Source organism: Leuresthes tenuis, unplaced genomic scaffold (assembly GCF_036924035.1).
Source record: "Leuresthes tenuis unplaced genomic scaffold, fLeuTen1.0.hap1 SCAF_10, whole genome shotgun sequence".
NCBI lineage: Eukaryota > Metazoa > Chordata > Actinopteri > Atheriniformes > Atherinopsidae > Leuresthes > Leuresthes tenuis.
In genome coordinates, this window is record NW_027325364.1 from 35,145,619 (window position 1) to 35,217,330 (window position 71,712).

Genomic DNA, 71,712 nt, shown 5'->3' on the forward strand with positions numbered 1-71,712 from the left:
TGAACAGTGTGAATAATACATTTTCAGTTTTATTGGTCACTCACTATAATCCATCGTCATCTCTTGTTTGAACATGTCAACTGATTCATGTTTACATTGCTTACATTTAATGCCTGTGTGATAAGTATGGTATTAATGTATTCTTTGAATGTGCTTTGGGATGCCAGTGTAGGTACCAGATGTGCTCGGGTTACCAGATCTGCCCTGCGCCTGTTGGTGACGTCACAATCTATGATTGGCTGGACGTTAGCACGATGACGTAAGGGAATGTGATTGGTCCGGACAACTTACTGAAGTAGTTAAAAAAAATCTATTGAAGTCGTTTTCGCGGCTCTTCGTAGGAAACATGGACGGCTTATACAAAGAAATCCAGACCCGCCATTTCATTGGATGTAAACCAGTGACGAAACTCCGCCCTCGCCAGTGAAAGCGAAGCGTGCTGTCGTTTGAGAAAAAGTTTAGTTTTCTATTTCAGTCTAGTAGTTTTGAGTCTTTTTCTCCCCATTCTTTAGTTTTTGTTTAATTTAGTTTTATTTTATTTTGTTTGTTTCAGTTATAATTTATTTTACACTTTCAGACTCTAGACTCCTTTTTCCCTTTTTGTCACTTATTTACCCTCTACTTTGACTATTTCACTTATCTCATTATCTCACTCCTAAGCAAAATCCACGGGGCAAACTTAACCAATAATTCCTTTTTTTTTTTACCAAGTTTACTTGAAAACACAATTTTTGTTGGGGTTATTTTGACTCGACCCTGCTCAAAAGCCACTCGGCCAACTGCCTGCATCATTCTGCAAAAGGGGAGACAAGATACCGCATCAGGTGCCTTCAAGCCGAACCAGAACCATTCCACCGGAGAAAGACAATCTACATGCGTCCGCTTGGGGACTCGCTCATCCAAACTCCTGGGAAGCCGGTGGCCAAATTCTTTGGATTTTCAAGTTTCATTCAACATATTCAAAGTTTCATTCAATATATTCAAGATTTCATTCAATATATTCAAGTTCCATTCAATACATTCAGGATTAATTTAATATATTCAGAGTTTCATTGACTATATTCAAAGTTTCATTCAATATATTCAAGATTTCTTTCAATATATTCAAGTTTCATTAAATATATTCAGGATTCATTTCATATATTCAGAGTTTCATTGACTATATTCAAAGTTTCATTCAATATATCCAAAGTTTCATTCAATATATTCAAGGTTAATTCAATATATTCAAAGTTTCACTCAATATATTCAAAGTTTCACTCAATATATTCAAAGTTTCATTCAATATATTCAAGTTTAATTAAATATATTCAGGATTCATTCTATATATTCAAAGTTTCGTTCAATATATTCAAAGTTTCACTTAATATATTCAAAGTTTCATTCCATATATTCAAAGATTAATTTCCTGAATGGCATGCCATAATATAAATATATTGTTTTATTTTTTCATTTCTTTTTTATTTACACACACTCACAGTTTGTAATTTGCCCTCGTGAAAGGCAAAATGACACACCGAGGATAATTTTATACATAAAATATAATTATATGAAATATTTACATTATTTACATTTAACTTTTACCTAATTAAGCATATTTTTTCCTGACATCCTAATAACAGTGATGCATTTTCATATAGCAAGGACAGATTGGGGTGATAAATGAGATAGCAGCAGGATGATAAAAACATCTGAAATGAAAACAAAGCCTAATTCCTACCTGTTGATGACAATGATTATGTTAATGCCTACTCAACCCATTAAATTGAAGTCATCTTTAAATTCTATCCACAAAAGTGTCTTAACAATATTATTGCATTACTGACAATAGTTTGTCAGTAATGAAATAACTTTGATAGCTGCAGTGAACGACAGTTAACCTTAACAAACTACATGATGGTGTCAGTCATTTAAGCTGTGTAGGAAAAGCTAAAAAATCCTGACTAACAGCGGCCCCTAATGGTGACGTAGCCAGCAAAATAAGACGTGAAGGAATTTCCGCTGACGTCATTACGCTTGGCCATAACAGGACTGCATCAATCTGACAGCAACAACAACAAACGCCAGACAACAACTTTAACGCGGCTTCAAGGCATGTCATAGTGTTACTAAACACTGAAATTAGCAAGATGCGAGTATCAGTATAGTCCTGGCCTTCGCTTGTTTTGCGTCCAAGTTGAAAACTGGGTAATAGCTGCGGCTATCACGAGGAACAATCACGGAGACTGGGCCGCAAAGGCATCAGGGCATTTCGGGGCTGCATCTGGGTCAGTGGGCCGTGTCTATACCGCCGGTTTATCTTTCCCCGCTGTGTCCTGTTGCACCTGTCATTAGTTAATTTACACGTTGACGCCTGTATAAACTGTGGTAACATGCAGGCTAATGGGGCAGGACAGGACCGAGAGTCAGAACTATCCTACCGAAATGGTGCTGTCAATGGTGAATCGTCTTCCACCAGGGCAGCTCTCTCAAACGGATTTCTGTCAGTTACCAACAATGGAAACGCTGTCTGTAACAGCAGTGCAGCGTCAACCCCACCAGCGTCCAACAACAACAGCGCGACGGATGCCAAAGCGTGCGTTAAAAAGAAGCGTCTGTCTCAGCCTGAGGAGGATGTCATCAGGCTGATAGGACAGCATTTACACGATCAAGGTCTCAAGTAAGTAAACCTTGGCGAGATTGAGATATTCGATCCATCAAACAGCAAATGGTCTTGTCTATTTTGTTGAGAAAATCAATTTTTTGATGAGCAGTTATGTAATTCTGTTCACCAGCAAAGCTCCTATATTATTAATAATAACTGAATTTATATTTTGAGCTTCAAGACCTTGCAGATGAATTTGGCCTATTAACTACTTAACAAGCAAGATTGGCTAGGTCTTTCCATGTCATTTTGTTTTTGTACTGTATGTGTACCTTCTGTGTTCTATATAGCTATGGAAAGTAAATTAGCTGAATATATGCATAAAAAAATAAATATACATATATATATATATAGACATAAATTTATATGTATATGTGTACATATACATATAGATGCAATTTTTCATTCTGAAGCAATTTATTTTCCCTCTCTATGTAGTTTTTATTTCTTTTCTTTTTTCTTTTTAGTCAGACAGTGGAACTTCTGATGCAGGAATCTGGGTGCAGACTTGAGCACCCCTCTGCCACCAAGTTCCGCAGTCATGTTGTTGAAGGAGATTGGGACAAGGTAGGACCGAGTATACTAAAATTATAAACTGTAATCTGTGTACTGTTTCTGATCAAGTGCAGAATATCATATGAATTATCTGTCAGATCTTTTTTTCTGTGTGTGTTTTGGAAGTCCATGCTTGTCTGTTTGTGAGTTTGTTGAGTGTTTGTGCTTTTCTCTCTTTTTTTTAAAGGCTGAGAGTGATCTGAATGAATTGAAGGCATTGATGCATTCTCCCAGTGCTACAGTGGTAAGTTATGTCAATGTCAGTGCATTGAGCAAACAGTGTTAGTAATGTCCAAGACAACAGCCATGAGAACTCTGTATAAGACAAAAAAGAAAAACATTGTTTAAAAAAACCAGCTCCAACAGAGTACTGTGTCCATTACACACAATAAAACAGGAACACTATTACGAAAACCACTGGAACAACTTTCAGACTGGATTTCAGTCTGTGAATGATGTCACTATTATGACCTTTTTTTTACTTGCTTATGTATAATTTTCCCAAAGTAATTTACAAGTTAAGAATGAGACTGGTGCCAACCCTCATCAGACTTTACAATAATGTGTTCTTCTGGATATGTTTTAAGTTTATTCACCTGGACTCCACAGCGCTGTTTGTGCTGAAGAGACGGGAAACAAAAAGTATGATCTAATCTAACGCTTTACTGAGTATATTTACAGATTGACTTGCTGATAGGGCTGCTCTGCCAATTGAAATTTCATTCAACACATTATTTTCCAGTAGAAATTATCAGCATGTGAACACAAAAGATTAAGAACCAGGTTTTTACACAGGGTCCCCTAAAGAAAGCTTTCTTTACCCAGGAAAGCTTTCTATCTCTGATAGTCCAGTTTTATGCCCCTTTTAGACATGTATTGCTTTCTGTTAATCAGATACTGCCTGTAACAAATCACGTTGACAATCTTATTAAGGTGGACTTCGTAACATGCCAGTTAGGTTAACATAAACAAGTCAGGTCTGGATAAACATGCGTGCACAATAACAGAGGGTTATTTACCATATGATCAGCTGTCCAGGACAATCCAGCGGTATTAATTAGATAACTAAAAACTGTTAACTGCAGTATCTGAGCCACATTAATCAGTGATGATTAATGATGTTTGACCTGCAACTTTAGTGTTCTGTGTGACTATATTGCAATTTTTACTACTGCTTCAATCAACTGTCATTTTAACACAATGCAGCATGCTTGCTAGGTTCAACGTAGTGAGGAAATGTTTTAGGAGATGGTGTTTTGTCATCTTAAAGCAGTTTTGAATCTCAGCTGGAGCCTTGAGCTTCCAGGTTCTCTCCGAGTACCATGGTTTCCTCCCACCTAAAATATAACTGTTAGGTTCCTTGTCAACTCTAAATTTGCCTGAGGAGTGAGTGTGCATTCATGGTTTGTCTCATTTCTCTCTGTTTTGAGCCTGTTAGAGAGGTGACCTCGGCACAACACCTATTGCCCGATGGCAGCTGGGATAAGCTCCAGCTTCCCAGCGAACCTTATCAGGGTTAAGTGGATATGGAAAATGGTTGTTATGAGAATACAGTTTTTGTATTTGTCTATATGAACTTAAAGTTTTGAGCTGTGCTGCAGCCTCTCATTTCACCCACAGAATTGACAGTGAAGACAGAGTTTCAAGATGGAGTGAAAAATCACATTTTTCTGGAGTTGATAGGAACTAACCTTACACTATATTGCCAAAAGTGCTCACTCACCCATCCAAATGATTAAGTTCAGGTGTTCCAGTCACTTCCATGGCCACAGGATTATAAATTCAAGCACCTAGGCATGCAGACTGCTTCTACAAACATCTGTGAAAGAATGGCTCGCTCTCCGGAGCTCAGTGAATTCCAGTGTGATAGGATGCCACCTATACAAGTCCAGTCGGGAAATTTCCTCGCTACTAAATATTCCAGTCAGCTGTCTGTGGTATTATAACAACGTGGAAGCAACTGGGAACGATAGCAACTCAGCCATGAAGTGGTAGGCTGCGTAAAATGACAAAGCGAGGTTAGCGGATGCTGAGGCGCATGGTGAGCAGAGGTCGCCAACTTTCTGCAGAGTCAATCGCTGCAGACCCCCAAACTCCAGACCAGGAGGTCCAACAGTCTCCTCCATCCATAAGCTCAGACAGTTTCGGGCTGGTACGTCTGCCTTTGGCTGAACAACAAGGAAATCTTTGCTTTCTTTAGATAAGGGATAATAAAACGGCCAAATGGACATATCACTAAAGGACATGAAATTCACAACGGATACAACTTTTGCAATGACATTTTTAAAATCACCTGAGGAAGCATTTATTAAAACAAAAAGATGAAGAGAGTCAAGCAATCATCAAAGTGAAAGTGGAGTAGCATCAGCAATATCAAGAAATTTGGACATTTTCACTGACCTAAAACACAACAAGGATACCAAGAAATGTGTTGACTATGTTAGACAACGCACAGACTAACTACAAACACCGTGATTTGAGAGTTTAACTTCAAATTAAAGACATCATTACTGTGTTCATTTCTATGCTATCTGCAATCACAAACTGCAGGAAGAGTTAGAATTATGCAGTGAGCAAATGTGGTTGATGCAGTTAGTGTCACACTCCCCCCTGCTCTCTTCCTCTGTGCAAACCATTACCACTAGATGTTCACCTCCTGTTGCCTCCCTGCCCGCTTGTAGCACATTCTGAGATTAAAGCTCAGCTGTGTCTGCAGCCCACCATGCAGCTTCTCCAGATCCATAACAACTTCAGTGGACTCATGAGTCCAGTAAGACCTGAAGGGAAGGTGGTTGTCAAAAGTCAATTAAACTACAGGTTCCTTGTTTTGGATGAGTGAGATATTTTTATTTCATTTTATTTTATTTGTTTGTTTATTCAGTTGCACAGTAAACAACAAATGTGTTTGGTACAATCAAAGCGTTCTAAAGTGACTGAAAAGGCACAGGCTAAAGCGTAATGCTTATATTTAAAAAAAATCAAGCTGTTTTTCATCAATATGTTTGTTAATATCAATATGTTTTTTACAAGTACAAGAAAATAAATAAATAATCATAGTGAATGGAAAAAAAACAGTTTCATCCAATAAAAGAATAGTAAAGCGAAATCATAAGTAAACACAAAATCCTTCACAAATTATGAATACTTGTATCCCTCAAAAATTGCTTTAGAAGCCGTCCTTTTGAAAACCAAAAATGTATTACAATTTCTTATATTTATACTAGCATCATTCCATAATGAAACCCCAACAACAGATGTGCATCTCCTTTTAATTTATTTTTTAGCCTTTTTCCTACAGTAAATTTGCATATGTCTCTTAATTTAAATTTTGTTTCTTGAGATGAGAAAAACCTTTGTATGTTGACTGGGAGTAACTTTGATTTAGCTTTAAACATTATTTGCATTTGAGTTTCAGTTGAGTTTCATAGTATGTGATTTCACAAACAGTGAGAGAGTATGTGCATAGTAATCAACCTTATTAATAGAATGCATAGACCCTGTCACATGCTTGGAAAAGTGTCAGTGTTGAACCCTCTCATAGATGAGGAACTTCTTACCATCTTACACAGTACTTTTTTGGCACTACTTGCAACTGGTGGGACAGGCTCAGGCTGGCAATGACAATACCTAGAAGGAGTTTTAGCATAAATTCAGAGCACTCTATTTCAGAGGAAAAAGTCGTCCCACTAGGACAAAAAACAAAAACATCCACATTTGGCTTGTCAATTGAGGAGCAGTGGAGTTTTAACAGTAAATGCTCTGATGAGACTTTGTCAGCTGCCACCAATAAATTTCAGCCTGGAGTGACAATTACTACCAACCTATGGGTGGCCCCCAATCTGTCATCAAAAAGACCTGGTCAAGGTTCCCATTCACGACACTATTGCCCAAACTGCTCTTTCAGTAAAGAGAATAATCCAAAGCCCACCATCCTTCTGCTGCTTCATAACACCCTCGTTCATCCACCAGTACTAATTCTACCATGCTTGCTGAGTCAAACCAGTGGCAGGAGAACAAAGATATTCCCCCTTCTCTGCTTCCAAATCCCTTTCTAATCAACTTTTTGTTCATGTAACAATTTGCTATGTGAGCTGCAGACATATGTTGGATTCCAGCTCATCCTATACAGTGTTAAATTAGGAGTTGTGGCAAGCCACAAAAAAAGGAGGCGGTGGATATTAAAGCCATGGGAGAGGAAACCCCTTTATTTGGTTGATGGAGGATAGAGATGGTCAATGGGATAGAAGTTCTTTGTATGCGTCCTATAAGATCACCTCTGTACACTCAGTGTCATCCCAAGGCCTTGAAGTTTCACAGTCCTTCGGCTGGACTTCCTGAGCCTGAATGAGCTTCAAATTACTGTGGACAGAATTCGTACTGGTTTAAAAGATACAAAAAGAAAATATATTGCTTTGAAAAAGATCCTACTAGCCCTACTGGATTTAATGGAGGAGCATTGCTTCCATTTTATTCTGTCACTGACCCCAAGAGTTCTGCTCTTCCAACTCCGTCTTGCCCTGATACAGAACTGTTATACAAGGCAGTATCAAAAGCTCAGCTGGATGAAAATGGGAAGGCTTATTTAAGAGATATGCTATTGATAAATGCTAATATCTACTCTTGAGCACTGGAAAGAACAAATTTTTTAACTCACAAATGATTTGGTACTCCGGACATTCCAAGCAAACAAAATTCCTTCCTAGTCTCATCAGAGGAACTCAAAGTGATGAAGGAACATGTTGAGGAGATGCTTGCAACCAACATAATTGAATCCTCCTCTTAAGGTTGGGCATCTCCTGTCGTCCTGATTCAAAAAAGGATGGGAAGCAAAATATTTGTATTAACTTCATGAAATTGAATGGTGTGACATACTTGTGCTTCTGTTTTACCACAAGAAAGGACATTCTGGACTTGTTGGCTCTTTTGTCTCCTCCATTGTAGTGGTTTCTCACTACATCCCCTGTTGCTTGGTCACCTCAGTCAAACTGGCAAGCATATTGAAAATTCTGGCCTTGAAAGTTCTCAAAAATAGTGTTCTATTGTATGTGTTCAAGGCTATAGTCAAAAGACAAGGGGAGCCTAAAATAATCTTCTGTAGACAGCAAAGTTCAAGCAGGCTGCATTTTATTTAGCCAACAGCAACATACAGGCCAAACAAGTGCAGGGAGACCGCTCCGGAGTTGTATAACCTTTGTCTCGGCAGTCACCCTTTTATTTGCTAAATAACCCCTCCTAATCACCACCTGTTTAAGTTCTAATGTCTGAATCTCCTGTATGTTACAACATCCTACTTGCATCTTCTTTTTTCTTTAAAAAGAACAAGCTAGGGTTTTTACCCCCAGGTGTGCCCATTACCCTGTCTTCATAGTTCATACTTATCGCCCTCTTCTGTCAGATTTCCTCAATCTATTGGCCATTTGTTAAACAAGCATGACACTCCCTGTCACACTTTCTTTTTAATTGTTAGTTAAATTGATGGTTACTTGTTTCACTTACTTCTGAAGCTACATACGGCAGACACATATGGCCCACAGTTTGTATGAACAGAGGCAAACACACATGCGATTACATCACACTTTACACACAGTTGGTATGTCTGATCAGAGCAGACACTTGAGATTGCATCTGAGCATACACACAGCTGTCTCTTGGGCTGTTTTTCTCTACAGTCCCCCCCTTTGGTCCTTAATTAATGAGGACCACCAATAAACATTCATAGCCCTAAAGACCATATGCAACACTGGTAATAGCCTGTTGGTATAGGAGCAGTCCCTTCATGGCAACCCATAGACCAATTTTGACTGATGTTTTCCCAAATTAGAACCCATGTACAATGTGGAGTATTGGGATCCGATGCTATCACCCATGGTCCATGCCAGTACCGTGAGCTGTACAGATGTGTTTTTGGGTAATGACATGCCTCCATTAGACCTACTAGAGAGTTAGTAGTTTGGGGGCCTTTTGGATACTGCCAAATATCTAACGAATAAACTCTACTGCTGGTTCCATGAATTCCTCATATGACCGTCCACTACACTTTTTCCATATGGCACATGCCGATCTCTCAAAGTTTCCCATGTGGTCCATAGTTGCGTGTATTCTTGTAGTCCTATTGACTGTGTGAGTAGTGATACATAGTTAATGTTTGGAATTTTCATATCCTTAGGGCTCACAACCTTTATATGGCTGATTCAGATTTGATGTTTCTTCCTACTGTTTTAAACTTGATTATCGGTTGATACATTCTCAATGTCTTTAAATATTAGAAGTTAATACATTCTTAATGTCTGTCTACTGGTTGTTGGTCTTGCAATGATGCTAGTATAGGCCTCATACCGGTGTGCGCTGAGGCAGTCAACATTCTATATAAATGCTTAGTGATATCTTGCAACTGATGTTTTTTTCTATTTGTTATAGAGAAAACTGTCTTTGTACTATTAATCAGCCTTCTGCGTGCTCAGATGTGTATGTCTCTTTCTGTCTGTAGACTTCAATGTAATGCACTACATAATCTGAAAAAAATGGCCATTCCATCTTCGTCAGGCCTACCACATTATTTAGTCTTTTCTGCCTTTCTTCTGGCAGAGCTTTATTCCCCATCGATTTGAAAAGAATGTTGCCACTTTCATTAGAATTCCATGCGCTGCCTGTCTCATTTTCCATTTGCATTGAAATTCATGACAAAATTGTCATGGGTTTTCTCCTTCTTTTAGGGTATTCCTTTACCAACATTGATGAATACATTTTTGAAGGGTCATCTGCTCGTAGCTGGTCCCATATTTGATAACAATACGAACCAAACTGCCAACTGTCATAGTTATTGATCTTCATCATGGCCCCCAGGTATGATCTTTTGGAAATTTCTGTGGTGGTGTGCTTTCTAGCAACTTGCATCAGTATGGCTTTAACATACCCCATGGCCAGCATTACTCCATCTGTACTCTTCAAAAACATGGATCCACTTATCTGCTCTGTCTGCAAAGGGTGGCAGTCTGCTTGCTAGTCCTTTAATATCCATAAAACTCCATGGCACATATTGCTCTTTCTGATTACGAGCTTTGGTGAGAAGAGGCAGCATCATAGAGCATCTGTCCCTTTCCTCAAATTCTTCAGCTCCTCTTCCATCTCTGCCACGGAGTTAAACAGGTGAGATGACAGAGAGTGGTCTTTGTCCATTCATTGTAAAATTGTAATTTCTGCCTCCGTTTTAGGCAACTCTTCTTCCAGTTTTTGGAGCCTCCTTTGTAGAATATCCTACTCACTTCTGGATTTTTTTTGTGTTGCTGGACCTAACTACCCAAGATGGCCTTCAGCTCTGATTGCTGTTTTGTGCATTCATTCAGCCAGTGTGACTATTGATGTGAAGAGTTGGTCAGGTGTCCGGTGGCCTGACCTCCTTGGGTTTCCCTCACGTCTGTTTGGTATGTTATAGGCTCCTCCTTGGATGCCGTCTCTGTTGACAAAGTTTCTTTTCATGTTCTGTCTCAGTGTCGTCTTTCTCGCTGTCAGTGTCACCAAATATTGTTTCTGGTAAAGGGGTAGATGACAGGGGATGCCGTTGGTTAGTTCTTGGCCTGCTCATGGTGTCTGTTAGTTTAAGAGTAAATTTCCCCAGCTCTCTGTCCTTCTGTTTCTTTCACCTTTGCACCTCCTTTCAGGGGATACTGACCTGCTTGGTGTTTTCTGTGGGGGCAGCAAAAGGAGATGGTCTGTATGGGATGAGTTCTGGTGCTGAAGAATCTGGAGGTTTCTTTTGTGGTGGATGTTTCTGCACTGGCGTCTGTCTTTTCACTCCTTCCATTTTGAAATTCTACATTTCTTAATTCTGGTTTTCCGTGTTGAATGTCTCAGCTTTACATTCTCTGCAGGTGTGAAAGCAGTCTCTTTGCTTTGAGATTGCCCATTTTGTCCCTTTGTCAAATTTTATCGAAAGTATCGAAAAATATTTATTTATTTTCATTATTCTTCTTCTTCACTTTTTCTTCTCGTCTTCTTCTTAATAATATTATTGTTGTGGTTAATCTGATTCAGCAGGTTTTAACAATATTGTTATATGATTATTGTTTTATTATTTTTTAGTAGTAGTAATTTAGTAGACTCCTAAAAAAAAAAGGACTAAAATACGCGTGCCATTCCAACTATTCGATTAGTTGTGCACATCCCTATTTTTGACGTTACTTCTTGATTATACTTGTTAGCAAACTTATTAGAATTACTTTGCAACCTTCGTGTTCATTTGTGCACGTCTATCACTGTTGGATTTTTTTCAGAAAATGTTCAAACAGATAGGTCCCGCACCGGCAAAGCCAGTATATATTTTTGTGATATTCATAAAAAGTATTTACCATAGATAGATAGAACTTTTTTTCCCTCTGGGAAATTAAGACTCCAGCAGCAGTGCAGCACCATAAAAAACACAATATCAACACTATGGAAAACACTATATAAACAATATATAAAGGAGACAGTGGAAGCGAATAGTAAATATACAGTAGATTGGCAATGTATTCACTATTGCACAAATTGTCTTATTTTACAAATTGTCAGGTTGGTCAGCTAACGGACTGACTGCTCGACTGACCGCTAGAAATCAAACATTAAACATTAATTTAGTAAATTCAAATGAAGTTAAAACGCACAAAGGAAATCTCGGAAATTAATAAAACAAACTAATTAACTGAATCCCACTGATCAACATCAAAGCGGTAAATAATGAGGTGGTAATTAAAGGTGCTAGTAGAAAACTATTTATAAAGGTAATCCAAATATATATTAAGGGAACTGCAAAAAATAAACAAAAGGTGAGGCAGTAAACAAAGGAAAACTACTGTGACAGACCAGAAACTAAAGAATTCAACGGAGAGTGTAGGATACGTCACATTTTAAAGCAACATCTCAGAAATACAATAAAGCAGAATACTTTTTTGCACAGAAAGGCCAAAAGCAAATAACAAGCAAATCCAAATCTCAAAAATCCACTGACATCCACTGACTTTGTGTCCTCCAAGCCATTGGCTTGCTGTTTTTTTTTTTTTCTTTTAGTCTTCCCATGTAGCTTCACAGCGAGTGTGCTATTTTTAGATGATCAGTCCCAGAGGGATGAGCATTGAGCATGAGCCCAGAGCACTCTCACCCCCTAAAAATAATTTAATTACTTGTTGGAAATTAACACTCGTCTGTTTTTCTCTTTTCTGTGAGCCGGTGTCTTGTTGGCTCCAAGCCAGCAGTTCTTCACTACAAAAACTCTTTGTTCCTTAAAGTTTTTATTCACCGGTTCCCATGTGTCTGCATTAAACTATTGGTTTAAAAAAAAGTTTTCTTAAATTGTCATTATTATATTCCTTTACATTTGCCTAGATCAGAAATGCTTTTCTCACTGTAATGTGAGATTTATCTTATTTTGTCATAAGTTTTGTTTATCTACTAATTCACTTCCTTGCCTTTTTTCTTTTTTTGTTCAGGAGTTCATATGTTTATGTATATGTATGTATATATGTATATATGTATGTATATGTGTATATGTACATATATCTATATATATCTATATATATATAGATATATGTATACGCAAACGCAAAAAAAATGTCTTATTATACTTATTATACTTTACTTAGTATTTTTGTCCATTCCTTGCTCAGGCATGGACATCTTGGGGCTTGACCTTGATAATTCCCCCTGGCTTGATAATTTCCCCCTTTGGTCTCACCAAACGTAGTGGTTTCTCACTACATCCCCTGTTTCTTGGTCACCTCAGTCAAACTGGCAAGCATATTGAAAATTCTGGCCTTGAAAGTTCTCAAAAATAGTGTTCTATTGTATGTGTTCAAGGCTATAGTCAAAAGACAAGGGGAGCCTAAAATAATCTTCTGTAGACAGCAAAGTTCAAGCAGGCTGCATTTTATTTAGCCAACAGCAACATACAGGCCAAACAAGTGTAGGGAGACCGCTCCGGAGTTGTATAACCTTTGTCTCGGCAGTCACCCTTTTATTTGCTAAATAACCCCTCCTAATCACCACCTGTTTAAGTTCTAATGTCTGAATCTCCTGTATGTTACAACATCCTACTTGCATCTTCTTTTTTCTTTAAAAAGAACAAGCTAGGGTTTTTACCCCCAGGTGTGCCCATTACCCTGTCTTCATAGTTCATACTTATCGCCCTCTTCTGTCAGATTTCCTCATCTATTGGCCATTTGTTAAACAAGCATGACACTCCCTGTCACACTTTCTTTTTAATTGTTAGTTAAATTGATGGTTACTTGTTTCACTTACTTCTGAAGCTACATAAGGCAGACACATATGGCCATATGTACAGGATAGTGAGAATGGCAGTGTTGTTTCAACTCATTTGTTCAAGCTGAAAGTTGCATATACTTCGAGAGACATTAAGGCAGCTCAAGAGTCTTTCTGGAGGAAACAAACTGTCAGATGCAGATATTTTGCTTTGGAGGCTTATTTGCTACTTTTGAAACGATAAAAGATTAAAATGAAGATGTAATCTTGCTTACAGTACAGTACAGTACCAAATGTGTTAAACTAAAATGAGGTCATCTTGCAGTCACTTGGCTATTCACAGTAGCAGAAACTTTGATCAGCTGTGCCTAAAATTTTGTATCAGAAACGGGCACATTTTCATCACAAAAGCAGTCATCAATCATCTCAAAGACTACTACTATAGCAGACATTAACGTGTAAAGCAGGATATAAGTTTTGTCAAATGCCGTGTTAAGTCATTATCAGTACCCACATTTTTCTTTCAAATTGATCTCTTCCATGTCAGGTGTGTGATCCCGTCATTTGATGTCTTGTGCAGATGTTATACAGCTTAAAGACATGATGATTAATGTCTTTCTTTTGGCCTTGTCATCCTTCTCATGTACAGCGGATGAAGTTCCTTTTGCTGCAGCAGAAGTATCTGGAATATTTGGAGGATGGAAAGGTGCTGGAGGCTCTACAGGTCCTCAGAGCTGAGCTGACACCTCTCAAGTATAACACAGAGCGTATCCACATTCTTAGCGGGTCAGTTCACCAAGACGGAAGCTGAGTCTCTCCGGAACATTGACAGAAACATAGATTGATTCCACCCAAATGAAAATAAAAAACCTGATTTATTCCAAAGGAAAACTATATCATTTCCCTTTAGAAGAAATTGATCAAATTATAAAATCAGATAATGCAATGAAAACAAAAATGTAAAAAGGTTATAAAACATTAGAAAAAAAACCCCATTACAATAAAAGAAGATACTTTAGCAATAAAGAAAGGGGGACAGTGTAACAGCTACCAAGCAACTAGTTTACAAATGATGAGTCTGAGTGAGGTATCTCACCATACAAAGCTTCTTTCAGCTTGGCGCTCCACTACCACCAAATTAGTCCTGATATACAGTTGAAACCAGAAGTTTACATACACTGTGTAAACAGACACTTTTTTTCCCACGTCTGACAATGAATCAGATTAAACTTTTCCTGTTTTAGGTCAATTAGGATTTCTATTTTCTAAATGCCAGAATAATGAGAGAGATCATTTTTTAGACATTTTTTTATTACTTTCTTGAAAGTCAGAAGTTTACATGCATTTCATTAGTATTTGGTAGCATTGCCTTTAAACTGTATGACTTGGTCAAACGTTTTGGATAGCCTTCCACAAGCTTCTCACAATAGGTGGCAGGAATTTTGGCCCATTCCTCCTGACAGAACTGGTGCCAAGTTTGTAGGCCGTCTTGCTCGCACATGCCTTTTCAGCTCTGCTCATACATTTTCAATGGGATTGAGATCAGGGCTTTGTGATGGCCACTTCAAAACACTGACTTTGTTGTCCTTGAGCCACTTTGTAACCAGTTTGGCAGTCTGCTTCGGGTCATTGTCCATTTGGAAGACCCATTTGCATCCAAGCTTCAACTTCCTGGCTGATGTCTTGAGATGTTGCTTCAGTATTCCCACATAATGTTCTTTCCTCATGATGCCATCTATTTTGTGAAGGGCACCAGTCCCTCCTGCAGCAAAACAACCCCACAACATGATGCTGCCACCCCCGTATTTCACAGTTGGGATGGTGTTCGGACGCTTGCAAGCTTCCCCCTTTTTCCTCCACACGTAACGATGGTCATTATGGCCAAACAGTTAAATTTTAGTTTCGTCCGACCACAAGACATGTCTCCAAAAATGTATGTCTTTGTCCCTGTGTGCATTTGCAAACTGTAATCTGGCTTTTTTTGTGTCTCTTTTGGAGTAATGGCTTCTTCCTGGCAGAAAGTCCTTTCAGGACACGTTTCACTGTGGATAATGACTCACTCTTACCAGCTTCAGCCAGCCTCTTCACAAGGTCTTTTGCTTTTGTTCTTGGATTGATATGCACATTTCGGACCAAAGCACGTTCATTTCTGGGACACAGAATCCGTCTCCTTCCTGAACGGTATGATGGCTGGACATTCCCATGGTGTTTATACTTGCATATATTATTGTTTGAACAGATGAACGTGGCACCTTCAGGAATCTGGAAATTTCACCCAAGGATGAACCAGACTCGTCCACAATTCTCTTCCTGATATCTTGGCTGATTTCTTTTGAATTTCCCATGATGTTACACAAAGAAGCAGTGTGTTTCAGGTGTGCCTTAAAATACATCCACAGGTGTGTCCTTTATTAAATCAAATCTTGTCAATAAACCTATCAGGAGCTTCAAAAGACATTACATCATCATCTGGGCTTTCCCAAATTGTTTCAAGGCAAAAAAGCATGTGTCTTTTTATACAGTGTATGCCAACTTCTGGTTTCAAGTGTAGATTAATCTCTAACTGGCATGAGTGTTCTGCTCTTTCATGTTAATTGTAGAATAATGGATCGAAAGCTTCGTCTTTCAGCTCAATTTTCGCTTCACGGTAACAGACCTGCACAGCGCCCTGATTACTGCCGACTAAGCCCCATCCATTTTCCCATCTCTGCTGGAGTAATCATTATGCTTTTATGAGCTTTTGACAGAATATATGAAAGGACAAGCCCGATTTCATAACGTGATGAAGTGATACATTGATGTGAGTCTATTGTGTGAGCAGCAGTGAGTTTGTTCAATAATAGAAAAATTGCTGTAATGGATTCGGAAAGTACTTCATGTGCATTCTCTTTAGCCTTAGAGAAGCTATCCTTTGACAAGTTTTTGTACAACAAATTTTAATTGTCTAAATTAATAAATGTCTAAAGTTTTGCACCTTGTAATGTTGTCATGGGTACTGAAGGTACCTGATGTGCAGTAATGCAGAGGACCTGCGAGCCAAAGCTGAATGGGAAGGCAAAGGCACAGCATCCAGACTAAAGCTGCTGGACAAGCTACAGAGTGAGTGCGGTCTTATTCACACCCCACACCTAATTAGTTGTAGATAGCAATGGACACATGGGCACAAAGTGTATGTCTGCACATTTGCTTGGAGTAACCGTGGTGAGTCATTTGTCTGGATGGTCATGTTGCCTCTCATTCCACTCTCAAAGTTTTCTATGTAGATTACATGTAAATTATAATAAATTGAATAAACTTAATTCAGTTTTATTCATATAGCTCACAACAAATGCGAGTCGTCTCAAGGGACTTCAAAGACATCTAAATTCAATCCAATTCTAATCCAATTCATTGTAACACAATCATAATTAGATCAAATCAAATTTATTAGATTCCAAATTTGCCAATTCAAAAAAGTTCATAAAAATGGCTTTGTATGAATTGGACTAATTTGGGGCCTCACAGTGTGGAGTTTGCATGTTCTTCTTGTGTGGGCGTGGGTTCTCTCCGAGTACTCCGGCTTCCTCCCACTGTCCAAAAATATGTATGTTGGGTAAATTGGTGTCTCTTAATTGTTGGCTGGAGTGAGTGTGGTTGTTTGTCTCTCTGTGACTCTATCATGGACTGGCGGTAATGCATGGATGGATTTGATTTGATTGGATTATTGTCTTTGACTCGGCTTGAAGTGTCATTTGTTGTGATTTGGCACTATATGAATAAAACTGAAATTAATTGAAAAATAATTTTTGTTTTCTATAATTATTTTATTATGTTTTGATTTGTGAAACTTTCATATGAAAAGAGGGTTGTTCCTTTTTTACATGACTGCAGTATACAGTAAGAAAGGTTATATTATAATAGAAATAATTATACAAATTTGTATTTCTTTTATTTTAAGTCATACAGAAAAATTATTGTTAGAAGAGTTTCTTTCTAACAGCAAGTGTCTCAGAATACATAGATAAATGTAAACTTACTTTTTATCAGCAATATTAAATCAACCTTGAAGCACTTTTTGGTTATTTCTCACTTGTTGGTCTCTGTTGTCGCTCTCACTTAATGCTCCGAGCTACTTTTGTGTTTGTGCATGAAGCATACCTGCCTCCATCAGTGATGCTGCCGCCTCACCGCTTGCAAACTCTGCTGAAGCAGGCAGTGGAGCTGCAGAGAGAGCGTTGCCTCTATCACAACACCAAACTAGACAATGGACTGGAGTCTGTGTCTCTGCTTGTGGACCATGCCTGCAGCCGGTGAGGACCCTCACATACTGTGCTCCACCCAGGCTAATAGAACAATGTTTTAAAGTATCATCCTTTATTTTTGGCTGCCATCTACCACACTGGGTACTTTGTGCCACCCTTTGATAACAAATGGGCCTGATGCACATTTAAAAAAAAAAAAAAAAGTTTTTCACTAATGTGGAAACAAGGCTTTTATTCAAATTAGGATTGGCATGCCATCTTTCGCAAGATTATCATGAATACCAATAATCTGATATATACTGGCTATTAATGCAACAAAATGTACAATAATTAAAACTATCATTGGCAGTTAAAAAAAAAGGTTGGCGGACCAATGATACTGATCAGAAATACTTAATGTGTTTGTGTATTCATGTATGTGTTTCTGAAATGTAGGAAGCAGTTCCCATGCTACACACAGCAGATTCTGACTGAGCACTGCAATGAAGTCTGGTTCTGCAAGTTCTCCAATGATGGCACAAAACTAGCAACTGGATCCAAAGACACCACAGTCATTGTGTGGCAAGTTGATATGGTAATCAGTCATTTAGTTATCAAGAGTTCCTGATTGGCATGGTAGTAGTCTGGGATTTTCTGTGTATTCTTTCTTTCCTATATTAGTTTTTCTTTTCATGAGGTCAAAAAATGAGAAGCCCACAGTACTTTAGGGGTCCAATGTGTTTTATGTGGCTCAAATAACGGACACCATATGTTTAAAAGGATTTTTGAGTGTCAAGACTTTGTCGTAAGGTTTGTTTGTGTGTGAAAGCTGAAATGACTAGATTATTGATCGGTTTGTGTGCTGGTTAACAGGAAACCCAACAGCTGAAGTTGATGAAGACTCTGGAGGGTCATGCCTATGGTGTGTCCTACCTTGCCTGGAGCAATGATGATGCCTATCTGATAGCCTGCGGTCCTGATGACTGCTCTGAGCTGTGGCTGTGGAATGTACAGGTATATAATATGTCTACAGGTACACAGAGAACATGCATGCCAGCAGCTCAGAGGCTTAATTCCAGTTGAAAATCGTTATTCATTACGTAGTGGAATGCATTGAGAACAAAATAACATAAAAATGATCAATGTAGATAAAAATTATTATCCCACTGAGGTCTGGATTTGGAATCATACTTGAAATAAAAGTGGAAAAATCACATCACATCATTAAGACAAGTCAAAATGAGGCTCAGTAGTGTGTCTGGCCTCCACGTGCCTGTATGACCTCCCTACAACACCTGGTATGCTCCTGATGAGGGGGCGGATGTTCCCCTGAAGGATCTTCTCCCAGACCTGGATTAAAGCATCAGTCAACTCCTGGTGCAACGTGGCGTTGGTGGATAGAACGAGATAGGATGTCCCAGATGTGCTCGATTGGGTTCAGGTCTGGGGAACAGGCAGACCAGTCCACAGCATCAGTGCCTTCATCATGCAGGAACTGCTGACACATTCAGCCACATGAGGCCTTGCATTGTCATGCATCAGAAGGAACCCAGGGCCCACTGCACCAGCATATGGTCTCACAACGGGTCTGAGGATCTCATCCCGGTACCTAATGGCAGTCAGGGTACCTCTGGCTAGCACATTGAGGGCTGTGCGGCCCTGCAAAGAAATGCCTCCCCACACCATTACTGACCCACCGCCAAACCGCTCATGCTGAAGGATGTTGCAGACAGCAGAACGTTCTCCACGGCGTTTCCAGACTCTGTCACATCTGTCTCATGTGCTCAGTGCGAATCTGCAAGTCTTGGTGTTCTCTGGAAAATGCCAATCGCCCTGCGCGGTGTTGGGCTGTAAGCACAAGCCCCACTTGTGGACATCAGGCCCTCAAACCACCCCCATGGAGTCTGTTTCTGACAGTTTGATCAGAAACATGCATTTTAGTGGCCTGCTGGAGCTCCTCCTGTTCCTCCTTGCACAAAGGAGTAGGTAGCAGTCCTGCTGCTGGGTTGCTGCCCTCCTACGGCCCCTCCACGAACAATCACTGTTGCTTCCTAACTGGACAGGTTGATTTCACAGAAGTGTGACTGACTTGGAGTTACATTGAGTTGTTTAGGTGTTCCCTTTATTTTTTGGAGCAGTGTATATATACACACACACACGTGTGTGTGTGGTCTGAAAATAAACTCAGTACATTGTAGAATTTATAGTGTGTGATATTTTCTCTCACACTCTCCCCTGGTATCTGCTGTGTAGACCGGGGAGTTGCGAACAAAGATGAGTCAGTCTCATGAGGATAGCCTGACTAGTGTGGCCTGGAATCCAGATGGCAAACGTTTCGTCACCGGTGGCCAGAGAGGACAGTTTTACCAATGTGTGAGTATCTTTTGCGGCACATACTCTTAGTGAACATCTGAAGACTCTGAACATATAATGTATTTTCAGTGTACTACGCAGTACAGTACATCCAGTCCATCCCCCAGTTTTAGTCCATTTTAAAAATATTCTGTACAGTAATAGATTTTAACAGGGTAGTACTTTTTTAATCCCCAAATGAAAATTGTTTTGGATGCAAGGATATTAGAAAAAAATCTGAAATCACTAACACACACTGCAGATATGAAATATTTTGGTCACCTTCAGCTTAAGAAGTGCAGCTTACATTGTTATAGCTATTAAGTGCTGCTGAGGATTCAGCAGAGATATCACGTCAGCATGTGCAAACCAGCAGGTAGAGGCGAAGGACTAGGACCTGCACTCACACCAGTGTGTCCGTTGAAATTTTGCCTATCCCACCTGTTTCCGGTAAGCCTTGGAGAAAAATTAAGCGGATGTTGGTAGTGATCCTTAAGTCTCGATTACACTCTTTTTTTTTTTCCCTTGTTTTTTCTGGTAAAACTCCTGAAACTTCACTTCCCTGCAGCCGTCAAACCCCCAGCATGTTGTGGGTTGTTTGCAAAATAAATCCAGATTGTGTTGTAATTCCAATAAATACTTGTGAATATAGTAACAGCGCTGTATGAGATTTTTAATGTGGCCCCTCAGTCTGCTAAGCATTTATTTAATTGTCTGAGGTGGTGCATTGCCAAGTGGTTCACTTTCACTTTCAATGAATCCAGTTTTTCTTCTGCAATTTAAGTAGACAGCCCAAGTTTTGCAAATTCTAGCAATGAGGGATAGTGACTGATAGAATGAGGGAGCTGATACAAGCGGCTGAATTGGGTTAGGAGGGTGACAGAGCTCAGCCTTAGGGATAAGGTGAGCAGCTTGACCATCCATAGGGAGCTTGGAGTGAAACCGCTGCTCCTTCACATTAAAGGAGTCAGCTGAGGTGGTACAGGCATCTGGTTAGGATGCCTCTTGGTCACCTCTGTTTGGAGGTTTTTTGGGCATGTCCAACTGGAAGGAAAGCCCAAGACAGACCCAGAACTCGTTGGAGGGATTATAATTCCCTGCTTGCCTTAGAACACCTTGAGGTCCCCCAGGAGGAGCTGGAGGGTGTCACTGGGGAGAGAGATGGCTGGGTTTCCCTCCTGGACCTGCTGCCTCTGTGAAAAGAACCTTGGATAAGCAGAAGATAATTGACAGATGGACTGCAATGAGGGAATATTCATTCCTAGATTATGGCAGACTGTTAGCTAGCTATCGTCTAGTCTGAGGTTTGTGTATTATGGTGTTTGTTAGAGGTAGAAGTTTAGGCTTGCCTAAAATACTCCATAGGCCATGGAATTATAATTTTTAGACCCTGCCCTAAAAATCCTGAATAGAAAATAGATTAAACAGTCCAAATCCACAATTAAGTTAAACATAGTCCTTTACGTTTTAACTTGTTTTAAGCGCCTGTTGTCTGACACATCTTTCCGTGCCTTTGCTTTACTCAGACATTATAGAGTGGAATTTGAATTGTAAGAAATTTGCCATTGGCTTTTTTTATACATTACATTTTTTATAAAGGGCTTAGTTGCTGATAATTGGAGTAACAGGTAATTAAAGTCATCAGTATGGTGAGTCTGTGCTGCCTTTAAAATTTTACAGATTCTGAAAGCAAATGCATGTTCTCCTTTAGTATTGAATATAGTCTCATCAGATTCATTGAACAACTCGTGTTACTTGGAGTGTGGTAGGGCAATGAAAATATGAATTGTAAGTGCAATATAATGGGAAATTCCTTGCAGTAATCTGATGCTGATACCCTTTATTGCATTTCATTTTATTTCAAATGCCAGGATTTAGATGGAAACCTGCTGGACTCATGGGAAGGAGTTCGGGTGCAGTGCCTGTGGTGTCTGAGTGACAGCCGGACCGTTCTTGCATCCGACACCCACCAGCGCATCCGAGAATACAATTTTGAGGACTTGACAGACAGAAATATGTGCGTACCCACCCTGACTGGGTAGAGTAATTGAAGTAATACCATTTTTTACTTTCTGTGTTTCTAGGGGGAGAAAATTATTTTTAATTTTGTCCCACTTTTAAAATGATCTGTTCCCATAAAACAGTCACAAAACCTTCCTTTGGCAGAGTTAGGAATGATTTCACATGTCCAAATTTGTTTCATTCCATCTTTTTGTACATACACATTTATTTTTTGTCAAAGTTCCATACATTTTATCTTTATCAATGAATCAATAAATTAATTTGTTAATTATCAGATTTGTTAAATATCAGATAAAGTGAAAATGTGCAGTTGCCATTGCTGCCTCTTTGTCGGAATGTGGTATTACCATTTTTGTGGTGAGCCAGTCCTGAGAATGACTTGCTGCTGTGAGTGAACAAAACATGCACTTAAAAAGTCCCTGCGTGTGTTTATGTTTGTTTCACGTTTATGCATTTAGCAGACACTTTTATCCAAAGCGTCTTACAAATGAAGTTACAACAGTGCAGCTAACATCAAAGCTAACAATAAGCTACATAGAAGGAAAACCATTTGTCAGGCTCTGTCAGAGGTGACAGTATAGAAACAGAGTGCAGGCATAGAGGGAAGTAAATATAAAGTGCAGTGGGGGGGTAGGGAAGTACAGGTAAGTGCTAGGATAGGAGATGCTCTCTGAAGAGCTCGGTTTTCGCGGGTTTCTTGAAAATGTTCTTGTAGCGTCATTCCACCATCGTGGAACGACACAAAGTGTCTGGATTGTCTTGAGCGTGGTGTAGGCACTGCTAGACAACAATCCTTTGATGACCGGAGTGACCGAGTCATAACAAAAGCATTCAAGTAGATGGGAGCCATTAAGCACTTTGTAGGCTAACATGAGTGACTTGAATTTGATGTGGGCGGTTAAGGGCAGCCAGTGGAGCTCATGTTCTGAGCAATTTGCAAAGGTTTCACAGCACAGGCTGGGAGACCAGTTAGGAGGGCATTGCAGGAGTCAAAGCGAGAGATGACAATAGACTGCGCCAGAAACTGGGTGGCATGTTGGGTTAGACACAGCCTGATCTTTCTTATGTTTAACAATGCAAAGCGGCACGATCAAGTGATGGAGACAATGTGATCTTTAATTGTCAGCTGGTCATAAATCATGACACCTAAGTTTCTAGCTACCTTTGACGATGCAGATGTTATGGTGTATGGTTGGTTTGGTGGGTGGGAAGACAAACAGTTCCGTTTTTGAGAGGTTTAGTTGGAGGTGATGGGCTTTCATCCATGTTGATATGTCAGAGAGACGGTCTGAGATTCATGCTGAAACCGTGTTGTTGTCAGGTGGGAATGACAGATAGAGCTGGGTGGTATGAGAAGCCATGTGATCGGATGATCTGGCCCAGTGAGGTGGTGTATATGGCAAAGAGAAGAGGTCCCTGTACTGAACCTTGGGGGACCCCTGTGGCGAGGTGGTGCGCTGCAGAAGTGTGACCTAGCCAGGATACTTTGAATGACCGACCAGTGAGGTATGATTCTAACCAGGAGTGTGCTCTCCCTGTGATGCCCATGCTAGAGAGTATGGACAAAAGGATACTGTGGTTGAAAGTGTCAAATACAGCCGATAAGTCGAGCAGGATAAGTACAGAGGACTTAGCTGTCGCTCTGGCTTCTTTTAAGGCTTCTGTCACAGCCAACAGAGCCGTTTCAGTGGAGTGTCACTTTTAAACCCAGATTGGTTTGGGTCAAGGAGGTTGTTATGTGAGAGGTAATCAGTGACCTGCTTAAAGACTGCCCTTTGAATGATTTTAGACAGAAACGGGAGGAGCGAGACCGGCCGTTAATTCTCCACTTGAGTCGGAGGGAGGGAAGGTTTCTTCAGCAGCGGTGTAACCCAAGCTTGCTTGAACGTGGTAGGAAATGTACCCGATGTCAGTGAAGCATTCATCACTTGTGACTGATGCAGTTACCATAGGTGCTATGGATTGGAGTACAGATGTCCCGGTTCACCTTGAAACAGAGATAATATACTTGCTTGTACAAAATTTACAAAAAGAAAAGGTCCAGAAATTACATTCAATAGGGAAACTAAAGTGAATGAGACAAACAGTATTGATTGTTTGAATAAAAGAAGCTTACCTCCCCCGCTTAATCCAATTCAGGGTTGTGGAGGGGAAAGAGCCCATGCCAACTGTCATTGGGCGAGAGGCAGGGTACACCCTGGACAGGTCGCCAGTCCACCAAGGGACATGGACATGGACACATTATTTTTTATATATCTGGTTACTTGAATGGTTCATATTACCTACTCACTCGATGGATGCATATGCTAGTCACAAAATCAATATAAAATGTGAAACAGTGTTTGTGTTTGTTTTATGGATCATCTTGTGTGCTGTCATTTCAGAGTACAAGAGGACCATCCAATCATGTCTTTCACTGTTTCAAAAGATGGAAGGTTGGCTCTGCTCAATGTTGCTACTCAGGTGAGCAACATTTCAAACTACAAGATTCTTTCCTTTTGAACCTCAGGTAGTTACCATATTACCAGTTCAGCCTTGTGTTGGTGTAAGTCTCAGTAATTGTTTTGTCTGTAGGGAGTCAACCTATGGGACCTGCAGGACCGCGTTCTTGTAAGAAAGTACCAAGGGGTAACACAGGGCTTCTACACCATCCATTCCTGCTTTGGAGGGTACAATGAAGACTTCATCGCTAGTGGCAGCGAAGGCAAGACAACAAATTGTTTTGCCCAGTTCATTTTCTCTCTGGCCTAATCCAAGTGGCAGGTTTAAAAAACGGTTTTAATCAAATGAGTTGTACAAACAAGAAGAAAAACATTACATCAATCTGTGGATACATCATTTTAATTTTTATATTATAGTATAGGTGGAGCTCACTTTGAAAGCTAACTTAACCTCTCTCCCAGCAGACCATAAAGTTTACATCTGGCACCGGCGCAGTGAGCTCCCCATTGCAGAGCTGACTGGTCACACCCGCACTGTCAACTGTGTGAGCTGGAACCCCGTCCTGCCTGGACTACTGGCCAGCGCTTCAGATGATGGAACCATCCGAATTTGGGGACCTGCCCCATTCTTGGATGTCCACCATGCAGAAGGCCTCAGTGGTATGAATATAAAACGTAGTGCAATCATGTGAAAAATAAACTACTTTATTTAGGGCTGGCAGCTCCTTTTCATGTGCAACGGATGGCTGCACACACTTGCTTGGAGAATTGAGAGACAGTTGTGCTCAGCATCATGTGTGGCAGGATGTTGATCTGTGTGTTTCCTGTTCCACCAGAATGCTGCAGCATTGATAGCTGATGACCTGCTCGTGCTGCTGTCGGCCTGATGAGGATTAAGACTCTGTAGACACTTGAATGGATGAAGTGGGGAAAGCTTTGGTGATTGAACAGCTGCTTCCGAGAAGTTTGGCCAGCTGTTCTATATGCCAGGATGTCACAGGACATGGATGCCAGACACGTTACTAAGTGCAGATTTGCCCTTTTGAAGCTGGGCTTCAGGACCTCCAGTATCTGACCCATCTCCTGCTCCTGTCTGCACCTTTATTCTCAGCAAATGGCAGGAACATTCATAATTCTAAATTAAGTTATTTATTCTTGAGCTAGGCTGTGATCGGCTGGGGAAGAGATTTTGATCTGAGCATGATGAAGCTTTGACTTTTTTTTTTTTTTTAGTCACCTGTTGAACCTGAATCCTGAATGTTGAATCCATTGAAGTTTCCTTCGGCAACATTCCTGAAGAAAACTTCAGGAAGACAATACTCGAAGGATTTAACGCCCACTTGAGTAGAATCTTTTAACTGCAAATGTTATTTTGTCTTATATTTAATGCAAAATACATGTGATGGGGACAGATTGAACTTTAGACACTTTAGAAAGAATAGTATTTGATGAGCATGTTACACAGGCTTGCACAAGAGCAACAATTTGTGCTGCTTTATCTACAGAAACATATTGAATAGAGCATTCAGAAGCTGTGCAAGTTCAAATAATTATCTGTCAGCTTCTACCTTTGATGTGTGGATTATGGAGTGTACTTTTCATACTCCGTCAGGGTTCCGTTTTTTGTTGCTGCCTGCCATTGTTGTTTCGTTTAGTTGTTAACAGCTGTGTGAACTGTTTTTAAAGTTAAAGCTGGTGTTTTTCTGCACATCATCTCGAATTTCTTCCATAAATTTCAGATGCTGAACATAGCTTTAAACGGTTCAGTTGTTTTTAACAACAAGAAGTGGAGGAATCAGTAGTGCATTTATTGTGAACCATTTTCAGAGTCGGATTAATCCGCATTTGTTGTTTTAGTTAGCTCAGCATACGTCATCTTAATGCCCCAAATACCAAGTCAGTTTTTTTAGTAGCCTTTTTCTTCCCCAGTATTCCTGCCAGGCAGTGGAGCTCTATGAAAGTTTCACATGTAATGACACAAATAAGAGATAATTACCAGCTCTAACTTGAATATTCACTGAGTGAGCTGAGGGGACGCAATAATGAACTAGTGTCTACTATCAGCGTGGAAAGCATTTGTAACACTTGTAAGTTATGTTGTTATGAATTTCTACCATTTCACAGTCAGAAAACAATCTTGCCTGATCAATTATTCTGTGTAATATGTGATTTCTATCTGTTTATTATGGCGTGTTTGATGATGCTGTGTAAGTTCTTTTGTTCTCCCTTTTCATTTTACTCCATTCTTTCTCTATGAAGTTTTAGGCTCGTGTTTGGCTTCACAGCAAATGTAACTGACTCCAGCATTGTTGTAATATCAACAAGCAAGTTCCTCTTTACTGCTGCTAACAGAAAATTTGTTTATAGATGCACAAACTATAGTTTAATAATTTAATCCAAACTTCTTTTAGATTAGATGTATGCTGTCTACGTGTCTATTTGATTAAATCGTTCTTGTCCTGGACAAAAACCACAAGACTGTGAAGGATGTGGTAGCCCCGTTTATCTCCCGACTCTACTGGTGTGAACTCTTTCATCACAGAATACAAGTGGTATACAATAATATGTCTCTCACACTCTTAACCCAGTCACAAATGTGGTGAGTTTATGCTTCTGTGACCCCCTTTCTTTTGGAACCCGAGTATTTCATGTTTCTCTCGCTCTCTTCTTGCTATTAGAGGCCACAGTAGGAACTGTGTTTGCTTGCAGACAGTTTGTGCCACAAATTTTACATTTAAACATGTTATTACACATTGATTGTTTTGTTCAAAATAGTTGTGTAGGAGAGTTATGTCTGCGTATTAAAATTTTTTAAACTGAATTTATTTTGGCATGTCTTTCACAACAAATTCGAAGTACAGCATGTTCATGCACAGGGCTGAATGGTGTCTTCACGAGCCGTCAGTAACCTGAGCACAACCTGGCTTAATCGTACTTCAACAGTCAGAGCTCCTTGGAGGTGCATTTGGGCTCATTCTTGAGATGTAGTACGAATCCTAACGCACGACACAAACCAGTGCATACATCATGTTTCTTAAGAAAGTAATGATGCTTGCGTTGTCAGGAAGGTTTGCTTGGACATAGTTTTTAGATGGTTCCATTTCACATTGAAGTTGCAGTTTGGCTGATCTAATTTTCCTGAGTGTTCTACAGCTCCAGAAATTGCTTTCTTAGAAACCTGAGTCGGCCTGCCTGTGATTTGATGCTGAGGAAGACCTCATGATTCCAATCATCATGCTGCTTTGGCTCTTTGGCCTAACTGATTCTAAATTTTCTAACTATTGTTGTTCCTTCCTAATGATATTTGGTAAAGCTTCAGTTAACCATGAGAGGTTATCATAAGGCACTTGTGAGAGGTGTTGTTTCACTCTCTAAGTTACCACTTGTTTAGAAATGACACACTGAGGCAAATAAAATGAATTCTTTTTATTATTATTTATAAAACACCAGCCCGTCACACCAATAAAAGAAACCCAACTCTACATACGACAGTTTCAATGTCATTCAGACACCAATTTGTTCATTAGCCATTTTCACAGTTAAACACACCAAAAAGTCCAGCATGAGCTACAAAAAGTACACCTCTTACAATATAGACTAGGTTTGCACGACACACTGCCTCAGCATCATTGTGCACATGCGCAATAATCACATTGCAAGGTGTACATAGTTAAGTAGGGCAAATTAAATCAAGCCTGTTCAAGTAATTCAGCAAAATTCTTGGAGTCATTTTTTTTCCAATACCATGTAGCCCTAAATTGGCCATTAAAGACTGTCAGCTGCTTATATATGGACAGCAATCAGCTGCAGTGTAAACAGGAGTGCACATTTTTGTAAAAAGCCTGTTTTACAAGTGATACATGCTGATCCTGGGAACTGTAAGGCAGAGCAGAAAGTAATTTGGCTGAAACATCAGTGCAGGACTGAGGTTAAATGTCACTCATACAAATAGAATATACAAGTCATAACTGTCATAAGGCATCATGGCCTTCAAATAGCATCGAGATGTGAAATGATACTCTACCAGCACAACACCACACACTGTGTGAAGATGGTTCTGAAGGTCTCAGAATAGAATTATTCACCATGTGATGTGTGTTCTGTTGTCAGAAGCTTAACACTGGAAGAGTGGCATGTGCTAAATGTGATGATTTTCCGTTTGGTTCCCATGGCAACAGCATAGAGGCTCCACAGAGGTTGAGAGAGATGCGCATGTTAGCCACAGCTGCGCTGCTGTTGAGTTTCAGCGTGCTACCGTTTTTTCATGTGTGAATTAAGTGTCAGGAAAGCAAATTAAGCAGTAAAAACATGTTGCTCATCAATTTCACACCTGGCATTGTAGTTTCATTGGGGAGGCGGCGTGTCACAGACATTAGAAATACAGCTCATCTACAATGATCAGAAAGTATTCTAGAAGCATTTTGGCAACTGAATGACTATCCTCAAGTTACAGCTGGAAGACTTATGTCTTCACTTTTCTTGAGCCGAATCAACCACACAGACTTTATTCATGGTCATGACCGGAGGCAGCACTTTGTTAAAAGAACGTTGCAGGCAGCTGCTGGGCTGCAGCAGAGTCACAGCAGGAAGGTTGCTGGTGTTAGTGAAAGCATGCGGGTCAAAGCACATGCAACATGCCACGTTCCTGCTGTAAGGCCAGCGTCAGATTTCAACACACTTCAATACCGGCAGAAACATCTTACTTGAACATATGTTTTGGTAAAACTTTGGATATGAAGCAAGTTTCAGAGCCTTAAGATGTCAAACTCCAGTCCTGGAGGGCCGCTGTCCTCCAGGCTTTAGATGTTTCCCTGCAGGACAGCGGCCCTCCAGGACCGGAGTTTGACATCCCTGCTTAAGACCCTTTGCTGTTTCTGAGCTGTTGTCAGAGTTCAGCTGGCTCTGTTGGGTTGGCTGCTCTTAGGATCAACAACACACCGCAACCAAGTCCAGTGTCACATCTGAGATAAGAGAGACCTGTGAAACTGCAAATCAGCAGTAGTTGCTAAGGTTACAGCTTGAATTGAGCACATTTGTTCCTCATGGAATAAAAAAAATAAAGAAATTCACTGTTGTGAATAAATCATTTTGTTCATTCTAAAAATTGTTAGATTGTGGCTGATTAAGATTCCCAAATTAAATCCGTCTCACATGCCTGTTATACCACAGTCACTGGTTCATCTGAGACTGCCCTCAGCAGATGAAAATCAATCATCCAACAGCTGCATCTGCCATAAAAACACAACGGTACTGTGACGACTGCAGATCATCCCCAGCCGGGTCAGCCTTGTGTGAACAGCATGAATGATATGAAAAAGTGTCCACATAATTAAATCCAGGTGTTCCAGGAGCTCAGCGGATTCCAGCGTGGTGCAGCATGCCACCTGTGCAACAAGTCCAGTCTGGAAGTTTCCTCACTACTAAATATTCCAGTCAGCTGTCAGTGGTGTTATGACAACGTGGAGCAGCTGGGAACGACAGCAGCTCAGCCAGGAAGTGGTCGGCTGTGTAAAATGTCAGCGGATGCTGAGGCGCAGAGTCAGTCGCCACAGACCTCCAAACTTCATGTGGCCTTCAGATTAGCTCAAGACTAGTGTGTGAGAGCTTCATGGAACGGGTTTCCATGGTAACTGCATCCAAGCCATCCATCACCACGTGCAATGCAAAGCATGGAATGCAGTGGTGTGAAGCTGCCACTGGACTCTACAGCAGAGGAGACGCCTTCTCTGGAATCACGAGTCTGGGTTTGGCGGTTGCCAGGGGAACGGTACTTGTCTGACTGCATTGAGCCGAGTGTAAAGTTTGGTGGAGGGGGGATTATGGTGTGGGGCTGTTCTTCAGGAGCTGGGCTTGGCCCCTTAGTTCCAGTGAAAGGAATTCTGAATGCTTCAGCGGAGAGGTTTTGGACCATTTCATGCTCCCAGCTTTGTGGAAACATCCATCGGTGTGTGAATGTGGAAGGAAGCACGCAGCTGTACAGACTAAGACGTGCTGTGTGAGGTGTGGCGTGTAGTGTTAAAAGCGCTTTGAGCGGTCAGCTGGACTAGAAAAGCGCTATACAAGTACAGCCCATTTACTTTAGCTCATATGCGTGTAAAGACAGATGAGCGAATACTTTTGGAAATATAGTGTATGTTAGAATAAAAAATGTCATCATCCATGAGTAAAGTTCAGCTTTGGTGATTAATAGTTTTCCTGTTTATATTCTTAGATAGAAAAAACTCTTACCAGAGCTTGGTAACTTACAATTTCTTTACTTTTTTGGTTTCAACTGGTTCTAGGAAGTTATGACAAAGAAAAATGATAAATTCACAAACAAAATGTTGAACATGTTTTTAACAAACATAAATCGCTATATAATTATTATTCACTGTCAAACAGAGGGCTGAAGGGGATACACAATACAGGACAGCGGTATCTGTGGGATATTGGGATGTTACAGAGTCAGTGTTGAATGATTAAATATTAACCACTGTATTGTCAAAGTGAAAATTCTGGGTTCCGACAACACAAACATCAGTGTTACAGCAGACAATTCTACTCTTCTAAAAGATTTTATAGATACAGTACAGGGGTAGGAGGAACAACCAGATCAGCAAACCTTGGAGTTAGCAGCTGGAGTCCGAGTGTTTGCCAAGGGTTTCAGTCATTGATCAGAGCCAGGATCATGCTGGAAAAATGTTGATGGCAAAAATACAGGTTAACACAACCTGCCACCATTATGAAGGCAGAGTACTGCACAAAGGTCTTGAACTACCCCTCATCTTTTAATATTTCGCTTACAAGGAGCCAGAAGTAAAAAATGGTCTTTCTAAATGTTTGCTTTTTCACCCTGTTAGGACCATTTAGAGCAGGGATGTGCGTCAGGTGCGTTGAAGCAGGGAACCATCTAAAACCTGCAGGACAGCGGCCCTCCAGGACATCTCTGATTTAGAGGAATGTATATCAGCCAATTTAAAACATCTTTTCTTTTTTTTAAAAACAAGCAGCTGGTCACAGTGTTGTCCCCAACTCTTTAGTTACATCAACAAAGAATGCCAAAGAAACACTGCCAAAGATGGAAGTGTACAAGGAGAGTCCGGCTTAAAAAAAAGATCCACACAAATAAAAAGTATCTGAAAGGAATGTCTTTAAGAAACAGGGAAAAAAGACCTGATGCAGCATTTTACAGCACGCCAAATGCCAAGAACTGGTCTGAAATTTAAGGGAACGGTTCTTACGGGGTGATGGACTTTCCCTTGAGCCCAGACCTCTACCTAACAGAATCATGATCAAATGGAACAGACGGCAGCCATCAGCCAACGAAGAGCTTTGGCATGTCCTTCAAGAAGCTTGGAGAACTATTCTTAAAGAATAAATACTAGCTGTAAGAATCAATATTGACCTTCAATTTTGTTAAAGAATTCTGAAAAATGTTATTTTTGTTCTGTATTTAGGGGTCTAAGCCCACAACACCAGCAGTGTTGGAGCCCCTTTTGTTTTTGTTATTTTTTTAGGGGTCGAAGCTGAGCTGGGGGACCTTTGCAGGGGGCTTGGACCCTGCTCGGAACTGCTGGTAGTTCCAGTTATGAGTTTCAGTATTTGTGTTTAAAATTTCCTGCCAACATACAAAGAAATAAAGGGTAGTTCAAGACCTTTGGGAAATACTGTATATCCTATGTGATATACAGTGTGTGTAAGCAATAGATGTTACCTGTACAGATAAATAAAGAAGCAGAGCAGGTGGTAGCCCAGTTTAATCATGGCCTCCTTCATGTGGGACTTCAGCAGACCTCTGTTGTGGATCTCAGTCGGGTCAAACACACCCATGTTTCCCATTGGAACCTTTATGTACCTGCAGGAACAAGAGGAACGTCATCTAGGACACCTGTGTTTGTGCCTCCAGAAGCCAAGACATGTGACAGGAATGCAATTCTCCTGATTTAAGTAAGTTTAGATTACAGAACCAACAGATAGCAAGATAATGTAGGTTTCTAAGTAATGAAACAGGGGTACAGGAAAGATTTCAGGGACTTCTTGTTTTTCTTCCTTAACTGTAATGAATAAAGTTAAGGAATATTTGTGGAAAGTGACAACACACGTGACAATAAGGAGGCAAGATGGAGGAAAGGATTTCAGAAAACCCAAACAACAGAAAAGACGGTTGGTGTTGAATGAACAAATGATTCTGTACATTTTGGATTTCTTTGTTGTGTTATGGGATGTTAGGGGAGAGAGATCCATGTTGGGGGTTTTCATGGTAGATTGGATTGAGAATTTGTTTTGCTGATACTGGAACAGGTTTTTCTTCCCAATGCATACTTCAAAGAAAAGGAAAATGTCTGAGATGTGTGATACCTTTATTTGACAATGAAGAAAAATCAAACGTTTGGTTATTTATATGGAAATGTGGATTGTTCAATATGGGGGAGGATTTATTTGGGGGTATTTTTGTGTTAGTGATCTTCTGTGTTACATCACTAAGGAACGATGGTGGATAACAATGACTAATTTAAATGCTGAGTTTTCCTTTTCTTTTAACACCTTCCAACTTTTCTGCATTTAGCTGCAATAGATTCATTTTAATATGAATGTGATTTACTTTCACCTTCACAATGTACAAAGACTGACAAAACAATAGGAGAGCTGTGTTAGTCTGTCTCACTTTTACGTCTCTGTGTGACGTGGCAAACACCAGCACCAATGGTCAAATATACTCCTGGGGCCAGAGAAGAACTCCACCATCTTACGAGATGCACTGAGGGCCCCTGTCGCTTAGCCAGGGAACAGATACCCAACCTCCCTAAGGCACGGGGCCCTACAGTGATCGCATAGGAACGTCGCTCTTCCAAGACGGGTGGGGACAGGGAAAAGAAAGGCTGGTTCGACAAGTGAGTCTGAGAAGTCCCACAACTCAAAGTGAGATCTCTGCCAGCCTTGGAGGCGATGTGCCTGAGGCTGGTGTCAATTCAAAATAACAATTCAGTTATTAACAGTTATTAACCTCTACCCATACTTAACCACAGACAGTAACAAGAATTAGGACTCCGGTTTTTTTTATATTTCTCTATTCTCTTGCCATTACACCAAGTCATGAATCATCTCCTATGACGAAATATTTACCATACCTACCATTAAGTTGTCATTACATGTTATTCAGAGTGCATTTTAAGATTCATGTTTCTGGTTAATGTTCAATAAATAATCAATATCTAGTCAACCAGTCGTGGTTGAATGTTTCTTGATGTAATGTCGGTCCGTTCAAACGAGAGCTCATAAAGTAGCATTGTGAGACTGATTTAAGACACTTGGAAGATTTTTTTCCCTTTTAAAGAAAAGGGTGCCCAAACACTGAGGTGATGTCATTTAATTTAATAGTGAGAATGCTACACTGTTACAGAACAAACTTTGAAAAAAATAAATAAATAAATAAATAACAAAGCTGTTCCTGCTGATAAGAATGCTGATAAGCTGAATGGGGATAGCTTACCATGCTAAAAAAGATGAAAATAGTGGAAAATTTAGCAGAAGTCAAGTGAGTAATGGTTACAATGGCAGCAGTGTAATTGGAAGAGAGATGTCCTCAAGTTATAGTAATGTGTGTAAGCAGCTGTGGCTTAAGACTCGCGGGACTGGATAGTGTAGTGGTATGATTGCCACCTTCACCTGAGTTCAAATCCCCTGTATGACTCCAGTAGGGGTCCTTAGGCAAGACCCCCTTACCCTACATGCCTACCTGTAAGTCGCTTTGGATAAAAGCTTCTGCTAAATGCATAAACATAAACTTAAGAGCTCACTCCAAGTAGAAAGAGCAGAAAATGGCTGACGGGATACTATGGCCTCCTGTGAGAAAACTACACACGTGAACAAAATTGTTGGTACCCCTCAGTTAAAGAAGGAAAAACCCACAATTCTCACTGAAATCACTTGAAACCTACAAAAGTAACAATAAATAAAAAAAGACCCAGGTCATGGGTCTTCCAACAGGACAACGATCCAAAACACAGCCAAAAACACCCAAGAATGGCTGAGAGAAAAGCGTTGGACTATTCTAAAGTGGCCTTCCATGAGCCCAGATCTGAATCCCATTGAACGTCTGTGGAAGGAGCTGAAACATGGAAGACACCCATCAAACCTGAGACAACTGGAGCAGTTTGCTCATGAGGAGTGGGCCAAAATACCTGCTGACAGCTGCAGAACGCTCATTGACAAATACAGAAACCGTTTAATTGCAGTGATTATCTCAAAAGGTTGTGTAACAAAATATTAAGTTATGGGTACCATCATTTTTGTCCAGCCCTATTTCATTAGTTTGTTTTTTTTAATAATTATGTTAATCAACAATTCAAAAGTAATGGCTGATTTTGATTATTTAATTTTCAATGAATTTTTATTTATTGTTACTTTTGTAAGTTTCAAGTCCTTTCAGTGAGAATTGTGGGTTTTTCCTTCTTTAACTGAGGGGTACCAACAATTTTGTCCACATGTGTATATAAGCGAGGAAAATAATGTGAAGACCGTCAGCACCAGAAGACTTAGATGTACGTAGTAATGTAGTTCTTATTTCAATTGAGTGAAAGATTTAGAAACGGCAGCGACTTGAACACACTTGAAGCTGTCTGCTGCTACAAAACCTTCCATTGGAGTTAGTGAGAGAATGTGAAAGGTTTCTCTAGTTTCAAGGCTCATAGCTGAAATTCTGTAAATGTGAGCTCTTTAGTAGTTACATTGGCTGAAAGAGGACAACGTTTCCAACATTTTAAGGTATAATTTGTTTCTGTAAGTTAAACTGTATGAAAGTTAGAGGAAATTGTTTGAAAAAAAAAAAAGTGCTCACTCTGCTGGCTGCTCATTCATAAAAACCAAGAAGGAGCAAAAATGTTCATGTTTTTGAAACTGTCAAAATTGGCATAACAGTTGAAAAAGCTGAACAAATTGGTAATAGCTGAATGTCTTCTGACCCGTTTAAAGTTTGAATGGTGTCTCTAGCTGAAAGTTAGAAACACCAAAAGTCAAAGCTGGAATCTCGTGAAAGAGCTGAACGTTTTGAGACTAAAATAGTTTAAATCGGTGAAAGTATACAGAAGTAGTTAAGCTTCACAAAACGTATGGAATAACAATAATAATAAAGAAAAACAGTAGTGCTTTACAGCATTCTCACAATTAATCCAGACTGGAATGCACTCTGTGAGCCACATGGAGATGATATAAGTGCCATGACTGATTACTTTAACTTCTGTGTGGTATTATTCCCACAAAGACTGTAAGAAGACCAAAAACAAAACAACCCTGGATTACCAGTTCCCTAAAAACATTTAAAAAACCTTCAGGGACGGAGACAAGGAGTTATTGAGGACTGCTCAACAGCTGAAAAAGAAGACAACATAGTACAAGGGGGTGTAGAGAAAAAAGCTGGAACGAAAGCTCCAGCAAAACAACATGAGAGATGTGTGGTCAGGGATGACAAAGATCACAGGCTTTAAGGTAAAAGAGGATCACACTGATCCTGGAAACAGCTAACGGGCTGAACACGTATTTCAGGAAAAGTTTTAATTCAATTCCCCCACTGGGGGGATGAGTAAAGTATTTTTCTATTCTATTCTAATGGGTTCATCTTAGATCAACACTCAGCATTCCCCAGTGACACGGACCTCACACCCTATCTGAACCCACATCCTCCCTGTCACCTTCTGCCTTGCTCATGGATCTTAAAACAGCCTCCCCAACATTTCACATTTTGGAATTAATCAAATATTATTCAATTAACTCAATGCTTGAATGTAAGTTCACAATTAATTCTCCTTTTTTTGTTTTTAAGTGTGGTTGTGTAACATTCTTAGAAACAGTCCAACAATAGTTCGGTGGCACAACATACCCTGGGGGTTTATTTTGACCGTCTACATACTTTCTATGAAACACTAAAGAATCTCTAGATGCACGTTCATGTGTCTTGTGAGAGAGTTAACATCAGGGGGAGCTCCTGTGTTCTCAACTTAAACTGCACGGGTCCTCATCTACCTGTGCCTGTCCGGTAAGTTCCCCTCATGCAGGCACTGGGTGATGATGTTTGTACTAAAGTCAACACGCAGCACTCGGGTACAGATAGGGCGTGAGGTCTGTGCAGCTGCAGGCAGGTGAGCAGCACGCTGTGTGTTGACCTGAGCTGAACCTACTATTGAAATGCATGTTCAGTTCATTGTCCAGGCTTCCTACAGTCTTTTACCTTAAAGCCTGTGATCTTTTTCATCCATACAGCTGTCATACTGTTTTGCTGAAGCTTTCTTTTTCAGCTTTTGTTTTCTTTTTTTTGAACAGTCCTCCATAACTCACCACCTCCCTCCCTGAAGGCTTCCTTTTTGATCTTCAGTAGCTTTTTCAGATCACTGGTGATCCAGGGTTTGTTATTGGGAAAGCACCTTACTGTCTTTGTGGGAATAATACTGTCCACACAGAAGTTGATGTAACCTGTCACACACTCAGTCGTGGCATTGCCATGTGGTTACCAGTCTATTTCACTCTGTGGCTTCAAAGCATCCCACAGTTCATCTTAAGCCTCCTGAGAAGGTTTTCTTCAACCCTTACATTGTCCTTGATTGCCCTTGGCGAGTGGGAGTGTGCATGACAAAAAAGAAAGCACTGCAAAGGCCTAAAAGAGATTTATACCAACTCCCTTAGGAAGAAGTGGTTGTAAGAACATACTGTACCTATAAATGTTCCAGGCTGCTACAGGCATGTTGAGGAGGAAGATGAACCAGTGCGTGGAAACCAGCATTAGCATAGTGGAGAGACACTGACCAACCATCTCTGGAATTACCCACTGAGATAAAAAAATAAATCAAACGGACATGAGACACGAAAAGCAGAAATATTACAGTATGTTATAACTTTTTGACAAAAAAACAAACAGCAATCAAATATAATTACAACTCATAATTGGAAAATATAAGAGTGAGCTACATGAAAAACAAAAGGAGTGTGAAGCATCTGTACGGAAATCAATCATTCTTAGAAGGAACTTACTTTGTTCAGCTTGGAGCAGCAGGATCTAGCATTAATGTAGTCACATTCGAGATCAGACAAGGTGATAATCTAAGCCTTAAGTCAAGGTATCACAAAACAGAATAATCAGTCCCTGCTTTCAACTAAAAGACTTAAATTCAGTCTGTCACTTCTTGAAGAATTCAGACCCTTTGAGGGACAACATATTCCACTCAGATGTATCTACTTCAGTTTACTTAATAATCAGTGTAGAAAACATGGTTTTTCAGTCAGTGAACATTTAAATTTAAAATAAAAAGCATGCCAAATATCAAGGGAATTTAATGTTTTCTGAATCCACTACACTTCACTGTAGTATTGTACCCTTTATAATACATAACCATAGTTACACATTACTGTTCTATAAATGGGCATTTCTACCGTTTGGGGGGGTGGGTCGATACGCAGCTGATATACTTCTGAGCCAGGAGAGTAATGAGGCTAAATTCACACTTAAAAAATGTTTTAAAAACTGCACATCTCCACTAACCCACTGTTCCTTTTAGATGGTTCTCACACAGAAAACACACTCAACAGGCTGCATGGCCGACTCTGCCGAGTGACTGCAGTGCAACTGCTTAGAGCAGGTGCCTTACACATATAGCCCGTTTCGTCTCCGGTTTATCAGCGGTAGTTCAACCCTCCACTGTCACACATCACCAATAAGCAACAGTCGCATCAGTCAAATGTTGAAAGTGACACGTAAAAGGGAGCGCTGGTCTTATGGAATTACTGCCAACCATGATATCAGCTAAAAGCGTTGATTGTTGCTGGTAGCTTTGAGAGCTGTTGGAAAACCAAAAGAGGTCATGTAGCTGTCCTCATTACGGTCTCAAGGTTCGTCTTTAACTAAATTGTCTTTCATTGTGTGTTAATGAGAAATGTCCCATACTAGAAATATGTAATCACATCTGTATTGTTGCTGGGAGCAGGGCATGAGGAAATAGATATTACTTTCTTAGGTCACTGTAATAGAAAGTCGATTATTTTGGCTTTTATTAAAGTCTTTTAAGAAGTGGAAGAGACCAACAAAATTGTTATCAGCAGGGAATGATGGCCACAAGTTAGTTGATCAGTTAAAGAATGATTCATGTCAGAGATACATCTCAACCACTGGCATCGCAGAACATACCACTCTAACCAACTCAAATGATTCCTCAATGCTTGAGCAGCGCCAAAGTGTACACTAATGCAGTGCTGAACAGGCTGTTTGGTCTGTCTGTTTTAAGTTGAGAAGTTGTAACTGGGATATGAAAAGGGCTTAAAGCATACGGGGGTATTGCTTAGGTCAATACTTTAAATGAAACGGGTGTTGATGCAGTGTCATGCCAAGGTATATATCTCTGATAAAAAGTGTATCCCCTAAATGCCGGAGCACACAGTCGCTTAACATCAAATGCTTCATTCTGCACATCATTTAGAACAAAAGCTGCACAAAGCTCTTAAACTTAAAACTCGAAAAGTGAATTCACCCTTATCCCGTCTCATATTAGCCTCACGTGGGAATCGCCTCATCTCCCTCTCAGACTTACTGACTTTTGAAGATGACAGGTCAATGATTGACTTTCTGTAAGTTATTTGATAAATATTACTTGTATTAAATGCAAAGACACTGAATAGATTAGTTAAATGGTGATATTGTCAATGATGCTGCGAGTATTAAAAATCTGAATTTTATTAGGAGGACCATCCAGAACGAGACTGCAGGTTGACATAGTGTTAGGGTCTGCTTATCAAAGACAATTTCTGTTCAATTTAACTCTGACAAATGACACAGAAAACAGGTGAATGAGAGCAACTTTGTTAGACTACAGGCTGTATTATCATCCACTCTAGTTTTTTGTTCTTTTTACACAAAGATGCAAAGAGAGCGCCCATTCCCGTTCAGGTCTACTTCGTTTCAAAAATAAATTCATGTGTGTAGAACACCAAAGCCGGACACAGCAGTCTTCTACTGGCATGTAGAAATTACAAGACAAGAACAGCGAACAATGACGTATTTTTGGTTGCCAATATACTCACAAGCGACCCTTTAGGTCGCTTTTCATGACTAATCACAGTTTGGAAACTACAGTGATGATACATGTAGGGAAAAAGAGAAGAAACTGTTTTAAAGTGTTTTAAAAATTAACTCTTTCACTGACAGGATGTCCCTTCCTAGTTCATTCAAGCTGTTATTCTTGTCCCTGTGTCAAAACCTAGCCATGCCTTTTTCTGTTATTGGAAACACGTTACTAGATTGTAGGCGGCTAACATGTTAGCTAGCATTGATTTGTGAAAACTAAGAGAACAATTGAACATTTAACCAAACCAACTGCTTTAGCAAGTACGTTCAACATCTACCAGAAATACATACAAGGAAAGGATACGAAGTAAACCGAGAGGAAAATCAGTACACAGCAGTCCACAAGCGAAAGAATGAACACAGCCGCTTCCATTTTTCCTTTTCCGTCACTGATTAATTCCCACTTCCGGCTTATCGTAGCGCATGTGCCACCTGAGAGAAAAAGTGGCAGTTTGCAGTATTGCCACCTAGAGTACTGGGGAAAACGGCTGCCCACGTGCAGTCTGCCGATAAACATGTAGAACTCTACCACAAATTACATTAACGGAGAGAGAGAAGAAGAAAATAACTACTGTTCCGTGGCAGAAGAGTCACATTAGATTCCCATCAATAATAAAGGTTTAGAAAGTTACGTAATATCAAAAGGGGGTCTTACATACGTATATTATACACTGTATGTATGTGGGAAGAGAAAAAAACAGTCTGCATGCTGATGGCTTCTCTTAAACTTTTCTAAAGACATATTTTGAAAAGACTTAAAAAAAAATTTTTTAAATTCTTTAGGAAAAAATATTTCCATAGACATTCTGAACATTGAAATACCGATAAATGATAAGAAATAAAATATTAAGCAAAAAGTAATACTTTGGGACTAACCACAATGTTTTATGAAAAAGACATTACACATATTAACACTATGATACTGTTATGATGACAGACTGTATGACTGGTATGCCAGGTGCAAATTCAGTCTTTTTACACTTTTAGTAACATAAGAGCAAACTAACGGCAACACCCTGCCAACTAAAATTTAAAGAGGACCAGTTGGAGAAAATGTCCTGTAGTGCCGAAAAGAGACTGCTTGCCGAAAAACGACTGCACCCAAATCAGTTCAGAGTAAGTGAGTGTGCACTGTGCAATAGAAATGTCCTGGAGCCCAAGTGAAGAGGCTACGGAAAAAGAACAGCGCAGATTTTTTTTAAAATAACCTGATGTGTCCATAATGTAGGCTAGTTGTTATCAATTGATGAGGGTAGATGCTTTACCTTGCCACTTTTGTTGTTGTTATCGTTGTTGCAAAGTGATTTTACACCGCTTTGATTTATAAATAAAAATTATATTTCAATACCTCAGTTTCAATGATTTTAAGAAGATTAGAAATAATTGCAGAATGGAATGTAGAAAGTTTTAACATCATATTAGAGAGCAATCATAGCACATGAAAAATCAGTAAGTAACTTTTTGGATAACTTTTAGTAGTATAATTATGAATACAATAATTCCCGTTCCCATCGGGGCAGTCGTTTTTTGGTAAGCAGTCTTTTTTCGGCACTACACTGCCATCCGGTAGAAAAATAACCATTAATTCAATTCAATTCAATTCAATTTTATTTATATAGCGCCAGATTACAACAATTGTCATCTCAAGGCACTTAAGTAATATAGTCCAATTCAAGCCAATTGGAATTCAATTCATTGTAATCATAATCCAATTAATTCATATAGAGCTAATTCAAAAAATTAATATCCTAGCTAACCGAAATGTGTCTTCAGTCCAATCTCCCGTCCTGAGCCTGAGGGACTGTGGAAAGGAACGACTCCCTTTTAACAGGAAGAAACCTCTGGCAGAACCAGACTCAGGAAGGGTGGCCATCCGCCTCGACCAGCTGGGGTTTGAGAAGACAGAAAAGAGGGAAAAGAGGGGGGAAAAACACCATAACGCCATTCAAAGGATATCTGTTGGAACAGGGAAACATAGGTTAATAACCACAATAATGTCACATGTACATAAAATCAATTTTGAAATTAAACAGGGGGAAAAAGAGAGCAAAGTGAGGAAAGGTGTGACAGATGAGGTCCCCCAGCAGTCTAAGCCTATAGCAGCTTAACTATGGGATGTTTCAGGATTACCTGAGCCATCCCTAACTGTAAGCTTTATCGAAAAGAAAAGTTTTAAGCCTAATCTTAAAAGTGGAAAGGGTGTCTGCTTCCCGGACATTTACTGGCAGCTTATTCCACAAGAGAGGGGCCTGATAACTGAAGGCTCTACCTCCCATTCTACTTTTAGAAACTCTGGGAACAACAAGTAAACCTGCAGTTTGGGAGCGAAGTGCTCTGTTAGGAAAATATCTTACAATTAAATCTTTAAGATCTGATGGAGCTCGGTCATTAAGAACTTTATATGTGAGAAGAAGAATCTTAAATTCTATTCTGAATTTAACAGGGAGCCAATGAAGAGAAGCTAAAACTGGAGAAACATGATCTCTCCTGTTAGTTCTCATCAGAACTCTGGCTGCAGCATTTTGGATCAGCTGGAGGCTTTTCAGAGAATATGTGGGACAGCCCAATAATAAGGAATTACAGTAGTCCAATCTTGAAGTAACAAATGCATGAACTAGTTTCTCTGCATCACCCTGAGACAGGATGTTCCTGATTTTAGCAATATTACGAAGGTGAAAGAAGGCAGTCCTAGAAACCAGTTTTATATGTGCGTCAAATGATAAATTCTGGTCAAAAATAACTCCAAGGTTCCTCACTGTAGAACTAGAAGCCAAGGAAATACCATCTAGAGTAACTATATAACTAGACAATTTCTCCCTGAAGCGCTCAGATCCAAAGAGAACAACTTCAGTTTTGTCTGAATTTAAAAGCAGACAGTTCTGAGTCATCCAGGTCTTTATGTCTTTAAGACAGGCTTGTAGCCTGACCAACCTGTAGGTTTCATCTGGTTTCATAGATAAGTACAGCTGAGTATCATCAGCATAACAATGGAAATTTATGCCATGCTGTCTGATAATGTTACCTAATGGAAGCATGTATAAAGTAAAAAGAATCGGTCCAAGCACAGAACCCTGAGGAACTCCATGACTTACTCCAACGTGTGAGGAAGATTCTTCATTTACATGAACAAACTGGAATCTATCAGATAAATATGACTTAAACCAGCCTAATGCAGTTCATTTAATCCCAATAACATGTTCAAGTCTCTGTAACAGAATGCTGTGATCGATCGTATCAATGTAGGTAGCCATCCTGTGTCATATCTGCACATGGCAGTGAAGAAAAGGATGATGAAATCAACTCTTTAAATCTGGTTACAGCATTCTCTGACAGACACCTTCTATATGTAGAATTCTTCTCAGAAACCGTGTAGTCAAGTAATGTAAATTCAAAAGTTATTAAAAAATGGTCAGACAAGACAGGGTTATGAGGGAACACTGTTAACTGTTCACTCTCAATGCCATAAGTCAGCACAAGGTCAAGGGTGTGATTAAGGCAGTGAGTAGGTCTGTGAACACTTTGAGAAAATCCAATAGAGTCTAATATAGAATTAAAGTTAATATTTAGGCTGTCATTTTCAACATCTACATGAATATTAAAGTCACCCACTACAATGACTTTATCTGTACTCACCACTAACTGGGATAAAAACTCTGAGAATTCAGACAGAAACTCAGAATAAGGGCCAGGTGGACGATACACAACAACAAACACAAGAGGTTTTTGTGATTTCCACTTTGGGTGGGAAAAACTGAGAATCAGAGATTCAAAAGAGCTAAAACTAATCTTGGGTCTAGGACTGATTAGTAACCCTGATCTGAAGATAGCTGCCACTCCTCCTCCTCTGCCTGTGGTTCTAGGAACATGAACATTTAAATAGTCAGAGGGAGTTGATTCATTAATGCTAACATGATCCTCCTGCTGCAGCCAGGTTTCTGTAAGACAAAATATATCAATATGATGATCACAAATCAAATCATTCACTAACAGAGACTTCAAAGGGAGAGATCTAATATTCAGCAAACCACATTTAATAGTTTGATGTTTTTGTTCAGTTAAAGTTTTTGTTTTAAATTTTTTTTGCACAAGAGGATTTGCTCCTTTTGTGTTTTTTGATTGGGGGGGGGGGCAGCATCAGGTGGGAAGCCGCAGAGAAGTGTGTAAGACTACAACTCTGCATCCTGGTCTCAACCCTGGGATGTCATGTTTTTGGATGACTAATAAATTCGTCCATATTTCTAGAAATGAGAGCTGCTCCTTCCAAAGTGGGATGGATGCCGTCTCTCCTCATCAGACCAGGTTTTCTCCAGAAAGATTGCCAATTATCTATGTAGCCCACGTTGTTTGCTGGACACCATCTAGACAACCAGCGATTGAATGAGGACATGCGGCTAAACATGTCATCACTGGTCAGATTTGGCAGGGGTCCAGAGAAAACTACGGAGTCCGACATTGTTTTGGCAAAATTACACACCGATGCAACATTAATTTTAGTGACCTCCGATTGGCGTAACCGGGTGTCATTACCGCCGACGTGAATAACTATTTTACCGTATTTACGTTTATCCTTAGCCAGCAGTTTTAAATAGGATTCTATGTCGCCCGCTCTGGCCCCTGGAATGCATTTGACTATGGTCGCTGGTGTCTCTAATGCCACGTTTCTGACTATAGAGCTGCCAATTACCAGGGTTTTGTCCTCAGCGGTTGTGTCGCTGAGTGGAGAAAATCTATTAGAAACGTGGACAGGTTGATGGTGAACCACGGGCTTGACTTTAGGACTATGACTCCTCTTCCTGACAGTCACCCAGCCACTCTTAAGTCCCGGCTGCTCGGGATCTGCTCGGGGACGACTAACAGAGCTAGCTACGCTAGGTGGCTCCGCACTGACTAAAGGGGCCTGGCTCGCTATCGGGTGGTTTTCAACAGTGCAGAGCCGAGCTTCCAATTCAGATAACCTTGCCTCCAAAACTACAAAAAGACTACATTTGTTACATGTACCATTACCACTAAAGGAGGCAGAGGAGTAACTAAACAAAAATAGACGGAAAATATTATTTTCCAGCACTGCCTTAACTCGCTTGGGCATGGAGTTCACTAGGGCTTCACATCACATGTTGCCACTGGAAGCCTCTTCCTCTCCTCCATGATGACATTGTGGAGCTGGTGGAGGTTAGAGACCTTGCACTCCTTCACCTCCTGTTTGAGGATGCCCCACAGATGCTCAATCAATCAATGATCTGGAGACATACTTGGACAGTTGTTATGGAAGTTTTCAATCGCTTCCTTCCTAATACTTCTGATGAGCAATGAAATAGAGACACTTACTTTTTCTGCCGGCCGGCTAAGTTTTTATTCTTCGTTGCAAGAAAAAAAGATCAGTCCACATCATTCAGCGGCAATGGTATGAAAAGATACAAACAAAAGAAATACAGAGCATTTATACCTTTAGATGTGTAACAACATCTCCAGAGGGGGGCAGGATGCAGTCTTGATGATAAATAAGAAACAGGAGGTTAAAACAATGATCTTGTCTGAGTGTTAATTAAGAGGTAAATAGTTTAAAACAATTAGCGTGTCTGGGTGATACAAATGGTTAATGTGGATTGGAGAGTCTGTCAGTCCTGAGACATAAAATTCACCATCACACAGTCCAGCACCATTACCCTCAGTTTCTTAAATAAGGCAGTGGTCGCCTTGGAGGTGGGTTTGTGTGTTGTTATGTTGGAACACTGCCCTGTGGCCCAGTTTCCAAAGGGAGGGGACCATGCTCTGCTTCGGTATGTCACAGTACATGTTGGCATTCATGGTTCTCTCAGTTAACTATTGCTCCCCAGTGCCTGCAGCACTCATGCAGCCCCAAACCATGACACTCTGACCACCATACCTGACTGTAGGCAAGACACAGTTCCAGTAATCCATGTCCTTAGTTTGCTTGTCTACAGCAAACTGGCTGGCTGACCCCCCCACCCCTTCAACCTCTGCAGCAATGCTGGCAGCACTCATACGTCTATTTTTAAAAGACAACCTCTGGATATGACGATGAGCAGGTGCACTCACCTTCTTTGGTGGACCATGGCGAGGCCTGTTCTGGGTGGAACCTGTCCTATCAAACTGCTGTGAAGTCTTGGCCACCGTGCTACAGTTTCAGGGTGCTGGCAATCCTTTTATAGCCTAGGCCATCTTTATGTAGAGCAACAATTCTTTTTTTCAGATCCTCAGAGAGTTCTTTGCCAAGAAGTGCCATGTTGAACTTCCAGTGACCAGTATGAGAGTGTGAGAGCGATAACACCAAATTTAACACACCTGCTCCCTGTTCACACCTGAGACCTTGTAACACTGACAAGTCACATGACACCGCGGAGGGAAAATGGCCAATTGGGCACAGTTTGGATATAGCTGTGTAGTGTAGTGTATACAGGGGTGTACTCACTTTTGTTGCCAGTGCCAGCGGTTTAGACATTAATGGCTGTGATAAGTTATTTTGTCATATTTGTCATTTAAGTCATTTTTGATCTTTTAGAGAATCTATGAAATCGCATAGACTTTAACATGGTATTAGACTCAAGAGTAGACAGACTCAGTACTTCAGGAAGTCAGCGGAACTGGGAGTCCACGAATATTGTTAAACAGTATATGAAAGATTTTGGTCTTTGTGATGCTTGGCGCTCCCACCACCCCACTCTTAGAGAATACACCTTCTTCTCACCGGTACACCACTCATATTCAAGAATAGATTATTTCTTAGTTAGCAGTTCCTTGATGAGGGATATTTCAGACACCAAAATCCACCCCATCACTATCAGTGATCACGCTCCAGTTTCTATCACACTGAAGAATAACAGAGTTACACCACCAGCTAGGAATTGGAGATTTAATACATCATTACTAAAAGACCCTGATTTTATCAATTATTTCAAAAGGGAATGGTCTGTATATTTAGAAAATAATGACCTGCCAGGAATGTCAGCTTGTACTCTTTGGGAAGCCGGAAAAGCAGTTATGAGAGGCAAAATAATCTCTTTTTCATCAAATAAGAAAAAGAGGGAAAGTTCAAGGATATCAGATTTAGAACTCAGGATTAAATCATTAGAAATTGTCTACAGTACCTCCAAAGAGGAACACACACTGAATGAACTAAGAAAAGCTAAACTTGAATTAAACAAAATTATTGATAAACAAACACAGTTTCTGATACAAAGACTTCGCTTGGAGAACTTTGAGCACGGCAATAAATCTGGAAGGTTCCTAGCTAACCAACTAAAGAGAAACAAAGAGAAAACAACAATCACTTCTGTTAAAGACTCAAAAGGAAATGTCACCCATGACCCCGATGTAATCAACAATGCTTTTAGGGACTTCTATAAAACCTTATATTCATCACAAAATGATCCATCAGACAGTAACATAGATCAGTTTCTTAGTAATATCAACCTTCCAAAATTACAAACCGAACAGGCAATGGCTCTGGATTCACCTCTTTCAATAGGAGAACTCCATGAAGCCCTTCAACATATGCCTAGTAACAAAGCTCCGGGACCAGATGGTTTTCCAGCAGAGTTCTAAAAGAATTTTGGACTGTTTTGGCGCCTGCATTTCACAAAATGGTATTACAAGTTGTACCCCGCCTTTCGCCCGATGACTGCTGGGATAGGCTCCAGCCCACCCGCTACCCGATTAACGGACTGTCGGTATAGAAAATGGATGGATGGATGGTATTACAAGTTAAGCAGAATGGCAGATTATCCCCACACATGAACTCTGCTAACATTATCTTGCTACAGAAACCAGGAAAAGACCCCATACTTCCATCCAGCTACCGCCCAATATCTCTAATAAATGCAGACCTCAAAATAATTTGTAAAGCCCTCGCCAAAAGAATGGAAAAAATAACTCCACTTTTAATACATCCTGACCAGACAGGTTTTATAAAGGGTAGACACTCATCCACTAACACTCGCAGGCTAATTAATATCATAGACTATTCTACCATCACCAACCTGGAAACCACAATAGTCTCTCTAGATGCAGAAAAAGCATTTGATCGAGTGAACTGGAAATTTTTATTCGCAGCATTAAACAAATTTGGGTTTGGGTCACACTTCATCAACTGGATAAGGATATTATATAGCTCCCCAAATGCGTGTGTCAGGACAAATGATCAAACTTCTCCAAGCTTCAGTCTGCAGAGAGGTACAAGACAGGGTTGCCCACTTTCTCCCTCACTTTTTGCTATTTTCATCGAACCTTTAGCAGCTGCTATCAGACAAGATAGAAATATTAAAGGCATCCAACCCCAAAATATTGAGCATAAAATAAGTCTTTATGCTGATGATGTTTTACTTTTCCTTCAGAACTCTCAAACGTCTCTCACTCACACGATCACACTCATAAATAAATTCTCAGCACTCTCTGACTACTCTATATATACCTGCGATCACTTTACAGTCAGGAAATATTAGATATTTAGGCATAAACATTTCCTCCAGGCTCTCAGAGCTAACAAAGCTAAATTATGTGCAATTATTAAAGACCGTAGAGGACGATCTCTCTCGTTGGAAGTCCTTACCTATATCACTTATGGGGAGAGTTACAACCATTAAAATGATGATACTACCAAAAGTTAATTATTTGTACTCAATGATCCCCATAAAACCACCTGCTACTTGGTTTAAGTCACTAGATTCATGCATCTCCAAATTTCTGTGGAAAAACAAACCACCACGTATTAGTTTAAAAACCCTACAGAAGACCAAGGACTGTGGTGGATTAGATTTACCTAATTTTCAGCACTATTCCTTAGCCAATAGGTTACAGTATATATCAAAATGGTTTAAACCTATCCCAATAGATGAACCATGGATAAATATAGAACAACCATTGTGTGATAATCTGGAAATCTCTGACCTGCCACTTATTAGTCAAAACGTAAAAAATCACAAATGTTTCAAAAGCATTAACATCAGCACCTCTCTGACAGCCTGGTGGGAATTTCTTAAAATAACAAAGTCTTCAATTGTCCCATGTAAGCTTACACCCATCTGAAACAATCCTGACATACTGCAAAACAAAAAAAATGCTAAACTTTACTCTGTGGAAGATCAAAGGAATCAAACATCTGGAACATATAATCCAAAATGGAAATTTTATTTCATTTGATGAGCTCATATCACAACATGAGATAGGCAGCAATAAATTCCTAGAATATCAACAACTTAAGTCTATAATAACAAAGAAATATATCCTCCACCAACCAGACTTACAACTCCCGACTAGGGTAGCAGAATTTCTAAGCATCTGCACCCCAAAACTACTATCAAAAATATATAAATTATTGTCTAAAATAGATGACACAATGTCTCTTCCATCCTCAAAATGGGAGGCAGATTTATCCATCAGTTCTAGTCATAGCTTCTGGCCACAAATATGTTTGAACACCTTCAGAATGACTCAGAATTCTAATTTACAGCTCATACAATACAAAATCCTTCATAGAACACACTATACAGGACAAAGGATGTTCAGGATGGGTCTAACACACTCAAACATCTGCTCACATTGCACAGATAACACACCTGATGATTATGCACACGCTTTGTGGTACTGTGCGCCTGTCCAGAAGTTCTGGCTTGAAGTCTGTGAGGACCTTTCAACATGGCTAAAGTGTAGCATCCCTGCATGCCCCACACTGTGCATACTGGGTGACTTAGACAACATCAACATGGAAATTAACTCAGCACACATGGTTCTCACAGTGTTATGTATCGCAAAGAAAACTATTCTCAATGAACTGGAAAGCGAAGAACAATCTGTGTATTAACCAGTTTAGAAATTTTCTTTTAGATTATATTAGCATGGAAACAATGTCTGCCTCCTCAAAACATCAATTGGCTGAATTTAATTCTCTCTGGTCCCCTCTGATTAGCTTTATCACATAGTGGTGGTGGTGGGTTGCTGTCCCGTCGCTCTGGGCGGTTGGGTGTGTGCTGGGGGGGGCTGTGTGGCTTCGGGCGTCTGGTGGTCTCTCGGGTCGTGGGGACCGGGTTGGTCATTGCTGGGGGGGGCTGTGTGGCTTCGGGCGTCTGGTGGTCTCTCGGGTCGTGGGGACCGGGTTGGTCATTGCTGGGGGGGACTGTGTGTCGGGCTTGGAGGGCAGTTTTTGGGGCTTGCGGGTGGGGCTGTCTTGCGGTGTGGGGCGGGGTCCCTTAGGGGCCTTGGGGTGGTGGCTGCTGGCTCTATGCCGGGTGGCCGGGCCGCTCTGGCGTGGGTGGTGGTGCTGGGCCTGGGCCCTGGTGGCTGGGCGCTGCCTTGCGCCCGGGGGGGGGGGCCCTGCCTGTGCCTGGGGGTGCTGGGTTGCCCTGGACACGCCGCAGTATGGGTGGGTTTGTGCAGGTCCTGGTGCCGGGCTTGTTGCTCTGGGACCTCCAAGGTGTCCGCAGATGCAGTTTTTTTTCAGGGTGTTGGGGCGTGCGGTGGGGGGGGGGGTTGTGCTTTTCCCCTGTTGGGGGGGGGCTGGGGGGGCCTGGGTGATGGTGGGTCTCAGGCCCGGGCTGCTGCGACTGGTGTGACCGGGGGGTTTGTTTGTTTGTTTTTTGTTGTTGTTTGTTTGTTTTTTGTAGAGGTCCTCCGGGGTGGGGTGGGGTGGGGCAGGATGGGTACCTTCTGGGGTTACAGTAGCTCCCGGAATATGGTCGCTGCAGGCCCCGAGCCTGGTGGACATCAGCCCCTCCTGCCTTGTGTTGGCTCCCAGGTAGCGGGGATGCCTATTGCAGCCAGTCCCTGGCTGCCTTCTCCGGGGGAGAGTAGCTGCCCCGGTGTATATCCCCATACCCCTCTCCCTTCTGGCTCCTGTACACAGCACACACTCACACATGAAGGGTTTTGGGGGCGTGTGTGTTCGGTGGGGTGTAGTGGATGGGGCCACGTAGGTGGTCCCCTTTGGTTGCACTCTGCAGCCCCCCGCCCCTGTTTTAATTACACCTTAGACATTACTACTTATCAAACACACTCACACACACACATTAGGTCTTGGGGGGTGGTTACACTGAGTGGCATCTGGTGGGCGGGGCTCTTTGGGTATGTAGGCTGCCCAGAGGGCTGCGCTCCCAGTTCTACAAGTTTGGCTGCCCCTCAATTTTAATCGCTCACTATTAGAATTATGGGGCCTCTGCCAGGGGGTTTGGGGGCGCTCGGGCTCCTGGGGCCCGGGTCCAGTGCACGGCCCGTGTCTGGGTGGCTGGGGCCTGGCGGGGTCCGTGGGCTGTTGCCCCTGGCTCCCGGAGGGCCTCTGCCCTATGCTTATGGGGGCTCTTTCCAGGGACTTCCTCTGCAGTCTTCTGGGTGGATGCGTGGTTGCCCCTGCGGTGGGCTTCCTGGGTTCTGTGCTGGGGGCTGCTGGTGGCCTGGGTCTTGGGGGGGGGCTGTGGATTGTGGCTCTGTACACTTATACACTCATAACTAAGCACGGTTATCATGTAGGTCCTGTGTCATGGGTGTTGCATGTTCTCACACACACACACACACACACACACATTCATTAGCCCAGTAGCATGCTCGCTAAGCAGTTGATGTGTTATCATGTCGTCTCAGGTCATCTATATCCACAGCTGTGTTGTATGTGATTACCGCTTCTTGTGCTTGTTTTTGTTTGTTTGTGTGTTTGTTTTTTCTCTGCTTGTCTGCTTTCAGGTGCTCCTGGTGGCGCTAAGGCTGGATTCCCCTCAGAGGCCATGGATTGTTGTCTGTTTTGTTTTTTACAGGTGTAGCAGCTGGTTGTCTGGTTTTTGTTTCTATTTTTGTTCTGTTTCCTTTTCTTTCCTCTTCTTCTTTCCTTGTCCCCCGGTCCGGTTCAGTTCTATTACATGTCATATATTGTCAACAGAAATAAATAAATGGGCATCAAGGGGAGCTTTACATTTATAAAACTTCCCTTGGCAAAGCAAATCTGTTTGGCATCAAAAGTATTCAGACTACAATTCTGCTGTCATAATGCTGAACAGGACAAGGGGAAAAAAAAACCTTTGCAAAAAGCAACTGTCTATGGCTGTTGTAAATGTTGTAAGTGATGAGACCGACTAACGTCAAAATTGAGAGATTCAATATAAATATATATATATATATATACATATATATATATATTTGCTAATAATACTTAATGATAATGATGATAAGGATATATTATGCTTGTGTTGAATTAACTGAAAAAAATTAGTCAAAAGCATGTTTAAACACAGACTATGAACCAAGATTAGCCTAGATCCATCCTGAGGCGGTCCAATAACAGCAAAAAAAACTGTTTTGTCTAACATCGACATCAAAAGCAGCTTGAAAGCTTTTAGTTTCACTTTTATTCAGTTGTAGTTTTAGCCAGACATCTGTATGAATTAAGAACATTTAATTATTTTGTAAAGTAATTTTTCTTTAATTTTTCTCACACACTCTCAACACTCCATATATCCAATATCCATATATTACACAGCATGTCATGTTCATATTTGCTGTGCTAACTGCATGTTTGTCCTGGTCAAAGGTCCTGGTACCAACTTGTTTGAACTGCAGCTCAGAAGATCTTTACAAGCACATAAAGCCATCTACTTTTTATACCTGCTTAATCCAATTCAGGGTCACGGGGGTGGGGCTGGCTGCCTTTGAGCAAGAGGCGGGGTACACATTGGATGAGTCGCCAGTCCATCACAGGGCTTTACAAAAATATGAAAATTAAATTTAGTATAATCCATATATTGCATGGTAGTGCAGAACTTTTGTCAATTAAAACTGCATTTAAATGGTTCTAGTAGTCTAGAAGTTTATTTATCTTGTCTGGTTGTTTCTGTCAGTATTCCCCTGATCAAGAGTTCAAGTACTTTTAAATTCATTTGTCTTGTAAAGAGTTATTTCAGCTCTTTACATATACACTACCGGTAAAAAGTTTTGAAACACCCCAATTTTCCCAGTTATTTATTGCAATGCAAGTCATTCAAGTCCAATGAATAGTTTGAAACTGAAAAATAATGTAGATTTCAGAATTAATTGTTTTCAGGGAACAGAAAATGAGTTAACAATTCAAAGCTGTTCTGCAGCTGTGGAGGTCGATCAAGCCTTTAAAGCTAGTGCTACTAATTCCTACAGGTGTTCCAACTTTACCCAATTACCTCCTGTCTACATAAAAGCAGTGTTGGAACACACTCAGTGGGGTTACATGTGGGCAATCGGATCAGATTAATGGCTACATTACAATAAGATTGAGTTATTTAGCTTATGTAACAAGCTTAATCCGACAAGAAATCGAATCGGATCGGGTTACTTGCGATCGAATTAAGACCCCGGGATAACTCGATCCGATTGCCCACTTAACGTGCCTGCAGACGACAGTGGATCGGATCGAGCGTTCTGCGCATGCTCGAGGATTTTTCCCGTGATCTTCACCCGTAAGTCGAAGGAGACGATATTACTGTTGTTGTCACCGCCGTCAGAAAGAAACAAACAACGAGATGGAGAATGTTTCGCGTTTGTGCCATAACCAGCTCATCACAAATGTAGAGGGACGTAGCTTCATCTTGCTCTTGTTCGCCATCTTTCTCGAATGCCTGAGTTTTGTTGTTGTTGGTGGTGAAGACGTCAACCAAGTGTCTCTATTAGCAATAGTTGAAATGGGTACAGCGCCACTTATATACTGTGGTGTTGCATGCTTTGTGCCAGTGATTCCATACATTCACCACCATGTAACAAAGGATAATTACCCTCAGATAAGGAGCAGAACCCAACTATAGCTATAATCGAGTTAATCTCATCATGTAAACCCACTGACTGTTGTACCATCAAAACGAGGTGTCAGGGAGAGGAGGAGTTGGAAGACATCCCAGGCTGAATGGTGGAGTGCGGTAAATAAAAAAAAAATGAGTAAAAAGTGAATTAAGGAGTGTTTAACATCCTTACTAGAGTGTAGAAGGTAGGTAGATGGGTAACTTACGGAGAGTAGAGTGAGGGATATCGGCCGACGGCCTGTACAGGTCCGGTAGCGATGTCCTAGCTCTACTTTCTGTAAGGGGGTGTAAAATGGAGGGAAAGGAAGGGGACAGAGATAGTTGCAACAGTACGGAGATGAGTGAAGAGGAGTTTGAGATTGATAAAGAGGGTGGTGAATGGGAGCAAGTAGGGAGAGGAGGAAGGGGTAAAGGGGAAAGTGGGAGAAAGAGAAAGAAAGAAGATAAAGATAGCGTTGAAGACACGGAGAGTGAGGGGCAGGGGGATGAGAGGAATAGGAATAAGGGAGACTTTTATGTAGTGGTGAGATTTGAAGGTGAAGGGGAAGTTAAAAAAATGGATCCATTTAAAATGACAAAAATAATCAGAACACAAGTAGGAGAAGTCAAATACGCTAAAGTGTTAGGAGATGGAAACTTGCTAATCGGGTGTAACACAGATACTCAAGTGGAAAAAGCTTGTAAAATGGTGAGTGTAGGAAAAATGAAAGTTACAAAAACGGTGAGAGTTGGAGAGCAGAGAAGTTTTGGATGTAAGGGAGTGATAACAGGGGTTCCCCTTGGAATCAGTATGAAAGTCGTAATAGAAAACCTGAGAGTAAGAAATACAACAGTTAAAGATGTTAAAAAGAATGATAAGAGGGCCTGAGAAAAAAGAATCAGAAACAGTGGTTATAGAATTTGATGCAAAAACTATCCCAAAAGAAATGTATGTTTTGGATATGTAAAACATAGTGTTAGAGAATTGGTCCCAAAACCAATGAGGTGCTTTAACTGTCAAGAATACGGACATATTGCTCGCAGGTGCAAAGGCAAAAGAAGGTGTGCAAGGTGTGGAGGGGACCATGAATATGGGAAGTGTGGGACGGGTGTGAAACCAAAATGCTGTAGCTGTGGAGGAGAACATAATGAGAGAGATAACAGTGCAGCAGATGAAAGTGAATGAGAAAATATCGTATGCTTGTCAAGATTTACGTTCTGTTTCATGTCTTGTCTCGTAATTTCCTGTTTTATTTTGAAAAATCACTAACTTTCCCCTCTCGTTCCAGGTATCTTGCCCTTCCTCCCGTGTCAAGCGTCTGATTGTCTTCCCTGATTCCCAAGTGTTTCCACCTGTTCCCCTTGGTCCTTCATGTTCTCAAGTAGTCTGCGTCTCCCTGTGTCCTGTGCTAGTATGTTGCGTTCTGTTTCGACCTGCATACCTCGCCTCATGAGCCACAGCCACAGCCACAGCCACAGCCACAGCCACAGCCACAGCCACAGCCACAGCCACAGCCACAGCCACAGCCACAGCCACAGCCACAGCCACAGCCACAGCCACAGCCACAGCCACAGCCACGAGTCTAGCGACTCTCCTGCAGAGCATATTTATTTGTAAATTATTCATAGTTAACGTATTTATTACTCCACGGTAAGTTTCATAGCTCCGTTCTGTTCCTCCGTTTTTGGAGAGTTTTTGATTTGTAAACGTTTCATAGTCATCTCCAATTAGCGGAGCTTTGCGTTCGGTTAAAATATTAATGTTTCATGGTTCCTCCTCTAGTTTTATGTTTTCGTTTTTTGAAAGATCATGTGCGCCACCGTTAAAGGTGCGTTGTACAGTTAAAGCTTCATAGTGCCGCGGTTTTTTTGGGTTTTTTTTTTTTTTTTAGAGCGCGTCCTTTATTTAAATCCGCCTCATGAGGAGAGTGTGACTTTGTTTTGATATCATTCATCGCTTTTGTTTTCCTCCCAGCGTGGAGAGATTTCTGTTCAAGTTAACCTTCATAGCTGCACTAATCCTCAGACATATTTACTGTGGAGCGTGCTTAGGATGTTCACAGCCATTGATTTTGCTCTGTGAGGAGATCCTCATCCTGCCTTGCCTTGCTGTGCTTAGTTTAAAAATAAACTCGTTAAATCTGAACCGACCCTGCACTTATGTCCTGTGTCCTGAGGCCGTGACAATGCTGAAGCTGCCAGGAGAGCGGGAAAGGAGACTGGTAATAGTAAGCAACAGAATAGAGAGAAACAAGTGGTGATGGATATTGAAAAGAAAATGGTGGAGGAGAAAAAAAAGTGACCTTCGTAGTAAAGGTCATAAATGCAAGATAAGATGAGTTAAGATGGGAGAGATGAGTTGAGTGTTCAGGCTAGTCAAAAATCATGTATTGGATAGTATTAATAATAATCCTTCAGTGGAATGCAAGAAGCCTAATTGCTAATGGTCAGGAATTTAAACAATTCATCTATATCAGCAGGAAAAAACAGATATATTGTGCATCCAGGAATCATGGTTAAAACCAAATTTAGCTTTTATTACAGGATACGTGGCAGTCAAAAGGACAGAAGGTGGGTGTGTCACATTTGTAAAAGAGGGCATTCCTTATAGGGTTATTGATATTGGAGTTGAGATGGAGACACTTTAATATGGAAGAGAAAGTTGGCAATAATACATTTTTATAACCCATGCAGGAAGTTGGATATAAAGAAACTGGAAGAAATGGAGGGCAAGAGCAATGGAAACAGTGTGGATCTTAGAAAAAGCAAATTGGATAGAGTTTACAAAGGAAAGTGAAAAAAATCTGGATCGGGTTAATGATAACATGGAGGTGGAAATGATGGAGAGGGACATAAAGCAGGGGATCATATCAGCAGCAAACAGATGTATACCTAAAAGTTCAGGGAGAAAGAAAAACAAGTTAGTACCATGGTGGGATGAAAAGTGTAGACAAGCAATAAAGAGTAGAAATAAAGCATTTAAGTTAGTTAAAAGATACCATAACTTTCAACACATGATTCAGTATAAACAAGCGCAAGCAATGGTAAGGAAAACAATAAGACAAGCAAAGAGGTCGTATTGGAGGAAATTTTGTGGATCGATTGGGAGCAAAACTAAGATAGGAGAAGTATGGGGAATGTTGAGGAAAATGGGAGGGGATAGGAAGGATTGGACTTATCCAGTCCTGAGTTCTGGAGAGGAAGTGGCTATAACTAATAAAGAAAAGGCGGAATTAATGGTTAAAACTTTTGTTGCAGTGCACAGTTCAAATAATTTAACTGAAGAGGGAAGAAATGGCAGGAAGAAAAATAGAGACGAAAACAGGGAGGTGTTAAAAAGAAAAGAAAGTAGAGAAAACGAATTAGATGTCCCATTTACAATTAGAGAAATGAAACGAGCAATAGAGAATACAAGGAGTGCGCCAGGCAAAGATGGGATATGTTACACTATGATCAAACATTTAAGTGAGGGGGGATTAACAAAGATATTAACATTATTCAATAAAGTCTGGAAAGAGGGGAAAGTACCACGAAGTTGGAAGGAGGCGATAATAGTACCAATTAGGAAGCCGGGGAAAGATCATAGTGAGACAATAAATTACAGGCCCATAGCACTAACATCACATGTAGGTAAGATAATGGAAAGAATGATAAATGAAAGAATGATGTATTATATATTAAAAAAAGGGATTGGTGACGAGATATCAGAGTGGGTTTAGAAGAGGTCAGAGTACAATGGATCCAGTAGATTGCCTCGAAGGTGATATAAGAAAAGCACAAGTAAATGGAGAAACGGTGGCAGCAGTGTTTTTTTATGTTGAAAAGGCACATGACATGTTGTGGAGAGAGGGATTGCTAATTAAAATGCATAGAATGGTAACTGAGGGAAACTTGTTTAATTGGTGTTAAGAATTCTTCACATTATAAATGTCATTCGTTCATGCTTTTGCTTTGAAGTGGGTTTTATTTTGAAGACGGTGGAATGCATTTCCTCTTCCTGTCACGTTTGCTGATTCACCTGTTTACAGTGGTACGGTAGTGACTGAAGATGTAAGTTGTGTTCGTAAGAAAGTGAAAGGAATGTGTACGTTACTCACCTTTTCTGATAGTGTTGTGTTGCTCCTGGTGTATATTTGCACTCCTTAAAATGTCCGTTTTCAATTGTCAAAAGGATCGCGAATTAGCATCTTTAAGCTAACAGAGTTGAATGAGTGTTCGATTGCTGTCAGCCTTCATATTACTTTCGGTTTACATGTGTGTGCTACAAAATTAAGTTTAAACAGTATTTATGAATGTTATGTGATTGACACTGATATAAATGTAGTCTATCTACTGGCATTGTTTATTTACAGTATTTAAGTTACAGGAGTACACAGTGATAAATCAGTCTTTATTTCTTTTATATGTAAATCAGAAACTACACTGTACCTGAACGTATCGCTGCACAGTAAACACTCCACTGGTGACCCGTGTGCTTTCTGGCAGAAGCCCTGCAGTGGTCAGTTAGGCAAAAAATCAGTAGCAGAATGCAGAACCCTCAACAATTGGACTATGGATTTTTTAAAGGAAAGAGTTATACAAGTTAAAATGGGGTCGGAGGTGTCAGAGAGCTATATGGTAGAGAATGGTGCACCGCAGGGGAGTGTGATAAGTCCAACGTTATTTATAATAATGATAAATTCTATATTATGACAGTATACCAGCAGGAATGGGAAGATCTTTGTTTGCAGATGATGGGGCATTATGGAAGAGGGGAGGCAACATAGATCACATAGTTAAGAAACTACAGGAAGGGATAAATCAAGTGGAGAAATGGGGAGAAGAGTGGGGTTTTAAATTTTCAGTGGAGAAAAGTAAAGTAATGTTCTTCTAAAAAAAGAAAATTAGTAAAAAAAAAAGGTTAAACTTGTATGGAAATAACTTAGAGAGAGTAAACAGCTTTCAATTCTTAGGAATGATAATGGATTCTAGATTAACATGGAGGGAGCATGTGAAGGGAATAGTGGCGAAAATTAAGGGAGTATTGAATATTATGAGGTGTTTGGCCGGGTTAGAGTGGGATACTGATTTTACATCGTTAAAATGACAACTGGTTGCACCAAGCCAAAGAGTGCAGGGCTTTAAAAGAAAGCCTAAGAGAAGATGAAATTGTCCTCCATGTACATTTTTCAGAGATTTTCTCCTGCAAACTTAATAGAGAGGTGCAGGCTTTTCATTTTGGAGGGAGTCGGAAGCAGGCCACAATCCATACATCCATACAGCAGCAGGCCCACAGTCCTATTCAACCATCTCTGCATCCCTTCGGCATGAGAGAGCTGTGTGGGCCCACTTTGAGCCAGTGCTGAGGGATGTGATGAAGAATTTCAATCCATCTCCTACAATTCTGCATGTGATGAGTGATGGTCCAGTCACCCAATACCGCAATAAAGATCATTTTTATTTGCTCAGCACCATGCCCTTCCTCTCAGGCTTCCGGCAGGTAACATGGAACTTCTCAGAGAAGTCCCATGGCAAAGGCGCCCCCGATGGAGTTGGCGGTGCAGTAAAGCGCATTGCGGACGCTGCTGTCCAAAGGGGTGAAGATGTCCAGACCCCAGAAGATTTTTTACAACCTCCTAACAGAGAAGAAATCTGACATCAAGTTCTTCTGGGTGACCGAGGAGGACATCAGATTTGATGAAGCGGTCCCTGAGGTTGTGCCTCCTATAAAGGGAACTTCGGCGATGCACCAAGTTATTTCCACTGAACCGGGAAAGTCATGCACAGAGATCTCCTGCTTCTGCAGCAGACCACATATCTGCCAATGCCACAATCCCATAATGGTCAACCTCCAAACAGCCAGTGTTCAGGCCAGTGTTCAGGCCAGTGCTCAGGCCAGTGTTCAGGCCAGTGTTCAGGCCAGTGTTCAGGCCAGTGTTCAGGCCAGCGCTCAGGCCAGCGCTCAGGCCAGCGCTCAGGCCAGCGCTCAGGCCAGTGCTCAGGCCAGTGTTCAGGCCAGTGCTCAGGCCAGTGTTCAGGCCAGTGTTCAGGCCAGTGTTCAGGCCAGTGCTCAGGCCAGTGTTCAGGCCAGTGTTCAGGCCAGTGCTCAGGCCAGTGCTCAGGCCAGTGTTCAGGCCAGTGTTCAGGCCAGTGCTCAGGCCAGTGTTCAGGCCAGTGTTCAGGCCAGTGCTCAGGCCAGTGCTCAGGCCAGTGTTCAGGCCAGTGCTCAGGCCAGTGCTCAGGCCAGTGTTCAGGCCAGTGTTCAGGCCAGTGTTCAGGCCAGTGCTCAGGCCAGTGTTCAGGCCAGTGCTCAGGCCAGTGCTCAGGCCAGTGTTCAGGCCAGTGTTCAGGCCAGTGCTCAGGCCAGTGTTCAGGCCAGTGTTCAGGCCAGTGCTCAGGCCAGTGTTCAGGCCAGTGTTCAGGCCAGTGCTCAGGCCAGTGCTCAGGCCAGTGTTCAGGCCAGTGCTCAGGCCAGTGCTCAGGCCAGTGTTCAGGCCAGTGTTCAGGCCAGTGCTCAGGCCAGTGTTCAGGCCAGTGTTCAGGCCAGTGCTCAGGCCAGTGCTCAGGCCAGTGCTCAGGCCAGTGTTCAGGCCAGTGTTCAGGCCAGTGCTCAGGCCAGTGTTCAGGCCAGTGCTCAGGCCAGTGCTCAGGCCAGTGCTCAGGCCAGTGTTCAGGCCAGTGTTCAGGCCAGTGCTCAGGCCAGTGTTAAGGCCAGTGTTCAGGCCAGTGCTCAGGCCAGTGCTCAGGCCAGTGTTCAGGCCAGTGCTCAGGCCAGTGTTCAGGCCAGTGCTCAGGCCAGTGCTCAGGCCAGTGTTCAGGCCAGTGTTCAGGCCAGTGCTCAGGCCAGTGCTCAGGCCAGTGCTCAGGCCAGTGCTCAGGCCAGTGTTCAGGCCAGTGCTCAGGCCAGTGCTCAGGCCAGTGTTCAGGCCAGTGCTCAGGCCAGTGCTCAGGCCAGTGCTCAGGCCAGTGTTCCGGCCAGTGCTCAGGCCAGTGCTCAGGCCAGTGCTCAGGCCAGTGTTCAGGCCAGTGCTCAGGCCAGTGCTCAGGCCAGTGCTCAGGCCAGTGTTCAGGCCAGTGCTCAGGCCAGTAGTGATCTACATGGAAAGTTTGTCCTGGTGAAATACGAAGGTCAGCCATTTGTGGGGCAGGTCCTTCAAGTAGTGGAGGAAGAGATTGAGGTGAGCTGCATGCAGCAACTGGGAGGAAAAAATGCATTCACTTGGCCCTATCGTGCTGACATGATTTTTTTTCTAAGCAGCTGAAGAGCTCAGAGTGATTGCAGAGCCAGAGCCTCTGAATTCACGGCACACACGGCTAATGTGTGGGAATACTGGGAATACTTTAAAAAACAAAACTGAGATGAGATATTGTCGACCAATGTTGATCCAACATTTGAAAATTTTTCAATTTTGTTAAATGAAACTTCATTGTTGCCATTCAGAAAAGTGTTATAGTGTTGTATCGAATGTAATCTTATGTGAAGTATTTTTGATGGGAGGGTTAGGTTTAAGTCTCTATTTAAGGAAACTTAAATAGAGGCTGATGAATATGTTACTATTTGAAATGAAAATGCATTTTTTTCAGCATATTTCATGTGATTACTAATGTCAGGTGGTACAACCAATATTTGTCAGTTGGTGCAACCAATTTAAACCAATAAATGATAGGTTAGAATGACCAAACCGTTTCTAAATGTAATGTGTGCAGTTATTATACTAAATATATGAATTGTGTATTTGTGCAATTATTTTCCTGTCTTTAAATGTAAAATTGGACGTTAATGATACTTAAAACCTGACCTACAGAATGCAAAAATCTTAAATTATTGGGGCAAAAAAACACAATGATAAAATAATAATGTGTTACCTAGTGTAGACACCCTAAGGGATAGTTGCAAAATAATTCATCTTAAAATAAAGATTAGGAATGTATATATATTTTTATAAATATTTGGTTGCACCACCTGACATTTTTTGTTGTGAAGTTAAAAATACTGTTAAAAAAACGAGTTAAAACAGTCATAAAACTTATTCAATAAATGAGACTTGTTTAAACACATTGTTCTGGACTCAAAAATATGCATTACATCTATTTTTTTTTAAACACTTTTTAAAAATACCTTTTTAGAGGCCTTATTTGTCATTGACCCGTATACATCGCATTAATAAGGTCTAGAATAGATTACGGTTGTGTGGGATATGGATCGGCAGCAAAATCAGTCCTCTCACAATTAGATATAATTCAAGCCAGAGCAGTAAGAACTTGTCTCGGAGCAATAAAAACAGCACCAATATGTTCACTACAGGTTGAAGCAGGAGAAATGCCATTAGGGCTCAGAAGAAAACAGCTGATAGCCAACTACTGGATAAATTTAAAAGGACACAAAGAAGAACATCCAGCAAAGAGAGTTCTGGAGATGTGCTGGGAAAAGGGGAAGGAGGAAAAAACGAGTTTTGGGTGGGTCAGTGAGGGTTTAGCAGAACAACTAAAAATACAACATGTGGAATTCAGCCCAACAGTTCTTTGGACAACAATACCAAAATGGATGCTACAAGAAACAAATGTAGACTTAAACATGTGGAACATCAAGGAAAGAAATAAAACAGCAGATATAGTGCAGGAAGTTTATAACTATGTGGAGGAAAAATATGGAGAATATGTGTATATATATACAGATGGGTCCAAAGAACAGGCAACAGGAGTAACAGCAGCAGCAATGGTGGTTCCCATTTATAATAGAACAATATCAAGAAGAACATCAGATCATTTAAGTATATATGCAGTGGAATTATGTGCAATATTGATAGCAATAGAATGGATGGAGGTGAGGGATAGGAGAATAGTTATATGTAGCGATTCATTTTCATCACTCTTAAGTATTAAAAGCGGAACAGCAAAAACACATCAGGAAATTTTATATGAAATACAGTTAAAAACATCCAGGTTAATGCAACAGGGGAGGGAAATAGTGTTCATGTGGGTACCAGCTCATGTAGGAATAAAAGGAAATGAAAAAGCAGACAAAGCTGCTAAGGATGCAGTAAAGAAAGAGGTGGAAATGAAAGTAAAATGATCAAAAACAGAGGGGAAAAGTTTAGTATGGAAAGAAATAAACAATCAGTGGAATCAATATTGGAAGAATCAGGAAAAAGGAAGACATTTATATAAATTACAAAGTGTATCAGGAGAGGCGGGGTGTTATGGACAGAACAGAACAGAACAAGTCATTATTAGCAGGATAAGAATAGGTCATTGTAAACTGAATAATACACTTAAGATAATGGGGAAACTGGGCAGTGTAGCTGTGGGGAGAAGGAGACAGTGGAACGTGATGGTGACGTGTCCTAGGTATGGAAGGGAGAGGGAAAGGATGCAGATAGGGTTGCAGAGGGCAGGAATAAGAGAACATAATCTGAGAGTAGAATCTGGTCAATCTAAAGAAGGGAGGAAAATAATTAGAGGATTCCTGGTGTCAACTGGAATAATTAAAAGACTATAGAAAAGAAGAACTAGATTTAGTCCAGTAGATGGTGGTATATGCAACTTCCAGGATGCTAGCTGCCATTAAACATCAAAGAAGTAGAAGAAAATTTGGTAGCATACCCTCTGAGCATCAGTTGAACAGTATTGTACTGCAGAAAGTAGTGTTTTGCTCCAAAAATGATGAGAAGAAGGCAATTAACAATGGAAGAGAGACACACCATCATAACACTTAAAATAACATGTTAAAATGTAAGAGATCTGGCAGACCCAAAGCCACAACTGAGTCAGAGGACAGGTTTCTGAGAGTTAACAGCTTGCATGATAGGAGGCTCACAGGACAACAGCTTCAAGCACAGCTTCATAGTGGGCGTTGTAAGCAAGTCTCACTTTCAACTGTGAAGAGAAGACTTGGAGCTGCAGGTTTGACAGGACGAGTTGCAGCAAGAAAGCCATTGCTCAGACGTCAGAATAAGACAAAGAGGCTTGTCTGGGCCATGAAGCACCACCATTGGACAGCTGAAGACTGGAAGAAGGTATACACGCAGGATCTTTGTACGCCGACGAGTAGGCGAAAGGATGGTTCCACAGTGTGTGTCATCAACTGTCAAACACGGAGGAGTTAGTGTGATGGTCTGGGATCCAGGGTCGGTGACTTGCACAGAGTGAGAGGCACCCTGAACCAAAACGGTTACCACAGCATTCTGCAGCACCATGCAATACCTTCTGGCATGTCCCTCGTTGGTCAGGGGTTCGTCCTACAGCAAGATAGTGACCCAAAACATAAGTCCAAGCCATGCCAGAACTACCTCAGGAAAAAAGAAGATGATGGTAAACTTGAAAACATGACTTAAACCCCATCGAGCTGATTTGGGATGAACTGGACAGAACAGTGAAAGCAAAGCAACCTACAAGTGCCACACATTTATGGGAACTTCTGCAACAGAGTTGGGACGCACTTTCTGAAGAATATTTAGTCTATTGTAGAAAGAAAGCTGCGAGTGTGTTCAGCTGTTATAGCAGCCAAAGGTGGCTACTTCGATGAGTCAAAGGTTTAGAATACATTTTGGTCCATAAAGTGATTCCATGATTTATTTTCTTTTTTTTTTTAGCTCCAATTGCTTATTTGTACTATGCTTTCATTTAATTTCAGAGTGCATTGAGACATTAAAGTAATCATTTTCAATAAAAAAAACCTTTGACCGGTAGTGTATGTTCAAGGCTCATTGCTGGCCATAGAACCAGAACACAGCCATCCTTTGAGCTGCTGAATGTATGCTTTCAGTCAGTGTACGACTCGTGGCGTCATGTCAGACCCTTTGGGTAATACAATTCTCTTTAAAACACCTTGAATAATCTAATTTCCTCATTCCTTTGATACATTACTGTGTCCAGCACCATAAGCAAAGCAGCCTCACTCCACTATGTTTTAGAAGGTATCCCAATGGGATTTATTTAGTCAACTGACTCATCATCCACTGTATTCTTAAATAGTTCTTTGTTTTTCTCCAAGCATAGACTGACAATCTGAAAGGTTTGACGTTAATTACCTTCATTTTTAACAGTGGTCTTTACCCACGGAACTCTTGGTTTACTTGCTTCACTTTGCAGCAATTACTTGAAAACATTGCTCCACATCATTCCACTTCATCCTGCGTGATGGCCCGGCTGTAGCTATGCCTCAGCTGCTCTCGGGGAGTAGATCAACGTATTTCATGCCAGAAATAAGGTGTAGGTTTAAAAATACCAGAGTTCCCCTTTAAGTCTTTTCTTAGCCCCACATCACAAAATTATCACGGTTTTGTGACTGAAACCCCTTCATCTGGTTTTCTCTTCTAACAGGAAAATTATAATCACTAAATTCATGTCTCCTGATGACTGAAAAGTACATGTGTCGTTTTAATTTCCCGAGAGGTGCCAATAACCGTTTCACATACAGTTTACATCCACTTTTTAATGTCTTTATATGAAACCTTGTTCGGTTCTGGTTGTCTGGACATATCAAAATAATCTGGTTGATTTGCATTTATTTGTGAAGATGAATAAAGCTTTGTAAGCATCACTTACTATCAGAACTGTGCATGTGTGATCACCTTCTGATCCCATGTGAACAGACATGCTCTGTGACAGCTTTCGAAAGATCATCTGATTAAGAAATTTCATCTACAACTTTCAGTCAATACATTAAGTGACGGAGACACCACGATGCAATATATTAGCTTTGGCTATCAGGAAAAAATAAATTACAAAAACGCGATTTTTCTCCAATTATATTATAAAAGACACAAGGTGATACCTTCCGCCTTGCAAAGGCTTTGGTTGAATACAACACAGATAATGAGCTTCAAGTTTTATTTTCCTATCAACCAGAAAGATTATCACAGATCTCCCCCATGTGGTCTTTACCAGATGTTGTTTTAATGCAGATTGTTTGCCTCATTTAAGTACGCTAGAAGAGAACCAAGAAAACTGCTCCTCTTTCAATAATTGACTGACAGTCAACCAAGAGGTAAAGTTCAGATCGCTTGAGCTTGTAAATCCAGCCTGCGATGACAGAGCCAACATGTAGCACTGCCAGCTGACTGCTAAGCTGCTGCCTAGTCTACACTTACAGTGTATTGTGGCAGGGTTTGAACAATAAAGGACTAAATTTGACACTTAAATAGACAAGTCGATGACTGACATACGTCAGGACAGGGATAGTGCAATGTTCCACTTCTCTTTCCAGACAGTCTCAGAAATAAATGTTACTCGTCCCCTATTCACTGACTAAGAGATCAAAACAGGACCATTTGTTATCAGGTGCTACCTGTATGTGTGATTTGCTAATCACCTTTCTTTCTAAAAAAGGTTTTTCTATCAGAGACTCTGTCTTTGGTTTCCTGCAGTTTCTCAGAGAATTTGTCCTTAGTCTCTTCCATTTTCTCAGAAAAGAGTTCTTTTGTTTCCTCCATTTTCTCTGAAAACCTCTCCTTTGTCTCTTCCATCTTTTCTGTCAGTTTCTCCTTCGTCTCCTCCATTTTGTCCTGGATGTATTCTTTAACTGGTGGAGGTGTGGATAAGTGGCCGTGTTTGCGGAGATACTGAACAGACAGTGATGTGCCACCCAAAGTCACAGCATATCTCGCAGGGGTTGCAATCTGTAGGAAAAATAAAAAAATGTGGCCCATGAACACAACATCCCTCATTTTCAAACAGACTATATCTGCTTTTTCATAATGACCAAGCAGCTGAGACAAAGTTTAAGACAATTAGTGCCAACAATCAAAACTACATTAATTACAAAACAATCGCTGTTGGAACTACCTTGTAGATGGCGTATGCAGTCAGTGCGTAGCCACTTGAGGAGTCTCTCAAAAGGCCAACTAGTGACTCTGGTAGACCAATTATCTCCAGGAATGGCACTACATTCACACCTCTGAGGGGAACAAAGCAAAAGAGCAGAAAAAGTCCGTGTACTGGAGTTACAATTGTAAAACAGATTAAATACGTTTTGTAATTTTTCAAAAAACAAATTCAATCCCTTTAAAAACAGATGCCTGTTAATCTTTAATGGGTGCAACATCACTCACTTCATAGCAGCATAATAGAAGGTTCCAAACCAAACGGAGGACGTAGCCAGATGTACCGGAATCATCACCTTCCCGTACTGTTTGAAGGTCCTCTTAAACCTCTGGAACAGACCGATGGACTTGTCCTGCAGCGGGTCCACCTCTGCACAATCAGGTTCAGCTTCTTTTTTCTGGACATCTTGTGATGTAGTTGTGAATCTGGACTCCGATTCCTCTTGTGGTGGTTGGTGTTTTGGTTGATGTGCTGCTCTGCTGGAGGCTGATGCTGACAGCCATCTCTGGCCGAGAGGTTGCCCCGGCGACAAGCGGAGTGTGCAGCAGCGAATTAGTATTGAACACTCCGGGACGGCAGCACCCACCATCAGCATGCGCACTGCTGCTGCCTGCCGCAGCATCCCGCGAGTACGGATGCACTGCATTATCATCCTTCTATTCCTCCTCCTTCCTCCTGACTGTTTAACCACAGACTGTAGGGTCAGAAGAAAAAAATCCAGACTTCAAATCTGACAGTTATTTTCAGTATGAGCTAATAAGTCAATTTGATTAAATGCTTGAATAAAAAAAATAAATTGTGTCAACCCTAAAGAATACAGCTTGAATTGAGGCATAGGCTTCACCAACAAAAGACAATATACATCCATCAGGCTCCAACTTTTTTGTGTAGCAGTTGACAGCCGAGCTTTGAGGACAGAGCCATTGAACATTCCTTTTTCAGATCTCAATCCACACTGTTTACTGACCAAGTCACTGAGTCGATGTGTCTTTGGTGAAAAAAGTTAGTATGCCCTTTGCTCTGTGGAAAGATGCATTAGCATCCTGAAAAATGACTTCAGCATCACAAACAGACCAGCACCAAACACAGGTTTCACAAGCGTTCTCTTTTAACTGCAGACTTATTTGCAAAAAAATTTGTTTTTTAGGGGGGCCAAAATAAAATCATTAAAAAAAAACAACAACATTGGATTAGGATGTACAAAGAGAACACAAATATGGCATGCATGACACATTTGAAGACAAAATCTATATATCACTGTATTTTCCTACCCATTTAAAACTGCGAGGACAACTACGTTAGAAACCCTGACTGAGGTGTTGAAGACATTCTGGTTTTTTGTTACAACATCCTCTCATACATTAGGGGGGCAGAAGTGAAAGTGCTGAGAGTGAAATTCTGCATTCAGTACTTTGGAGAGGCAAATCAAAAGGAAACTCCCCCCTCGGAGTAAAGCTCTGACTGACTGTAATGGAACTGATAAAATGTGGTGGGAAAAAAAAAAACAGCAAAACTGAATGGCTGATTTACTGTAAGGCCAGACAATATTTGGAAGTTGATACAGGTTGTATTTTAAGTTACTTACATATATTTCAGTTAAAGTTATGATGAATTTGTGCTTTAAGTGTTAACTCTTGACTGAAAGAAGTTCATGAATACTAAACTTTATCCTGCTATACCCTCTTCTTCACGGTAATTTAACAATTAGGAAACGAATGATATCATCATTCCTGTGTCAAGATTCCTTTGCTACATATATGGAATGTTGAACCCATTACTAGTGATGCTTTTCCATCCACAAAAGTTCCTAAAGATTTACCAAGAAGGATAATAAAACTGATACCGAGCTGATATTATTCAGTAACATTAGTGACTCTATCGACAATATTGAGGTCTTTCAATGTAAGACTGCAGACAATGGGAACAACTGAAAAGTCGTGAGTGCGATTCATGTTCTTCTAAAGAACGTTAGAAAAGTAATTTCTCAAACAGTTGTGTGTCCATTGTTTCTGAGGAAAAGTTTGATATTATGTAACAAAACTTCCAGCTGCGAGTTACAACATTCACGACACGACGACCACAATGAACGATAGTCTTTAAAATAAAAAGACAATAAAGACTATATCATTAAGAAAAAAAAAATAGACAAATAGTCAAATGTCTTTCGTGGCTCACTTCTTAAGTTTCAACCGGAAGTTTAAGGCTAAAGTCATGGGAGGATATGCAAAGACATCTGTGTTAGGCTAGGTGACATTGGACAGATATGGAGGGCAAGACGGAGGTTTTTCGTTACTTTAATGCTATGACGCTCAAAGCAGTTTAAGTTGCTGAGAAGCTTCTAATATACTGAAGCAGAGAGCCTATCTTCGTTTGACACGAACTGGCGGACAGGTTTGTTAAGGCCACAGTCTGAACAGGTGCCAACTTTAGCTTCTGACGCCTGACGTTGGCTAGTTAGTTGTTAGCTTGCTGCACCGCTAATCCTCGCTGGTAGAAACATTTAACATAAGTTGAGTCAAAGACACTAAAACCGAGGACAAAAAGCAAACTATACTTACACTGGACGTTAGGTGACGATGTCAAGATTAAGCAGCACTTTCCAATCTTGAAGGCCATGCGAGTTTGCCTGTGCTGTGAGTCTTCCAAGGACCACATTTACCGCTGCAACAATTCTGGCTGCGTGTGGGGCAGCATGTAACGCAAACCGCGCGGAGAGATATGGGAAATGTAGTTCTTCTATAATAGTATTATAAAGGCTTCAAGAAATTTAAGAAATACATTTCCCAGCATGCTGCAGAAATAGCCTTGACGTTTGGTTGTTGTTGATCGTTTCAAGTTACTTTCAGAGAGTGCAATTAACAATTGCCCACCGCATCACTGTACGAGACAATACATTTTTTATCCTTTTTCATTCTTATGATAAATGAAAATTATATATTTGTCACAAAAGTGAAAAATTGTATAGCGTTCATTTACTATTGTGGCTAAAATGTGTAACAGAGCAAATTTTTACATTTTCAACTTTTGAGCTGATAAAAAAATCGAAATTATTCAGAACTGTGCATTAAAACGTGTTGAAATGTGGAATTTGTCAAATCTTGTATGACACGAATTTTACCACCAGAGGGCGGACTGTTCCTACATAGAATTCAGTTTTATGTTTGTGTTTATACATTTGGCAGACGCTTTTATCCAAAGCGACTTACAGTTAGGGTAAGGGGGTCTTGCCTAAGGACACCTTCTGGAGGTAGTACCTTTCATGCGGGGGATTTTAACCCAGGTCTCCCTCACAAAAGGTGGCAATCATACCACTACAATCATACCATCGTCTGTTCCTGCTTGATCTAAGTCAGGTTCAGTTTGGGGGGTGATTACCATTATTCAGTCAGAGTACAACCATGACAGGTCCCAAGTCCATCCCACAGCCAAACACAGAGACAAACTGTGGGAGGAAGCCCAGATTAACCGGGCACACGGAGTGAGGCCCGGTACCCACACAGGCACACGGAGGCAATGCAAACAGAAAGCCTAGGGCCAAGATTTAAACCAGGAAGATTCTTGCTGTGAAGTGACAGTGCTAATGACCAAATCAACGTCATGAAAAGAATATTAATATTATTTTTTGTTATGTTTGAACACGGGTTTCATATAAGAACTGCCTTGTATTCCAAAGGCAATACCTCACTGATAAAGTAGAAGGACATTTGCCGTGTGTTTGTAATATGGGCAGAATAAGAATAAAGAATAAAGGACATGTTTGATACCGAAATGGTTTACATTGTTTACATTGTTTGAAATGGTCTTTGCGCTATCTGTTATCAACGACCCAAATTTATTCAATCAATAGCTAATGTGGAGTAAGCAAATATCAATGGTTCTAATGATAATAATGCAATAGATCCATCCATCCACTATACCTGTTTAATTCAATCAGGGTCACACTCACTCTTACGGTTAATTTATAATCACCAAACATGTCCAGGGAATCCAGGCATGTTTATTTTTTGTTTTGTCTATGTTGTCTTGTGGATTCCTATTATATTTTGAAATGTATCTCTCCTCTTGTTTTCAGGTTACTTGCTCCTTCCTCTTGCGTTCCCCTGCTGGTTTAATTGTTTTCCCTGCCGTGATTGTTTCCACCCGCTCCCCACCTCCTGAAATGTATATATTCATCCATCCATTTTCTATACTGTCAATCCATCGGTTGGGTTGCAGGGGGCTGGAGCCTATCCCAGCAGTCATCGGGTGAAAGGCGGGGTACACCCTGGACAGGTTGCCAGTCCATCACAGGACTGTCACATAGAAACAAACGAGACAAACAACCACACACGCTCTCCTACGGACAATTAAGTCACCAATTAACCTAACATGCATGTTTTCTTGGACGGTGGGAGGAAGCTGGAGAACCCGGAGAGAACCCACGCATACATGGGGAGAACATCCAGGCTCCACACAGAAAGGCCCCAGACGGAACCTGGAACCCTCTCGCTGTGAGGCGGCGGTGCTAACCACCACACCACCGTGCAGCCCCTGTGTATGTTCTGTTCTGTTCAGTTCAGTTCAGTTCAGTTCAGTTCAGTTCAGTTCAGCTCAATTCAATTCAATTCAATTCAATTCAATTCAATTCAATTCAATTCATGTCATCTCACACTGGTACTTAAATAATACAGTCCAATTCAAGCCAAATAGAATTCAATTCATTGTAATCACTCTTACAGAGCTTTAGTCTTTATTTTTCACTTTTTAGCGGTGTGTCAGGTTCTCCAGATTAGCATGGCTGCCAGTTCTCTTCCTCCATCTCCTGCTTTCACCTGCTCCGTGTGTCAGATGTTTAGTTACTCCTCTGCCTCCTTTAGTGGTAATGGTACATGTAACAAATGTAGTCTTTTTGTAGTTTTGGAGGCGAGGAAGAGGAAGCTCAGCTCTGCACTGTTGAAAACCACGTGATAGCGAGCCAGGCCCCTTTAGCCATTGCGGAGCCAACTAGTTAGCTCTGTTAGTCATCCCCTAGCAGATCCCAAGCAGCCGGGACTTAAGAGTGGCTGGGTGACTGTCAGGAAGAGGAGTCATAGTCCTAAAGTCAAGCCCGTGGGTTCACCATCAATCTGTCCACGTTTCAAATAGATTTTCCCCACTCAGCGACACACCCGCTGAGGACAAAACCCTGGTAATTGGCAGCTCTATAGTCAGAAACGTGGCATTAGCGACACCAGCGACCATAGTCAAATGCATTCCAGTGGCCAGAGCAAATCCTCAGAGCAAAAAAACCCCAAAACTTTAATTAAACAAAAACGTCAAACTATTAAATGTGGTTTGCTGAATATTATCCTTATAATATCCTTTCGAAGTCTCTGTTAGTGAATGATTTCATATTGATATATTTTGTCTTACAGAAACCTGGCTGCAGCAGGAGGATCATGTTAGCATTAATGAATCAACTCCCTCTGACTATTTAAATGTTCACGTTCCTCCAACCACAGGCAGAGGAGGAGGAGTGGCAGCTATCTTCAGATCAGGGTTACTAATCAGTCCTAGACCCAAGATTAGTTTTAGCTCTTTTGAATCTCTGATTCTCAGTTTTTCCCAAAGTGGAAATCACAGAAACCTCTTGTGTTTGTTGTTG

General features: G+C 40.9%; 3 protein-coding genes across 4 annotated transcripts; 1 reads left to right on the forward strand and 2 right to left on the reverse strand.

Moving 5' to 3' along the window:
* Positions 1 to 2,015: 2,015 nt before the first annotated feature.
* LOC140316914 (WD repeat-containing protein 26-like) lies at positions 2,016 to 27,285 on the forward strand. 2 transcript variants are annotated; one of them, XM_072394989.1, is made up of 14 exons: positions 2,016 to 2,659; positions 3,112 to 3,211; positions 3,387 to 3,443; positions 14,079 to 14,215; positions 16,431 to 16,528; positions 17,562 to 17,718; positions 18,106 to 18,244; positions 18,523 to 18,663; positions 19,903 to 20,022; positions 21,873 to 22,018; positions 24,408 to 24,486; positions 24,598 to 24,727; positions 24,930 to 25,124; positions 25,301 to 27,285. In XM_072394989.1, the coding sequence occupies exons 1-14, from the start codon at positions 2,373 to 2,375 to the stop codon at positions 25,321 to 25,323; spliced, it is 1,809 nt and encodes a 602-aa protein (XP_072251090.1). In that variant the 5' UTR covers positions 2,016 to 2,372; the 3' UTR covers positions 25,324 to 27,285. The 2 variants fall into 2 exon arrangements, with proteins under 2 accessions (XP_072251090.1, XP_072251089.1); XM_072394988.1 differs by lacking the exon at positions 25,301 to 27,285 and having other exon boundaries at positions 24,930 to 25,184.
* Positions 27,286 to 30,702: 3,417 nt separating this feature from the next.
* On the reverse strand, positions 30,703 to 39,960 carry cnih4 (cornichon family member 4). The gene is made up of 5 exons (XM_072394979.1): positions 39,851 to 39,960; positions 37,464 to 37,532; positions 37,148 to 37,260; positions 32,158 to 32,298; positions 30,703 to 31,134 (listed from the first exon to the last, which is right to left on the reverse strand). The coding sequence occupies exons 1-5, from the start codon at positions 39,917 to 39,919 to the stop codon at positions 31,107 to 31,109; spliced, it is 420 nt and encodes a 139-aa protein (XP_072251080.1). The 5' UTR covers positions 39,920 to 39,960; the 3' UTR covers positions 30,703 to 31,106.
* A 25,122-nt stretch (positions 39,961 to 65,082) lies between these two features.
* fam210ab (family with sequence similarity 210 member Ab) lies at positions 65,083 to 68,784 on the reverse strand. Its single transcript, XM_072394980.1, has 4 exons — positions 68,648 to 68,784; positions 66,317 to 66,783; positions 66,051 to 66,162; positions 65,083 to 65,884 (listed from the first exon to the last, which is right to left on the reverse strand). The coding sequence occupies exons 2-4, from the start codon at positions 66,739 to 66,741 to the stop codon at positions 65,570 to 65,572; spliced, it is 852 nt and encodes a 283-aa protein (XP_072251081.1). The 5' UTR covers positions 66,742 to 66,783; positions 68,648 to 68,784; the 3' UTR covers positions 65,083 to 65,569.
* Between the last annotated feature and the right edge of the window lie 2,928 nt (positions 68,785 to 71,712).

Excerpts from the sequence above, each read along its gene's own strand:
- LOC140316914 (XM_072394988.1), top strand. The coding sequence starts at position 2,373 with ATGCAGGCTAATGGGGCAGGACAGGACCGAGAGTCAGAACTATCCTAC. Across the intron at positions 2,660-3,111 it reads TTACACGATCAAGGTCTCAA|TCAGACAGTGGAACTTCTGA; the intron begins GTAAGTAAACCT and ends TTTTCTTTTTAG. Across the intron at positions 16,529-17,561 it reads GCTGCTGGACAAGCTACAGA|CATACCTGCCTCCATCAGTG; the intron begins GTGAGTGCGGTC and ends TTGTGCATGAAG.
- cnih4 (XM_072394979.1), bottom strand. The coding sequence starts at position 39,919 with ATGGAAGCGGCTGTGTTCATTCTTTCGCTTGTGGACTGCTGTGTACTG. Across the intron at positions 37,533-39,850 it reads TTTTCCTCTCGGTTTACTTC|ATTATCACCTTGTCTGATCT; the intron begins GTATCCTTTCCT and ends CTTAAGGCTTAG. Across the intron at positions 32,299-37,147 it reads GCAGCCTGGAACATTTATAG|GTACATAAAGGTTCCAATGG; the intron begins GTACAGTATGTT and ends TTGTTCCTGCAG.
- fam210ab (XM_072394980.1), bottom strand. The coding sequence starts at position 66,741 with ATGATAATGCAGTGCATCCGTACTCGCGGGATGCTGCGGCAGGCAGCA. Across the intron at positions 66,163-66,316 it reads TTCTATTATGCTGCTATGAA|AGGTGTGAATGTAGTGCCAT; the intron begins GTGAGTGATGTT and ends TGTTCCCCTCAG. Across the intron at positions 65,885-66,050 it reads CTGCATACGCCATCTACAAG|ATTGCAACCCCTGCGAGATA; the intron begins GTAGTTCCAACA and ends TTTTTCCTACAG.